The sequence below is a fragment of the Coregonus lavaretus genome (assembly GCF_964263955.1).
Source record: "Coregonus lavaretus genome assembly, chromosome: 19".
Taxonomy (NCBI): Eukaryota; Metazoa; Chordata; class Actinopteri; order Salmoniformes; family Salmonidae; genus Coregonus; species Coregonus lavaretus.
Genome location: NC_140006.1, coordinates 40,944,061 through 41,016,149, shown reverse-complemented (window position 1 = coordinate 41,016,149; position 72,089 = coordinate 40,944,061). Strand labels below are relative to the sequence as shown.

At 42.7% G+C, this 72,089-nt stretch overlaps 2 protein-coding genes across 2 annotated transcripts; one reads left to right on the top strand and one right to left on the bottom strand.

Moving 5' to 3' along the window:
- Positions 1 to 11,753: 11,753 nt before the first annotated feature.
- On the top strand, positions 11,754 to 47,195 carry LOC311146309 (uncharacterized protein; the record flags this gene model as incomplete). The annotated part of the gene is made up of 5 exons (XM_084182799.1): positions 11,754 to 11,801; positions 41,128 to 41,829; positions 41,969 to 42,022; positions 43,848 to 45,059; positions 45,208 to 47,195. The coding sequence occupies exons 2-5, from the start codon at positions 41,493 to 41,495 to the stop codon at positions 47,193 to 47,195; spliced, it is 3,591 nt and encodes a 1,196-aa protein (XP_084038925.1). The 5' UTR covers positions 11,754 to 11,801; positions 41,128 to 41,492.
- A 4,129-nt stretch (positions 47,196 to 51,324) lies between these two features.
- On the bottom strand, positions 51,325 to 59,895 carry LOC311146308 (uncharacterized protein; the record flags this gene model as incomplete). Its single annotated transcript, XM_084182798.1, has 4 exons — positions 51,325 to 52,743; positions 53,093 to 53,205; positions 54,858 to 54,902; positions 59,829 to 59,895. 4 exons carry the CDS (start codon positions 59,893 to 59,895, stop codon positions 51,424 to 51,426), a joined length of 1,545 nt encoding a protein of 514 aa, XP_084038924.1. The 3' UTR covers positions 51,325 to 51,423.
- Between the last annotated feature and the right edge of the window lie 12,194 nt (positions 59,896 to 72,089).

The following is a 72,089-nucleotide window of genomic DNA, read 5'->3' as shown; positions in this document are numbered from 1 at the left end:
GCCACTCCAGGACCTTGAAATGCTTCTTACGAAGCCACTCCTTCGTTGCCCGGGCGATGTGTTTGGGATCATTGTCATGCTGAAAGACCCAGCCACGTTTCATCTTCAATGCCCTTGCTGATGGAAGGAGGTTTTCACTCAAAATCTCACGATACATGGCCCCATTCATTCTTTCCTTTACACAGATCAGTCGTCCTGGTCCCTTTGCAGAAAAACAGCCCCAAAGCATGATGTCCACCCCCATGCTTCACAGTAGGTATGGTGTTCTTTGGATGCAACTCAGCATTCTTTGTCCTCCAAACACGACGAGTTGAGTTTTTACCAAAAAGTTCTATTTTGGTTTCATCTGACCATATGACATTCTCCCAATCCTCTTCTGGATCATCCAAATGCACTCTAGCAAACTTCAGACGGGCCTGGACATGTTAAGCAGGGGGACACGTCTGGCACTGCAGGATTTGAGTCCCTGGCGGCGTAGTGTGTTACTGATGGTAGGCTTTGTTACTTTGGTCCCAGCTCTCTGCAGGTCATTCACTAGGTCCCCCCGTGTGGTTCTGGGATTTTTGCTCACCATTCTTGTGATCATTTTGACCCCATGGGGTGAGATCTTGCGTGGAGCCCCAGATCGAGGGAGATTATCAGTGGTCTTGTATGTCTTCCATTTCCTAATAATTGCTCCCACAGTTGATTTCTTCAAACCAAGCTGCTTACCTATTGCAGATTCAGTCTTCCCAGCCTGGTGCAGGTCTACAATTTTGTTTCTGGTGTCCTTTGACAGCTCTTTGGTCTTGGCCATAGTGGAGTTTGGAGTGTGACTGTTTGAGGTTGTGGACAGGTGTCTTTTATACTGATAACAAGTTCAAACAGGTGCCATTAATACAGGTAACGAGTGGAGGACAGAGGAGCCTCTTAAAGAAGAAGTTACAGGTCTGTGAGAGCCAGAAATCTTGCTTGTTTGTAGGTGACCAAATACTTATTTTCCACCATAATTTGCAAATAAATTCATTAAAAATCCTACAATGTGATTTTCTGGATTTTTTTTCCTCAATTTGTCTGTCATAGTTGACGTGTACCTAAGATGAAAATTACAGGCCTCTCTCATCTTTTTAAGTGGGAGAACTTGCACAATTGGTGGCTGACTAAATACTTTTTTTCCCCACTGTACACATATATACACATGCATACATACATACATACATACACACATACACACACATACACATATACATACATACACATACATATTCTTAAAAAATATATATATTCCCCTTTATTACTTTCCAACCCCACCCCCCTTTCCCTAATTGGAGTAAACTAGTGAACAACAATGCTTAGGCTTCTACTTCCAGCTTATACTTACTATATACATTTTATGGACACAGTCAATTTTACAATAATTATATTTTGTTTGTTTTTTCTGAACTTCTTCTACTCTCAACCACTCCGATCATTTTCATGATGTCCTTCCGGTTTGCTTCTATATGCCATATATTTCTAACTTTGCTCTTTCACAAAAGCTCCCAACCTACAACCTATATACTTATTATGGACACAGTATGCTTACATTACTAGTTATCTTGTTATTAGTTGTTGTTAGTTGTTATTAGTCCCATCCTTCAACTCCATTCAACACCACCCACCTATCTCTTAACACCACCCATCTATCTCTTAACACCATCCATATAGGATTTCTATTTGCCATATATTTTTCAACTGTACTGTGGTGTTTTACAAAAGTTCTGAACCTTTCTATTCTCATTGTTTCTACAGATTGTAAATTGTAAATATTATTTTTTGCTAAAAGTATTATTATATTATTGATCGATTGACTATGACTTTTCAGATCACCCATTAATGCTATCTGCAAGGTTAGCTCCAGGTAAATATTGCAATCCTTTAGCCATTCCTGGACCTGTTTCCAAAAACAAGCTACAAATGGACAGTACCCAAACAAATGATCTAATGATTCTATCTCTTCGCAGCAAAATCTGCAGAGCTGGGAAGATTGTATCCCCCATATAAAAAACATTATATTGGTAGCAAGAATTTTATATAATAATTTAAATTGAAAGATTCTAAGTTTTGAATCCGGTGTCGTTTTGCGTATCAGTTCATAAACCCTATGCCATGGGATCGGTACGTCAAAAATCTCTTCTCAACTATTTTGCAATCTATATGGGACGGCTGTCAATCCTTTGGTCCTTAAATGAAATTGGTATACTTTTTTATTTATCACAGTTTTCTTTAACCAATTATGTTCTTTAATGCAAGGCCGACAGACAAGTTCCTTACTTTCTCCCCCTTCCACTTTCCTCTTCCATTTTTGCAGTAAGGCTGCAATTATTTGGTTGTAATTTTGGGTAGAGCAGACATTTCCATATGTTTTTGTTAGCTGCATGTGCAACATAACTCCACCAGTCCTACCAATGATATCATTTACGAAGATCATACCTTTTTTAAAAATTTTGTCCAAAAAAAAGAATTTTTGTCAATTAGTATATTCGAGTTTAACCACAATATTTGTTGCATTATTTGTTCTGTCGTTTCTGGAGGATTAAATTGAAATTGCAACCAACTTTCTATGGCTTGTTTTAGAAATAGTGATATTTGGGAGATTATTTCCTTTTCAAATAACTGAAAGGGAGAGGTTATAATCTGAATAAAGGGAAAAAGGCCATTCTTGAACATTGGGTGAGACAATCTTACTAATTTGCTAGAGAACCAGTTCGGATTTAAGTATAACTTTTGTATGACTGAAGCTTTTAGTGATAGGTCTAATGCTTTAATATTTAAAAATGTCTGTCCTCCGAATTCATATTCATTATATACAGTGTGGGAAAAAAGTATTTGATCCCCTGCTGATTTTGTACGTTTGCCCACTGACATAGAAATGATCAGTCTATAATTTTTATGGTAGGTTTATTTGAACAGTGAGAGACAGAATAACAACAAAAAAATCCAGAAAAACGCATGTCAAAAATGTTATAAATTGATTTGCATTTTAATGAGGGAAATAAGTATTTGACCCCCTCTCAATCAGAAAGATTTCTGGCTTCCAGGTGTCTTTTATACAGGTAACGAGCTGAGATTAGGAGCAAACTCTTAAAGGGAGTGCTCCTAATCTCAGTTTGTTACCTGTATAAAAGACACCTGTCCACAGAAGAAATCAATCAATCAGATTCCAAACTCTCCACCATGGCCAAGACCAAAGAGCTCTCCAAGGATGTCAGGGACAAGATTGTAGACCTACACAAGGCTGGAATGGGCTACAAGACCATCGCCAAGCAGCTTGGTGAGAAGGTGACAACAGTTGGTGCGATTATTCGCAAATAGAAGAAACACAAAATAACTGTCAATCTCCCTCGGCCTGGGGCTCCATGCAAGATCTCACCTCGTGGAGTTGCAATGATCATGAGAACGGTGAGGAATCAGCCCAGAACTACACGGGAGGATCTTGTCAATGATCTCAAGGCAGCTGGGACCATAGTCACCAAGAAAACAATTGGTAACACACTACGCCGTGAAGGACTGAAATCCTGCAGCGCCCGCAAGGTCCCCCTGCTCAAGAAAGCACATATACAGGGCCGTCTGAAGTTTGCCAATGAACATCTGAATGATTCAGAGGAGAATTGGGTGAAAGTGTTGTGGTCAGATGAGTCCAAAATTGAGCCCTTTGGCATCAACTCAACTCGCCGTGTTTGGAGGAGGAGGAATGCTGCCTATGACCCCAAAAACACCATCCCACCATCAAACATGGAGGTGGAAACATTACGCTTTGGGGGTGTTTTTCTGCTAAGGGGACAGGACAACTTCACTGCATCAAAGGGACGATGGGCGGTGCCATGTACCGTCAAATCTTGGGTGAGAACCTCCTTCCCTCAGCCAGGGCATTGAAAATGGCTCGTGGATGGGTATTCCAGCATGACAATGACCCAAAACACACGGCCAAGGCAACAAAGGAGTGGCTCACGAAGAAGCACATTAAGGTCCTGGAGTGGCCTAGCCAGTCTCCAGACCTTAATCCCATTAAAAATCTGTGGAGAGAGCTGAAGGTTCGAGTTGCAAAAACGTCAACCTCGAAACCTTAATGACTTGGAGAAGATCTGCAAAGGACAAAATCCCTCCTGAGATGTGTGCAAATCTGGTGGCCAACTACAAGAAATGTCTGACCTCTGTGATTGCCAACAAGGGTTTTGCCACCAAGTACTAAGTCATGTTTTGTAGAGGGGTCAAATACTTATTTCCCTCATTAAAATGCAAATCAATTTATAACATTTTTGACATGCGTTTTTCTGGATTCTTTGGTTGTTATTCAGTCTGTCACTGTTCAAATAAACCTACCATTAAAATTATAGACTGATCATGTCTTTGTCAGTGGGCAAACGTACAAAATCAGCAGGGGATCAAATACTTTTCTCCCTCACTGTAAATAGGCCCGTTTCATTTTGTCTGGCTTGCCGTTCCAAATAAAATTGAATATTTTTAGCTCATATAATTTAAAAAGCTGTTCGCAAGGCGTAGGCAAGATCATAAGCAAATAGGTAAACTGGGAAAATACTAAAGAGTTAATCAAGGTGATTTTTCCACAAATTGACAGGTATTTACCTTTCCATGGTAGCAAGATCTTATCTATTTTTGCTAACTTTCTATTACATTGTATTGGAGTGAGATCATTTATTTCCTTTGGGATAAGTATTCAGAGTATATCCACATCACCATCAGACCATTTTATTGGTAAACTACATGGTAATGTAAAAATTGTATTTTTTAGTGATCCAATACGTAATATAGTACATTTGTCATAATTTGGTTGTAATCCAGAGAGGTTAGAAAATGTACCTAGATCCTCTATGAGGCTGTGGAGGGATTCTAGTTGTGGATTTAAAAGAAAACATGAATCATCAGCGTACAATGACACCTTTGTTTTTAAGCCCTGGATTTCTAATCCCTTGATATTATTGTTGGATCTGATTTTAATAGCTAACATCTCGATGGCCATAATAAATAGATATGCCGATAGTGGACAACCTTGTTTCACTCCTCTTGACAGTTTAAAACTTTCTGAGAAATAGCCATTATTTTCTATTTTACACCTAGGGTTACTATACATGATTCTGACCCATTTTATAAGAGATTCTCCAAAATTGAAATGCTCCAGGCATTTATATATAAACCCCAGTCGTACTTTATCAAATGCCCTTTCGAAGTCTGCTATGAATAGCAGGCCTGGTATCCCAGATGTTCCATAGTGTTCTATTGTTTCCAGTACTTGCCTTATATTATCTCCAATGTATCTCCCATGTAAAAAACCTGTCTGATTAGAATGAATAATGTCCGCCAATACCTTTTTAATTCTATGCGCTATACATTTTGCTAGAATTTTTGCATCACAACACTGAAGTGTAAGGGGCCTCCAATTTTTTAAATGGACTGGATCTTTATATTTTCCACTTGTATCCTGTTTCAGTAATAATGAAATCAGACCTTCTTCTTGAGTGTCTGATAATCTACCATTTACATAGGAGTGGTTAAAACATGCTAATAACGGTCCTCTTAGTATATCAAAAAAGGTTTGGTATACCTCGACTGGTATGCCATCCAACCCTGGAGTTTTCCCAGACTTAAAGTCTTTAATTGCATCCAGAAGTTCCTCCTCTGTCATTTCACCTTCACATGAGTCTTTCTGTATGGCTGTTAACTTTACATTATCAATAGAAAAAAAAGCTCTACAATTAGTTACAGTTAGAGGAGATGGAGGCGACTGAAACGAAAACATATGCTTAAAGTACTTTGCTTCCTCCTTCAAAATATAATTTGGTGAATCATGGGTGACTCCGTCAATTGTAACCAGTTTCATAAAATTATTTTTGGTAGCATTCCTATGTTGAAGATTAAAAAAGAATTTGGTGCATTTTTCCCCATTTTCCATTCAGTTTGCTTTATTTTTATAATATATTACACTTGATCTTTCTTGAATAAGTTTCTCCATTTCTTTTACTTTTTCCTCTAATTTATTCTGAGCCTCTATGTTACAGTTTTTATTGCCATCTATCTGTTCTGTTAGACCTTCTATTTCCTTTGTTAGTATAAACTCTTTTGACTTAAATTGCTTTTGTTTTCGAGATGAGTACTGAATTGCATGGCCTCTAAAGGCACATTTAAAGGCGTCCCATACAATAAGGGGATTTTGTAGGAAAAAAACTGTTATAAATTCCTTTGTCCTAGTTAAAAATAAATTCTCATCCAATAGGCTTTGATAAAATTTCCAATATCCTCGCCCACGTGGAAATTCAGTAAGAGTAATGTATATGGCAATTATATGATGGTCCGACCACATTATTTTTTATTTTTTTATTTAACCTTTATTTAACCAGGTAAGCCAGTTGAGAACAAGTTCTCATTTACAACTGCGACCTGGCCAAGATAAAGCAAAGCACTGCGATAAAAACAACAACACTGAGTTACATATGGGGTAAACGAAACATAAAGTCAAAAATACAACAGAAAATATATATACAGTGTGTGTGAATGTAGTAAATTATGGAGGTATGGCAATGAATAGGCCATAATGCAAAATAGTTACAATTTCGTATTTACACTGGAATGATAGATGTGCAAAAGATGATGCGCAAATAGAGATACTGGGGTGCAAATTAGCAAAATAAATAACAATATGGGGATGAGGTAGTTGGATGGCCTATTTACACATGGGCTGTGTACAGGTGCAGTGATCGGTAAGCTGCTCTGACAACTGACGCCTAAAGTTAGTGAGGGAGATAAGAGTCTCCAGCTTCAGAGATTTTTGCAGTTCGTTCCAGGCATTCTGTCGCCTATCAACACTTTTTTAACTCTTGGTGCCAACGAGAATGACATAAGAAAGAAGTCAAGACGACTAGCTTGATTGAGTCTCCGCCATGTTTATCTCACTAGATCAGGATATTTAAGCCTCCATATATCTACTAGTTCTAATGTATCCATGACATGAGCAAGGCACTTAACCCTAATTGCTCCTGTAAGTCGCTCTGGATAAGAGCGTCTGCTAAATTATTAAAATGTTTTAAAAAATGTAAATGTAATTCACGATTTTCTTAAGAGCATGAGGGTGATTGTTTGTAGTGTGATTTCCTTTATGGTCCATTGAGCTATTTAAAACAGTATTATAATCCCCCACCATAATAATATTGTCTTGAATTGCTTGCAGGCTTGATAATTTATTAAATATATTGTCAAAGAAGTGTGGATCATCATTATTTGGTCCGTAAAGGTTAATGAGCCATATCTGTTTATGGTCCAATAACATATTTAAAATAATCCATCTACCTTGCGTATCTATTTGGACAATTTGCACATTCGGATCGAAATTACTATTAATTAATATCATCACCCCTTTTGAGTTTCTTTGCCCATGGGAGAAGTATATTTGCCCCCCCCCCCCCCCCCCATTCCTTTTTCCACGCAACTTCATCTAGAATTGTTGAATGAGTTTCCTGTAAACAATAGATATTATATTCCTTCTCTTTGAGCCATGTAAATATTGTTATTCTTTTGTTATTATCAGCTAAGCCATTACAATTATAACGGGCTATACTTATTTCACCATACACCATAATGAGATACAAGTTTCAAGTCTATTTATCATTATATATGTTTGTAGATTTACCAATAAAAAATACCGTAATGATTGAGTGTCCATATAGCTGTACCATGATATTTGCATTGCTACTAAGTAACCCTCCAATTGTTCTCCACTAATTCCCCCACTAAAGCCCCTCCCCATCCCAAGTTGAGCTGTCATCCCAGTGATCGGCATCCCACCCCCGTCCCTCCGGATCCCTAGGGCCCCGAGAGGCCAGGACCTATCCATCGAAAACAGCACACAGTGCCACCCACAAAACAGAAGCAGGTTAACCACCAAAAGCATTTCCAATACTGTCACCTCAATATATATAACTATTAAAAAATATATATCTATTCAAATATCTTGCATATCTTATTTTCCATCATTATCAATTATTATGTGTAATAATGTCGGCAGTTCATGCGTAGGATTTTAACATATAACCCCGATTGCCATTGTATTACATTTCATTTTTGACAAGCAATTATTATTTTAGCAAACAATTATTGTGGTTCATCCTATATTCTCACTAACATCCTTACACCCTTGCAACAGATGTGGGATAAACACACACGCACATACTCACATACTCTAACACACTCAACCCCTTTCCTCCACAATCAACCATAAAATCATATGCTCAATGGTTATTACATCCCAGAGCCCAACTCAAGAAAGGATCTGATTTACGAATGCATGACATAGATTAAATAGATTAATCAAATCTCACATTGTTGTCAATTTCTGCTCAATCTTGCATGCTTTCTCAATCAGATGTAACTGTATATGCATTCGTAAATCAGGTCCTTTCTTGAGTCCTAGGTGATGGAGATCAGATCCACCCTCTTCACCTGAGACACAAACGCTCTGGTCCCCCGTTGTAACCATTTTTCCCAAGCATCTCCGTGCAGTCATACCTTTGATTATTTTGTGCCATGGGTTACTGCAGCCAGTGTTGCCAGCACTGCCACTACCTGGGTGGGGGTACCCCACCGGAATCCCCACCGGCTAGGTACAAGGTCGTCAAGGTTCTCATTAGCAGCTTTGAGAATTTCCTTGTATATTATGCTCTCCCATCAGGGGGCTCTGGCTTTGTAGGACCAACCCTGCCAGGCAGGCTCAGAATCTTGAGGGGGTGGTGCTGCTCAAGTAGGTCTCTGATCGCATTTATTTTCCTGTTTTGGCTGCATATAGGCAACTCACAGCAGGTCCATAAAACAGATGGGGACTTCTCTTTGGTGTATGGGTCACTCAGGTGGGTGTCTAGGATATAGGGTTGGGGATCGTTCCATCATGATAGGACAATAAAAAATATATTAGATGTATACTATACTTTAAAATGTATATCCCTCATCTGCACAAAATTGACAGCTCCCTCTCACAACCCCTGCTCACAGACACATGTTGGTTCTGGGATATGCAACCATTTCCTTTCTCACTCACTTAATGCCACACTTATTCAAACACCAAAACGCACACCACGCCTTCCATCACAATTCATCCACACATACCCACATACTGTGCCTTCTATGTCTTCTGTTTGCTATGTTTTTATCTTCACTATGTTGATTGAGTACTTGTGTTCCAATTTAGTTGTATTTGAAGATGTATTATTTAGCTTGTTATCTTTTCTTGTAAAACTGTCTTATCCCTTTATCAATTATTATACCTACTATAAATATGTTTTATTATTACAATCCCTACCATGACTAGTATTGGGTGTTCCATTATTCGACTCCTCTATTAGAACTTTCAGAATAGCCATGGAGTGGTCTTTGTGTCTGCAGCGCTGTAAGAAAGAAGTCCCTCACTATTCTTTCTGTAATCTCTCCCTCCTTTTCCTGGATACCCGTAAGTACTAGATTTTCTCTCATCGATCTAGTTTGTATGTCTAGTAAGGCTTCTTTCAGAAGGTTGTTCTCCTTTTCAAGTTCCTTAACGTCCGTTTCCATCCTAGTGACTGTCCCTTTTAGTTTTTTTGTATCTCTCTCCATTATCGCAACTTTTCCGTCACTCATTTCCAGACTCGCCTTCAACTCTTTTACATCATTACTGACCAACTCCAGTATGCCCAGTTTGTCATTTATCGACTTCAACAGGTCGCTTTCCACACTTACCAGTCCGAGAGGTGAAAAGCATAAATCATCTGTATCAGTCGAGGAGTCTCGTTTTCTCTTGAGGATTGATTCTCCTCGTTTATCTTCCGTCATGTTTGGGTGTTGCGTGTTGTTGTAATATTTGTCGATACATTTCTCTAGCCTTATAATTTGTTTTGTGTTATTATCCAGAATGAATGTAATTACCCTTGAATATATGAAATGTTATTATTTAGTCTAACTTCCTGATATTAAATATTATGTTTTTATCTTGAGGTGAATTTTACCGCTTTGTGTTCAATACGCCATCTTGTTTCCCGCTTTGGACTTGGTTTTTACCAAATAGGGCTCTCTTCTGTATATCCCCCCTACCTTGTCACAACACAACTGATTGGCTCAAACGCATTAAGAAGGAAATACATTTCACAAATTAACTTTTAAGAAGGCACACCTGTTAATTGAAATGCATTCCAGGTGACTACCTCATGAAGCTGGTTGAGAGAATGCCAAGAGTGTGCAAAGCTGCCATCAAGGCAAAGGGTGGCTATTTGAAGAATCTCAAATATAAAATATATTTTGATTTGTTTAACACTTTTTGGTTACTACATGATTCCGCATGTGTTATTTCATAGTTTTGATGTCTTCACTATTATTCTACAATGTAAAAATTAGTAAAAAAAAGAAAGAAGAACCCTTGAATGAGTAGGTGTGTCTAAACTTTTGACTGGTACTGTATATATATTTGAGTTTTACAATAAAACATTTTTGGGGTTGAACAATGTTTGCCAAAATACTCTCAATTGCTTCAACTGGAAAGGGGCAGAATGTTTGGTATGTGATTTATTTTTTAACAAGGTATTTAATAGCTAAATGAGCTGGGTTTAATTCAGTGAGATGACTTGGGTATGCAAGTTAAAGTATGCTAGGTGGAAAACATTCAGTCCTATTGTTATTCTGATTACAAATGCTCAAGCTTGTGTTTTGTAAACAAATTCAACATGTAGATTGCAGTCTTCCCACATCTCCACAAAATGAATTGTCCCTTTAACTGGTAGGACCATTTTTCGCTGCAAGTTTCACTTTCACATTTATCTGTCCCAGTGCAGACATTTGAAGGATGAGATAACGGACGCTGCATCATTCAGAGACAAAGGTAAGAGCAGTAAAACCTCAACAATATATATTTTGGCCTTATGTTCATCAATGCTTGTAATATATCATTCATTATGATGGTCAACATTTCTATACATATTTTAATGTCTTTGAGTACCCACATGCTACAATGATCAATAGGCATGACTTGCACTTTACATTTGCAACATAGATGGGAGTTAAATTGGTGGCTAAATTTACTTTGTTGGATGATCACTGTTAAAAGATCCATCATTAACTAATTTAGTGGATTGACTTAAGGTAGCTATTGATTTATTATTTGTTTACAAAAATGACCTTAGCATTTTTGTGTTTTCAACATTGCCAAGTGCCGACCATAATGTAGTACAGTAAACACAGCCTAGGTAGTTGGCTGTGGCTGCAGCGCTTGAATGTGCCTTTTCATAGAAGGGTCTGGAATATGGAAGAAGCGCACAAGCTGCACCCTGCCCATAAGATCAGGGTGGCGTTTCCATTTCCATCAGCTTGGCAGAGATTCTGAATGCGACATAGATACGCATCCAGTCATTACACTAGCTGACTGGCCAGTTTAGCAAGTGCTTTGTTAACTTTGTTCAGATTAGCAGTTTGAAGTGACCCAAATAAAAATAAAAAACATATCCGATACAAATTCTTTCTTTTTCCTGAGGTCTTAACAGCCAAAAAGCACATGTTCATATAAGATTTGTATCACATTCTACATTTGAAATGCTTTTTATTTTATTTTATTTTTTACAGTGGATAAAAGTAGAGACTCAGAGCTAGAAAATTGTATATCATACACCACAGTTGAGGAACACAGAAGTTGATGAGTTTGTAACCCCACTTTTCTGGGAGGACCATTTTTCCCTGCAAGTTTCACTTTCACATTTATCTGTCCCAGTGCAGACATTTGAAGGATGAAATAACGGACGCTGCATCATTCAGAGACAAAGGTAAGAGCAGTAAAACCTCAACAATATATATTTTGGCCTGATGTTCATCAATGCTTGTAATATATCATTCATTATGATGGTCAACATTTCTATACATATTTTAATGTCTTTGAGTACCCACATGCTACAATGATCAATAGGCATGACTTGCACTTTACATTTGCAACATAGATGGGAGTTAAATTGGTGGCTAAATTTACTTTGTTGGATGATCACTGTTAAAAGATCCATCATTAACTAATTTACTGGATTGACTTAAGGTAGCTATTGATTTATTATTTGTTTACAAAAATGACCTTAGCATTTTTGTGTTTTCAACATTGCCAAGTGCCGACCATAATGTAGTACAGTAAACACAGCCTAGGTAGTTGGCTGTGGCTGCAGCGCTTGAATGTGCCTTTTCATAGAAGGGTCTGGAATATGGAAGAAGCGCACAAGCTGCACCCTGCCCATAAGATCAGGGTGGCGTTTCCATTTCCATCAGCTTGGCAGAGATTCTGAATGCGACATAGATACGCATCCAGTCATTACACTAGCTGACTGGCCAGTTTAGCAAGTGCTTTGTTAACTTTGTTCAGATTAGCAGTTTGAAGTGACCCAAATAAAAATAAAAAACATATCCGATACAAATTCTTTCTTTTTCCTGAGGTCTTAACAGCCAAAAAGCACATGTTCATATAAGATTTGTATCACATTCTACATTTGAAATGCTTTTTTTAAATTTATTTTTTAACAGTGGATAAAAGTAGAGACTCAGAGCTAGAAAATGGTATATCATACACCACAGTTGAGGAACACAGAAGTTGATAAGTTTGTAACCCCACTTTTCAGAAAATGGCACTTGAATGTTTTGGTACACCTACTGGAGAGCTCTTCTTTGTCTACACCCATAAAGCATTGTTCACACCCTCTTAAGCCTTAGCCCCACCCATCTCTTTAAGGAGTCACATGAGGCCATGTGCTAAACAGAGTGAGTAGTACGGTAGTGTACTAAACAACCAAAGATTTCAAGACTAAAGGCTGGTTTATACTACGTCTATCGACATGTCTGTAGACAGTTGTTGCAGTGACATCATGAACATTCTATTGTCGTCCGACATTAAACTTGTGGTTGTCGTTATGAAAAAGTATGAACACAAAAATGACAAGCTGCATGACATCAGCATCCTGGGGGTCAAAAATAGCCTAACTGGTGTATTTTAACACCAATAAACCCATCAGTTTAAAAATGAATTTAGTTTACAGTGCATTTGGAAAGTGTTCAGACCCCCCCTTACAGTCTTATTCTAAATGGATTTTAAAAAAGTATATATATATCATCAATCTACACACAATACCCCATAATGACAAAACAAAAACAGGTTTTTAGAAATGTTTGCAAATGTATTAAAAATAAAAAACAGAAATACCTTATTTACATAAGTATTCAGACCCTTTGCTGTGAGACTCGAAATTGAGCTCAGATGCATCCTGTTTCCATTGATCATCATTGAGATGTTTCTACAACTTGATTGGAGTCCACCTGTGGTAAATTCAATTGATTGGACATGATTTGGAAAGGCACACACCTTTCTATACAAGGTCCCACAGTTGACAGTGCATTTCAGAACAAAAACCAAGCCATGAGGTTGAAGGAATTGTCCGTAGAGCTCCGAGACAGGATTGTGTTGAGGCACAGATCTGGGGAAGCCTGTCAACTATGCGTCTGTCTATCCCTGTTCTGTCCTCTCCGCACAGGCTATACAAACGCCTCACACCGTGTGGCTGCTGCCACTCTAACCTGGTGGTCCCTGCACGCACGACCCACGTGGAGTTCCAGGTCTCTGGCAGCCTCTGGAACTGCCGTTCTGCGGCCAACAAGGCAGAGTTCATCTCAGCCTATGCTACCCTCCAGTCCATCCACTTCTTGGCACTGACGGAAACATGGATTACCACAGAAAACACTGCTACTCCTACTGCTCTCTCCTCGTCTGACCATGTGTTCTCGCATACCCCGAGAGCATCTGGTCAGCGGGGTGGTGGCACAGGAATCCTCATCTCTCCCAAGTGGACATTCTCTCTTTCTCCCCTGACCCATCTGTCTATCTCCTCATTTGAATTCCATGCTGTCACAGTCACTAGCCCATTCAAGCTTAACATCCTTATCAGTTATCGCCCTCCAGGTTCCCTTGGAGAGTTCATCAATGAGCTTGACGCCTTGATAAGTTCCTTTCCTGAGGATGGCTCACCCCTCACAGTTCTGGGTGACTTTAACCTCCCTACGTCTACCTTTGACTAATTTCTCTCTGTCTCCTTCTTTCCACTCCTCTCCTCTTTTGACCTCACCCTCTCACCGTCCCCCCCTACTCACAAGGCAGGAAATACGCTTGACCTCATCTTTACTAGATGCTGTTCTTCTACTAATCTCACTGCAACTCCCCTCCAAGTCTCCGACCACTACTTTGTATCCTTTTCTCTCTCGCTCTCCTCCAACACTACTCACTCTGCCCCTACTCCTATGGTAATGCGCCGTCGCAACTGTTAGAAATTGCGTAATTCAAATCTGGTATTGGAATAAGAGAAAACATAATCAAGAGATATTCAATCCAAGCTAAATTTATTATATGCAAAATGTATGTATGATAAGTATGATGGTTCGTATACGGGCTCACTGAAATACCACGCAGGGCAGACAGAGAACTGATCCATTGTCCTGAGTTCTTCTTCAAATACTCTGACAGAGATAGTTCCCACTCTCTGCTGGCCAATCAGAGTAGAGACTGAGCGTGGTTTAGACTTACTCAGCCTATCCGTTGGCGCACAGGCTGGTTCCAGCCCCTTGGCGCTCCACTGTTGCCAGGTGTCTAGTTGTTTTGCAACTTATCCAGAAAGTCAGCACTTTTGCAGTACACGTCCTTGGACGGTTCACAGATCACAAAGAAGCAGTGTAGTCTAGTATTTTGAGACCCAAGTTCTTATCTCATCCTACCCCCTAACGTTCCTCACATGAATCACAGCTTGTTATGTGAAACAATTTATATCAGTACAGTACAAACCTTCTATGTTTAATCACCAATGCATTCCTTCTAAGCTATTCATCACATCCAGATCCAATTATGAGAAAATAGATCCCCACACAACCTTCGCTCTCTCTCTCCCGCTACTCTCTCCTCTTCCATCCTATCATCTCTTCCCTCTGCTCATTCCTTCTCCCTCCAATCTCTTGATTCTGCCTCCTCAACCCTCCTCTCCTCCCTTTCTGCATCCTTTGACTCTCTATGTCCCCTATCCTCCCGGCCGGCTCGGTCCTCCCCTCCTGCTCCGTGGCTTGACGACTCATTGCGAGCTCACAGAACAGGGCTCCGGGCAGCTGAGCGGAATTGGAGGAAAACTAGACTCCCTGCGGACCTGTCATCTTTTCACTCCCTCCTCTCTACATTTTCTTCCGCTGTTTCTGCTGCTAAAGCCACTTTCTACCACTCTAAATTCCAAGCATCTGGCGGAGCTAGCATGTTGGAGTGAACGGCTGTGTGTGAGAGGCTCCTGCAACTTTTTTGCGAAATAATCTAACCTAACTTACTTTATTGCACTTGTTACAACAAACGTTTCTTTCTAATACAATATTGTAACTTTCTATGTGAAAATGCCTAGTAATAAGTGAACAAAGGACAATAAATCCACATCGGAGGCCTACTCCCCACTAAACAACGAGACAGACATGGCGGAAGGCACAGGTAACAACGTGACACTTACAGAACTTACCCGGGCTTTGGGAGAACTACGTGTTGCTATAGCGGAGGATCTTAAGGCTACTATTGCTGAACTGGACACTAAAATCGAGAGCACCATTCGAACGGTCGCTTCGCAGGGCCAGAGTATTGTGGACCTTGAGAAAGCTTCTGAATTCAACGCTGGCAGGATCGACGAGTTAGAGAAGCTATGCACGTCATTGCAGGATAGTGTGCAGAGGCTTTCTGTGAAAGTGGTCGACCTGGAGGGCAGATCCAGGCGTCATAACCTTCGCGTTGTGGGTCTGGCAGAAGGGGTGGAGGCGGGCTCTCGCCCCACCGACTTCTTCACCAAGCTATTGAAGGATGCAATGGGACCGGATGTTTTGGCTTCGGATCCCCTACTGGACCGTGCACATCACGCCCTTGTCCCAGTGCCTGGACCGGGCCAGCGTCCTCGCCCAGTAATCATCTGTTATCACAGTTTGAAGACCAAGGATCTTATCCTGCGCGAGGCTCGAATGAGGGGCAACCTGTTACATAAAGGGCACCCCTTTCGTGTCTATGAGGATTATACGCCCGATGTGGCAAAGCACCGCGCTGGCTACAGATATGTCATGACCAAACTCTACAAACTCCATCTTCGCCCAGCCTTGCTCTTCCCTGCAAGACTAAGAATTACCCCGCCTTCCGGGGAGAAGATTTGGCTCTTCTCGGTTTTTGACGCAGAGATGTTTATCCGGGAATACAGTGATCCCTCGCCACTTCGCGGTTCACTTATCGCGGATTCGCTATTTCGCGGATTTTCATAATGCATTTTTTTTTTTGGGGTGCATTGTGCTCTGCATTCTGATTCGCTAAAAACTCACTCCCGCTTCTTGTATCAAAACATGCTACGAATTGTGCTATCATTTTGTCGTCTCGTGCAGTTATGTGTACATACATAAAACAGCTTGGCAAATTTACATTAAATTGGCCAAATTATCTTGTAATTTCGAACATCTCCTAAACCCATAATGTCGACGAAACGGCCTGGACCGACAAAAGCACCTGCGGATGGGCCCAAACGGCGGAAGATGCTACCTATCTCAGATAAAGTTAAACTTCTGGACATGCTAAGGGAAGGTAAATGACAAAGCCACAAAGCGACGATGAAAGAGAAGAGGGAGAAGAGGACACGAGAGATGAGGAGGAAGGACTAACGCTTGGTCGCTTAGCAACCATGGTGCGAATGGCCACTGAATTTAAGCGAGTAGCTGAGGAATGGGACCCTTTGATGAGCCGTTCATTACAGTTCTCCAACGTAATCGATGGTGGCATGTCGGTGTACAAGGATCTTTTTGCAAAGAAGAAAAAAGAGCGACAACAGCTGCCTATCACTATGTTCTTCTCCCGAACAAACACACCTGCACCGCGGGCTTCAGAAGAAGAGAACACTGCAGAGCGCAGTCAGGATGCAGCGGCCCAGTCTGAAGAGCAGTGAAACGGCCTACACGTGAGTCACTGTATTTGTATACATGTAATAGTTGCTAATTGTAAAAAAAAAAAGTTTTCTATTTCGCGGATTTCACTTATCGCGGGTCATTTTCGGAACGTAACCCCCGCGATAAACGAGGGATTACTGTATACGACAATCCCCCATACAGGTTAGAGTGCCTTGTCATTGTCTGTTAGCGTCTGCTCATGGACTCGAATCCATACTATACCATAACGGGTGAAACCGTATTAAACGGTCTCAGCAAGGGCTACCGAACATGTAATACGCTGAGCTGACCAATGGAGGGCGGTCAGAGCTCTCATTTAATGTTAATTTCACTTTCATTCCGACTGGGTTTAGAGCGATGCCTGTTTTGGAGGCTTTCCAGGTCGGATCATTGACCCTTTCGGATGGATATACTTATATTCCCCCATTTTTGTTTTGTTTTGTTTTGTTATTTATTTTTCAATTATTACATTATTCCTATTACCATACCATGTATTTATTGCTTGCAGGGGTCTGATGGTTGGGAAGGGGCAGACGCAGACACCTGGATAGCAAGTTGATGCTTTGTGCTGTTCTGCCTTTGTCATAGCCTGGCCCGCTCTCACGATTTGATTCCCACCAGCCCTCCGTGGTGCTTGTGTCTGTGTAGGTGTGCATACATATAATAATTATTATTTGTACTTTATTATTATTTTCTCTTAGCATTTTAGTATTATGTATGTGTATATTTTAAATTAGTATAGATTATTATTCTGGGGTATGAATGTTTGTGTATGTAGATGTGTGTGTATGGATGTACAGTGAGGGAAAAAAGTATTCGATCCCCTGCTGATTTTGTACGTTTACCCACTGACAAAGACATGAGCAGTCTATAATTTTAATGGTAGGTTTATTTGAACAGTGAGAGACAGAATAACAACAACAAAAATCCAGAAAAACGCATGTCAAAAAGTTTAGAAATTGATTTGCATTTTAATGAGGGAAATAAGTATTTGACCCCCTCTCAATCAGAAAGATTTCTGGCTCCCAGGTGTCTTTTATACAGGTAACGGGCTGAGATTAGGAGCACACTCTTAAAGGGAGTGCTCCTAATCTCAGTTTGTTACCTGTATAAAAGACACCTGTCCACAGAAGCAATCAATCAATCAGATTCCAAATCTCTCCACCATGGCCAAGACCAAAGAGCTCTCCAAGGATGTCAGGGACAAGATTGTAGACCTACACAAGGCTGGAATGGGCTACAAGACCATCGCCAAGCAGCTTGGTGAGAAGGTGACAACAGTTGGTGCGATTATTCGCAAATGGAAGAAACACAAAATAACTGTCAATCTCCCTCGGCCTGGGGCTCCATGCAAGATCTCACCTCGTGGAGTTGCAATGATCATGAGAACGGTGAGGAATCAGCCCAGAACTACACGGGAGGATCTTGTCAATGATCTCAAGGCAGCTGGGACCATAGTCACCAAGAAAACAATTGGTAACACACTACGCCGTGAAGGACTGAAATCCTGCAGCGCCCGCAAGGTCCCCCTGCTCAAGAAAGCACATATACAGGCCCGTCTGAAGTTTGCCAATGAACATCTGAATGATTCAGAGGAGAACTGGGTGAAAGTGTGGCTCAAGAAGAAGCGCATTAAGGTCCTGGAGTGGCCTAGCCAGTCTCCAGACCTTAATCCCATAGAAAATCTGTGGAGGGAGCTGAAGGTTCGAGTTGCCAAACGTCAGCCTCGAAACCTTAATGACTTGGAGAAGATCTGCAAAGAGGAGTGGGACAAAATCCCTCCTGAGATGTGTGCAAACCTGGTGGCCAACTACAAGAAACGTCTGACCTCTGTGATTGCCAACAAGGGTTTTGCCACCAAGTACTAAGTCATGTTTTGCAGAGGGGTCAAATACTTATTTCACTCATTAAAATGCAAATCAATTTATAACATTTTTGACATGCGTTTTTCTAGATTTTTTTGTTTGTTATTCTGTCTCTCACTGTTCAAATAAACCTACCATTCAAATTATAGACTGATCATGTCTTTGTCAGTGGGCAAACGTACAAAATCAGCAGGGGATCAAATACTTTTTTCCCTCACTGTATGTATGTGTATGCGTGTGTATGTATCTGTATATATTTAAGAATATTTATTTTATATGTATATTTTTTTGTATGTGTATGTATACATGTGTTTGTATGTGTATGTAGGTGTGTGTGTATGTATGTGTGTGTGTATGTGTGTGTGTATGTATATGCACTGCTCAAAAAAATAAAGGGAACACTTAAACAACACAATGTAACTCCAAGTCAATCACACTTCTGTGAAATCAAACTGTCCACTTAGGAAGCAACACTGATTGACAATACATTTCACATGCTGTTGTGCAAATGAAATGGACAACAGGTGGAAATTATAGGCAATTAGCAAGACACCCCCAATAAAGGAGTGGTTCTGCAGGTGGTGACCACAGACCACTTCTCAGTTCCTATGCTTCCTGGCTGATGTTTTGGTCACTTTTGAATGCTGGCGGTGCTTTCACTCTAGTGGTAGCATGAGACGGAGTCTACAACCCACACAAGTGGCTCAGGTAGTGCAGCTCATCCAGGATGGCACATCAAAGCGAGCTGTGGCAAGAAGGTTTGCTGTGTCTGTCAACGTAGTGTCCAGAGCATGGAAGCGCTACCAGGAGACAGGCCAGTACATCAGGAGACGTGGAAATGTGCATGTGTCTGCTCAAACGGTCAGAAACAGACTCCATGAGGGTGGTATGAGGGCCCGACGTCCACAGGTGGGGGTTGTGCTTACAGCCCAACACCGTGCAGGACGTTTGGCATTTGCCAGAGAACACCAAGATTGGCAAATTCGCCACTGGTGCCCTGTGCTCTTCACAGATGAAAGCAGGTTCACACTGAGCACATGTGACAGACGTGACAGAGTCTGGAGACGCCGTGGAGAATGTTCTGCTGCCTGCAACATCCTCCAGCATGACCGGTTTGGCGGTGGGTCAGTCATGGTGTGGGGTGGCATTTCTTTGGGGGCCGCACAGCCCTCCATGTGCTCGCCAGAGGTAGCCTGACTGCCATTAGGTACCGAGATGAGATCCTCAGACCCCTTGTGAGACCATATGCTGGTGCGGTTGGCCCTGGGTTCCTCCTAATGCCAGACAATGCTAGACCTCATGTGGCTGGAGTGTGTCAGCAGTTCCTGCAAGAGGAAGGCATTGATGCTATGGACTGGCCCGCCCGTTCCCCAGACCTGAATCCAATTGAGCACATTTGGGACATCATGTCTCGCGTGGAGGCCACACACATTACTGAGCCTCATTTTGACTTGTTTTAAGGACATTACATCAAAGTTGGATCAGCCTGTAGTGTGGTTTTCCACTTTAATTTTGAGTGTGACTCCAAATACAGACCTCCATGGGTTGATAAATTTGATTTCCATTGATAATTTTTGTGTGATTTTGTTGTCAGCACATTCAACTATGTAAAGAAAAAAGTATTTAATAAGATTATTTCATTCATTCAGATCTAAGATGTGTTATTTTAGTGTTCCCTTTATTTTTTTGAGCAGTGTATGTGTGTATGTGTGTGGGTGCACGTGTGTGTATTTGTGTGTGTGTATGCGTATATATATACGCACGTGTGTGTGTGTGTGTATGTATGTAGGTATGCACATGTATGTGTGTGTGGATGTGTATATGTGTATGTGTGCACATATGTATATATAAATCACTATTTTTGTAAATTATTTTAAAATTATTATTATTATTATTATTGTTATTTTATTTTATTGGGGGGTACGTTCAATTTATCAAAATCCTTGTTCCCATCTCCTAACCCACAATATGTAACTGTACTGCTGTCTATGTCGGTTACGGTTACTACGTTTAGACCGGCATTGCTTAGCAATAGAATCTTGTGATGATACATCTTGCTTATCTCAGGGATTGACCCAAGATGAACCTTAAGTGCGTAATATGTTTAAGTTGCAACTTATTCTGTTTAGGTTTATTAGATGCTAATTGAACACTTTAAGCGCGGGAGCCTCCTCAGTTCATATGTTAGTAGAAGTTCTAGGATAGTGAGAGGTGAACGTATAGTTGGGATTTTATTTTTGTTTTACCTCTTGTTCGAGGTCGCGCCGTGCTTTTTTGGCATCGGCCAGACAATGTGTTTGTTATTTTTTTTTCTTTTTTTTTTTCTGTCCTATTTGTGTATGCCTGTTAAATGTGGGTTGATGGGGGGCGGGGTAAAGGTTGGGGAAAGTAGGGGAACAGGGTGGAGAGTAAAGGTGCTTGCGGGGGGGGGGGAGGGGTGGGTTGGATACTGCTCGGGTGTAGGTGCTACATAAAATCAAATCAAATCAAATGTTATTGGCCACATGCGCCGAATACAACAGGTGCAGACATTACAGTGAAATGCTTACTTACAGCCCTTAACCAACAGTGCATTTATTTTTAACAAAAAAGTAAAAATAAAACAACAACAAAAAAAAGTGTTGAGGAAAAAAAGAGCAGAAGTAAAATAAAATAACAGTATGGAGGCTATATATACAGGGGGGTACCGGTGCAGAGTCAATGTGCGGGGGCACCGGCTAGTTGAGGTAGTTGAAGTAATATGTACATGTGGGTAGAGTTAAAATGACTATGCATAAATAATTAACAGAGTAGCAGCAGCGTAAAAGGATGGGGTGGGGGGGCAGTGCAAATAGTCCGGGTAGCCATGATTAGCAGTTCAGGAGTCTTATGGCTTGGGGGTAGAAGCTGTTCAGAAATCTTTTGGACCTAGACTTGGCACTCCGGTACCGCTTGCCGTGCGGTAGCAGAGAGAACAGTCTATGACTAGGGTGGCTGGAGTCTTTGACAATTTTGAGGGCCTTCCTCTGACACTGCCTGGTATAGAGGTCCTGGATGGCAGGAAGCTTGGCCCCAGTGATGTACTGGGCCGTACGCACTACCCTCTGTAGTGCCTTGCGGTCGGAGGCCAAGCAGTTGCCATACCAGGCGGTGATGCAACCAGTCAGGATGCTCTCGATGGTGCAGCTGTATAATTTTTTGAGGATCTGAGGACCCATGCCAAATATTTTCAGTCTCCTGAGGGGGAATAGGCTTTGTCGTGCCCTCTTCACGACTGTCTTGGTGTGTTTGGACCATGATAGTTCATTGGTGATGTGGACACCAAGGAACTTGAAGCTCTCAACCTGTACCACTACAGCCCTGTCGATGAGAATGGGGGCGTGCTCAGTCCTCTTTTTTTTCCTGTAGTCCACAATCATCTCCTTTGTCTTGGTCACGTTGAGGCAGAGGTTATTGTCCTGGCACCACACCCTATAGGCTGTCTCATCGTTGTCGGTGATCAGGCCTACCACTGTTGTGTCGTCGGCAAACTTAATGATGGTGTTGGAGTCGTGCCTGGCCATGCAGTCATGGGTGAACAGGGAGTACAGGAGGGGACTGAGCACGCACCCCTGAGGGGCCCCCGTGTTGAGGATCAGTGTGGCAGATGTGTTGTTACCTACCCTTACCACCTGGGGGCGGCCCGTCAGGAAGTCCAGGATCCAGTTGCAGAGGGAGGTGTTTAGTCCCAGGATCCTTAGCTTAGTGATGAGCTTTGAGGGCACTATGGTGTTGAATGCTGAGCTGTAGTCAATGAATAGCATTCTCACGTAGGTGTTCCTCTTGTCCAAGTGGGAAAGGGCAGTGTGGAGTGCAATAGAGATTGCATCATCTGTGGATCTGTTTGGGCGGTATGCAAATTGGAGTGGGTCTAGGGTTTCTGGGATAATGCTGTTGATGTGAGCCATGACCAGCCTTTCAAAGCACTTCATGGCTACAGACGTCAGTGCTACGGGTCGGTAGTCATTTAGGCAGGTTATCTTAGAGTCCTTGGGCACGGGGACTATGGTGGTCTGCTTGAAACATGTTGGTATTACAGACTCAGTCAGGGACATGTTGAAAATGTCAGTGAAGACACTTACCAGTTGGTCAGCACATGCTCGGAGTACACGTCCTGGTAATCCGTCTGGCCCTGCGGCCTTGTGAATGTTGACCTGCTTAAAAGTCTTACTCACATCGGCTACGGAGAGCGTGATCACATAGTCATCCGGAACAGCTGGTGCTCTCATGCATGCTTCAGTGTTGCTTGCCTCGAAGCGAGCATAGAAGTGGTTTAGCTCGTCTGGTAGGCTTGTGTAACTGGGCAGCTCGCGGCTATGCTTCCCTTTGTAGTCTGTAATAGTTTTCAAGCCCTGCCACATCCGACGATCGCCAGAGCCAGTGTAGTACGATTCAATCTTAGTCCTGTATTGACTCTTTGCCTGTTTGATGGTTCGTCAGAGGGCATAGCGGGATTTCTTATAAGCGTCCGGGTTAGAGTCCCGCTCCTTGAAAGCGGCAGCTCTACCCTTTAGCTCAGTGCGGATGTTTCCTGTAATCCATGGCTTCTGGTTGGGGTATGTACGTACGGTCACTGTGGGGACGACATCATCGATGCAGTTATTGATGAAGCCAGTGACTGATGTTGTGTACTCCTCAATGCTATCTGAAGAATCCCGGAACATGTTCCAGTCTGTGCTAGCAAAACAGTCCTGTAGCTTAGCATCTGCGTGATCTGACCACTTTTTTATTAACCGAGTCACTGGTGCTTCCTGCTTTAGTTTTTGCTTATAAGCAGGAATCAGGAGGATAGAGTTATGGTCAGATTTGCCAAATGGAGGGCGAGGGAGAGCTTTGTATGCGTCTCTGTGTGTGGAGTAAAGGTGGTCTAGAGTTTTTTTTCCTCTGGTTGCACATTTAACATGCTGGTAGAAATTAGTTAGAACGGATTTAAGTTTCCCTGCATTAAATTCCCCGGCCACTAGGAGCGCTGCATCTGGATGAGCGTTTTCTTGTTGATGTATGGCCTTATACAGCTCATTCAGTGCAATCTTAATGCCAGCATTGCTTTGTGGTGGTAAATAGACAGCTATGAAAAATATAGATGAAAACTCTCTTGGTAAATAGTGTGGTCTACAGCTTATCATAAGATACTCTACCTCAGGCGAGCAAAACCTCGAGACTTCCTTAGTATTTGATTTTGTGCACCAGTTGTTGTTTACAAATATACACAGACTGCCACCCCTTGTCTTACCGGAGTCAGCCGTTCTATCCTGCCGATGTAGCGTATAGCCTGCTAGCTGTATGTTATCCATGTCGTCGTTCAGCCACAACTCGGTGAAACATAAGATATTACAGTTTTTAATGTCCCGTTGGTAGGATAACCGTAATCTTAGGTCATCCAATTTGTTCTCCAATGATTGAAGATTGCCTAATAGGATTGATGGGAGCGGCAGTTTACTCGCTCGCCGTCGGATCCTTACAAGGCACCCCGACCTACGTCCACGATATCTCCGTCTCTTCCTCATGCGAATGACGGGGATTTGGGCCTTGTCGGGTGTCTGTATGATATCCTTCGCGGCCGCCTCGTTGAAGAAAAAATATTCGTCCAATACGAGGTGAGTAATCGCTGTCCTGATATCCAGAAGCTCTTTTTGGTTATAAGATACGATGGCAGAAACATTATGTACAAAATAAATTACAAATAACGCGGAAAAACACACATAATAGTACAATTGGTTAGAGGGCTGTAAAACGGCAGCCATCTTCTCCGGCGCTGTTATCTATGCTGATCGTGATGTTTTGGTGCGCTTTTTTACCTTTTTCGTGAGTTACATGTTATGCAGGCCACCATAGGAACTACAAATGAGAGGAGGGCGGGGCTTACATTCACTTCCTGGAATGTCAAGGGTTTAAACGATCCAATTAAGAGAGGCAAGGTCCTAGCCCACTTGAAAGCACTTTCAACTGATATTATATTTTTGCAAGAAACCCATCTGAAAAACAATTCTCATAACAGACTTAAATGTAAGTGGCAAGTGTATCACTCTAACTTCTCTGCCAAAACGAGAGGCACAGCGATTCTGGTACGGAAAGGAATTCCCTTTCTACATAAAACCACTATTGTGGATAAAGAGGGTCGTTATGTGATCGTAATAGGAGAGATCCACTCTACTTCTGTAACTCTACTAAATATCTATGGGCTTTTTTCAAAAGAGTCCTTGCCCTGATTCCAGATATCTCCCATACTAATCTGGTCATTGGAGGGGACCTTCACTTTGTACTGGACCAATATTTGAGCACGCCCCCATTCTCATTGACGGGGCTGTAGTGGAACAGGTTGAGAGCTTCAAGTTCCTTGGTGTCCACATCACCAACGAACTATCATGGTCCAAACACACCAAGACAGTCGTGAAGAGGGCACGACAAAGCCTATTCCCCCTCAGGAGACTGAAAATATTTGGCATGGGTCCTCAGATCCTCAAAAAATTATACAGCTGCACCATCGAGAGCATCCTGACTGGTTGCATCACCGCCTGGTATGGCAACTGCTTGGCCTCCGACCGCAAGGCACTACAGAGGGTAGTGCGTACGGCCCAGTACATCACTGGGGCCAAGCTTCCTGCCATCCAGGACCTCTATACCAGGCAGTGTCAGAGGAAGGCCCTCAAAATTGTCAAAGACTCCAGCCACCCTAGTCATAGACTGTTCTCTCTGCTACCGCACGGCAAGCGGTACCGGAGTGCCAAGTCTAGGTCCAAAAGACTTCTCAACAGCTTCTACCCCCAAGCCATAAGACTCCTGAACAGCTAATCATGGCTACCCGGACTATTTGCACTGCCCCCCCCACCCCATCCTTTTTACGCTGCTGCTACTCTGTTAATTATTTATGCATAGTCACGTTAACTCTACCCACATGTACATATTACCTCAACTACCTCAACTAGCCAGTGCCCCCGCACATTGACTCTGCAACGGTACCCCCCTGTATATATAGCCTCCCTACTGTCACTTTATTTTACTTCTGCTCTTTTTTTTCTCAACACTTTTTTTTGTTGTTGTTTTATTTTTACTTTTTTTGTTAAAAATAAATGCACTGTTGGTTAAGGGCTGTAAGTAAGCATTTCACTGTAATGTCTGCACCTGTTGTATTCGGCGCATGTGACCAATAAAATTTGATTTGATTTGATTTGAATATTTGGTTAGATCCTCTACCCGGCGAACCCCTACCTCCTATTCAAGTGAATTCTTGAATACCTACATAAAAAATTCGAACTTATTTGATATATGGAGGATCTCTAACCCTACGGGTAGGGAATACTCCTTTTACTCTCATGTTCACAATGTATATACTCGAATTGACTACTTTTTGGTTGATGCTAAACTACTCCCCTATACCTGTAATGTGAGATATCATGATATTATAATCTCTGACCACAGTCCACTCACCTTCTCCCTGAGATTGGGTGACATCGTACCAAACGAGAGGGTCTGGAGGTTGAATCCTCAGCTCCTCACAGAACCAACATTCTGTGAACATTTTAAAGACCAAATTAAATTTTTCTTTGATACCAATGACAACACAGAGACTTCCCCAGCATTATTGTGGGAAACGCTGAAGGCTTATTTGAGAGGCTGTATCATCTCCTTTCAGACTGCCAGGAGTAGGCAAAACAGAAGAAAATTGGTAGAACTGGAGGGACAAATTCACTTACTGGATAGGGAGAATGCTAGAAATCCATCTATGGAGAAACATAAAAAAAATGATGTCTTTAAAATGTAAATACAATCAGATCCTCTCGGCTAAAATTGCTAAATCTTTTCTCTATGCCAAGCAAAAATATTTTGAGTTTGGTGACAAACCACACAAATTACTCGCCAGACAACTTCGAAAAAATGTGAGTGACCGAATGATTCACATCAATGACAGATTCCGTCAGTTTTATGAGACTCTATATACATCTAAAGTGGATCCTAAACCCTTAATTATGCAAAACTTTTTGGAGGACTGTTCGCTGCTCTGGCACCCCAATGGTGGAACAAGCTCCCTCACGACGCCAGGACAGCGGAGTCACTCACCACCTTCCGGAGACATTTGAAACCCCACCTCTTTAAGGAATACCTGGGATAGGATAAAGGAATCCTTCTTCCTCCACCCCCCATAAATAAAAAAATTAAAAAAGTGGTTGTCCCACTGGCTATCATAAGTTGAATGCACCAGTTTGTAAGTTGCTCTCGATAAGAACGTCTGCTAAATGATGTAAATGTAATGTCCATTGCTCATGTTTCTTGGCCAAAGCAAGTCTCTTCTTCTTTTTGGTGTCCTTTAGTAGTGGTTTCTTTGCAGCAATTCGACTATGAAGGCCTGATTCACGCAGTCTCCTCTGAACAGTTGATGTTGAGATGTGTCAGTTACTTGAACTCTGTGAAGCATTTATTTGGGCTGCAATTTTTGAGGCTGGTAACTCTAATGAACTTATCCTCTGCAGCAGAGGTAACTCTGGGTCTTCTATTCCTGTGGCGGTCCTCATGAGGATGGGATAGGATAAAGGAATCCTTCTACCCCCCCCCCCCCCCCCCCAATTGTAAAGTGGTTATCCCACTGGCTATAGGGTGAACGCACCAATTTGTGAGTCGCTCTGGCTAAGAGCGTCTGCTAAATGACGTTAATGTGCCCTTGAGCAAGGCACTTAACCCTAATTGCTCCTGTAAGTCGCTCTGGATAAGAGCGTCTGCTAAATGACTAAAATGTAATGTAATGTAAATGTAATCTTCCTGCCCTGAACCAGGAAGACTCTAACTTCCTGAATAAGGAAATATCTCTTGAAGAAATTAGAGAAACAATTACATCTCTAAAGAGTGGCAAGACCCCGGGCCCAGATGGATACCCTGGTGAATTCTATAAAACATTCAGCAACATGCTCTCTCCCTACCTGCACAAAATGTTTGTTCGGGCCAATGAGGATGGAGCTCTCCCATCTACTTTGGATGAGGCGTTTATTACAGTTATACATAAGAAGGGTAAAGATCCGGAAGAGGTAGGGTCATACAGACCAATATCCCTCCTTATTACAGACCAAAAGATTTTAGCAAAAACTCTGGCTAACAGGCTTAGCACTTTAATTGGCAAATTGGTCCATTCGGACCAGACCGGCTTTATCCCTAACAGAAACTCATTCTTCAATGTCAGGCGCCTCTTCAACATTATGTATTCTCAGAGGTTACCTAACGTGGACCTTGCCGTTATATCTCTTGACGCCGAAAAGGCCTTTGACCAAGTTGAGTGGCCCTATCTATTCAAGTTCCTACAGAAATGTAATATTGGAGATGGGCTCATAAATTAGATCCAGCTTTTACATAGGAACCCCTGTGCGAGAATACTCACTAACCAATCACTGTCGCCCCGATTTAACCTTTACAGAGGGACAAGGCAGGGTTGTGCGCTGTCGCCTATGCTCTTCGCCCTAATTATTGAACCTCTCGCTCAAGCGATCAGATCTCATTCAGCAATACACGGCTATAATACTAAAGATACTCTAAATAAGATTTCCCAATACGCAGATGATATTCTCCTCTATGTAACAGAACCCCAAGCTAGTATTCCAGCTATTCTTGAGGTGATTAAGTTGTTTGGTACCTTCTCAGGATACAGAATAAATTGGAACAAGAGTGAATTAATGCCCATACGGTTGCAAAACACCTCCTGGCTAGAACATCTTCCAGTTAAGTTATCTTCAGAAAAATGTATCTACTTTGAAATTGTAGTTACTCCTTACTATTTAAAGAGAATTTCCCATCTCTGATGCAAAATCTCAAAGCAAACATACAATCTCCCAATTTCTCTGCTCGGAAGAATTAATGCCATTAAAATGGTCTTCCTCCCACAACTGCTCTACCTATACCAGAACATCCCAGTATTCATACCTAAATCCTTTCATAAACAACTGGACTCTATTATCAATCCTTTCATCTGGGATTATAAAACACACAGGATAGGTAAAAAACACCTATGTAAATCCAAGATGGAAGGAGGATTGTCTCTCCCAAATTTTATATTTTACTATTGGGCCGCTAACCTCCGCGCTGTTAACTTTTTGCTGGATGACGCATCCCCGCCATCCAGCTGGCTTAGTATGGAGCGTGAGGAGTGTCACCCCTTCTCTATTGGTGCTGTGATTTTGTCACCTGTCAATCTGGAGATGTCACTTTACCGTAACAATCCTATTATACATAGCACAGTCTGAATCTGGAAGCAAATTAAAGTCCACTTTGAGCTTAGACCAATATCATTCATGCTCCCTGTTGCCAGGAATCCCTCCTTTGCCCCCTCTAACCTTGATAACACCTTTGAGCGATGGGGAGAGTTGGCGATAAGTACCATAGGGGATTTATATATAGGAGGGACCTTTGCTTCCTTTGAATCGCTGAGGGAAACTTATAACCTTCCCAGAAGTAACTTTTTCAGATACCTACAAATTAGAGACTATGTTAGAAAACACCTCCCAACATTTGGGAATGCTAAACCTTCCTTGTTTGACGGATGCATAAAAATATGCCCCACCTCAGACAAACTGATATCTCGTCTATATGACGCTTTTCAATCTGTTAGCGCACCCTCTACTGATGCCATTAAGGCAAAATGGGAGGAAGAACTAGGGACTGATATTTCAGTGGCAGACTGGGAGGATAGCTTGGAGTATATCCACACCTGCTCCATTAACTCCAGACATCGTCTCATACAATTTAAGGTATTACACAGATTACACTATTCCAAAACTAAACTGCATAGGATATTTCCTGATACATCCCCCCTATGTGTGATAAATGTCAAGCTGAGCAGGGTACACTACTCCACTGCTTTGCCCTATGCTCTAGCCTGTATGGTTATTGGTGTGGAATTTTTGGGGTCCTCTCTGAAGTTCTGGAGACTTCAATAGACCCAGACCTGCTTCTGATAATCCTGGGAGTGTCCGATTCCCTAAACGGATTAACCAACTCCCAAAAACAACTCATCTCTTACAGTCTCATTTCGGCAAAAACATTTATCTTGTTGTTTTGGAAAAGGAGGGAAGCGCCCTCTACCAAATTATGGCTCAGCGAATTGGCAAACACTGTACACTTAGAAAGAATTAGATATATTCTGAACAATAAATTATCAACATTTGATCAAATCTGGCAGCCTTTCCTCTCTTACTTGGACCAGTCGGCGCTGTGAATTTGTACTTTTTAACGCACACTCAATTGTCATATTGTAATCTACCTTTGGGCAGCGTGTGCTGGCCCCGCCACCCAAACAATCTGGAGGGGAATAGGGTGGAATAAGGGGGGGGATAAAGGGGGGTATAAGTGGGGGGGTTACATCTACCCTTTTTCTTTCTACCTGTCCCTGTTCTGTATGTCTTGTTTTGTAATATTTGTTTTGTGCCCAGAACTCTGGGTCTTGTTGTTCATGTCTGTTCTCTTATGTTTAGATAAGAACTGTACACGTGTCTTTCATACCTATACACCATTCTTGTGTGTGTTCAATAAAAAATATTTGAACAGAAAGTCGAAGCATCTGCCTCTAACCCTAGGAAGCTCTTTGCCACCTTCTCCTCCCTGCTGAATCCTCCTCTCCACCCTCTCCGAGTTGGGCATCTCCGGCGCGGCTCACTCTTGGATTGCGTCCTACCTGACAGGTCGCTCCTACCAGGTGGCGTGGCAAGAATCTGTCTCCGCACCACGTGCTCTCACCACTGGTGTCCCCCAGGGCTCAGTTCTAGGCCCTCTCCTATTCTCACTTGGCTCTATCATATCCTCACATGGCCTCTCCTATCATTGCTACGCAGACGATACACAATTAATCTTCTCCTTTCCCCCTTCTGATAAACAGGTGTCGAATCGCATCTCTGCATGTCTGGCAGACATATCAGTGTGGATGACGGATCACCACCTCAAGCTGAACCTCGGCAAGACGGAGCTGCTCTTCCTCCCGGGGAAGGACTGCCCGTTCCATGATCTCGCCATCACGGTTGACAACTCCGTTGTGTCCTCCTCCCAGAGTGCAAAGAGCCTTGGCGTGACCCTGGACAACACCCTGTCGTTCTCCGCTAACATCAAGGCGGTGACCCGATCCTGTAGGTTCATGCAGAATACATTTACATTTACATTTTTAGTCATTTAGCAGACGCTCTTATCCAGAGCGACTTACAGTTAGTGAATACATATTTTTTTATACTGCCCCCCCCGTGGGAATCGAACCCACAACCCTGGCGTTGCAAACGCCATGCTCTATCAACTGAGCTACATCCCTACCGGCCATTCCCTCCCCTACCCTGGACGACGCTGGGCCAATTGTGCGCCGCCCATGAGTCTCCCGGTCGCGGCCGGCTGCGACAGAGCCTGGATTCGAACCAGGATCTCTAGTAGCACAGTTAGCACTGCGATGCAGTGCCTTAGACCACTGCGCCACTCAGGAAGCCACTCACTTAGGACACTCACTTAGGACCTGCGCCACGCAGGAAGCGGCACAGGTCCTAATCCAGGCACTTGTCATCTCCCGTCTGGATTACTACAACTTGCTGTTGGCTGGGCTCCCTGCCTGTGCCATTAAACCCCTACAACTCATCCAGAACGCCGCAGCCCGTCTGGTGTTCAACCTTCCCAAGTTCTCTCACGTCACCCCACTCCTCCGCACACTCCACTGGCTTCCAGTTGAAGCTCGCATCTATTACAAGACCATGGTGCTTGCCTACGGAGCTGTGAGGGGAACGGCATCTCCGTACCTTCAGGCTCTGATCAGTCCCTACACCCAAACGAGGGCATTGCGTTCATCCACCTCTGGCCTGCTGGCCCCCCTACCTCTGCGGAAGCACAGTTCCCGCTCAGCCCAGTCAAAACTGTTCGCTGCTCTGGCACCCCAATGGTGGAACAAGCTCCCTCACGACGCCAGAACAGCGGAGTCACTCACCACCTTCCGGAGACACTTGAAACCCCACCTCTTTAAGGAATACCTGGGATAGGATAAAGTAATCCTTCTACCCCCCCTTACCCCAATCCCCCCCCCAAAAAAAATTATAGTAAAGTGGTTGTCCCACTGGCTATCATAAGGTGAATGCACCAATTTGTAAGTCGCTCTGGATAAGAGCGTCTGCTAAATTACGAAAATGAAAATGGGAAGGGTACCGAAAAAATTCTGCAGCATTGAAGGTCCCCAAGAACACTGTGGCCTCCATCATTCTTAAATGGAAGAAGTTTGGAACCATCAAGACTCCTCCTAGAGCTGGCCACCTAGCCAAACTGAGCAATCGGGGGAGAAGGGCCTTGGTCAGGGAGGTGACCAAGAACCCGATGGTCACTCTGACAGAGCTCCAGAGTTCCTCTGTGGAGATGGGAAAACCTTCCAGAAGGACAACCATCTCTGCAGCACTCCACCAATCAGGCCTTTATGGTAGAGTGGCCAGACAGAAGCCAATCCTCAGTAAAAGGCATTCAACTGATTTCAAAACTCGGTCCTCCAGAAAGTGAGGAGAATTACCAACACTTTTGCAGTTCTTCATGATATCTTTCAAAAAAAGCTGCATTATAATGGATTACCTACACATACTGATCAGCTCATGTTATAGACAGAAGCATGCTATATGGCCGAGCTGCGACGAGTCTTCGACCACCCAGTCAGCGGACGAGAAGCGGCCAGACCAGTGGCTGACTTCGCCATTGAGTTCCGCACCCTCACCGCCGAGAGTGGGTGAAATACAGAGGCACTGGTCACTGCTTTCCACCAGGGTCTGTCTAACTCCGTCAAGGATGATCTGGCCTCTAGGGAACTGGGAGAGGACCTCGAGTCCCTGATAATGCTGGAAATCAGGTTTGACAACCGCCTCCAAGAATGCGTGAGACAGCGCCTTCTTGACACCACCCCAGTATCCTGGTTTCCTGAGGACCCCAAGCCCCACGAGCCCAGCATTGGACGCACACGTCTGAGCCCACAGGAACATGACAGGCGCATGCACGAAGGCTACTGCCTCTACTACGGAGGTCTATGCGATCTCCATGCTACATTCCCAGAGCTGACGGGAAACGCCAGGGCTCGCCAGGACAAGGGGAGACCCTGATGAGCTGTGCAGTTTCACCCCGGCTACCCAGTCACCATCAGTCAATACCCACAACCCTCCACTGGGTCAACCGTCAGCACCAGATGCTAGCCTTCGTGGACTCCGGGGCCGCGGATAATTTAATTGATCAAGACGTCGCCAGAGAATTACAAATCCCCACCGTGAAATGTCCCATTCCTCTGCGGATTCAAGCCCTTGATGGACGCCCCATTGGTTCCGGCCAGGTGGAATATCAGACCAAGCCCATTCTACTGCACGTTGGGGTGAAACACTCAGAGACTCTTAGTTTTCTTTTGATCACTGCTCCCGAGAACCCCCTTATCCTAGGGTACCCTTGGCTAGCGCTACATAACCCACTATTCTCCTGGTCCACAGGACACCTACTAGACCGGGGTAAGAACTGCCGGACAAAATGTCTAAGACCCCCACCAAGAGCCTCACCTCATCCTCCTGCATCCATTGAAGACCAAGACTTCTCCGCTCTCCCTCCCAAATACTTCGACCTCCGGTTGGCCTTCAGTAAGAGGCAAGCCGCCACCCTCCCTCCTCATCGTCCATACGACTGTGCCATAGACCTCCTACGCGGCTCCACCCCTCCCCGGGGCCGTCTTTACTCCCTCTCGACCCCTGAAGTAGCAGTCATGGACAATTACATCCGGGAGTCGCTGGAGGCAGACTTCATTCGCTCCTCAACATCCCCAGCTGGTGCAGGCTTCTTCTTCGTGGGAAAGAGGGATGGAGGTCTGCGCCCCTGTATCGATTACCGAGGGCTGAACAGGATTACGATTAAAAATCATTACCCCCTACCCCTGTTGTCCGCGCCTTGGAGCTGGCCCAAGGGGCCCAATTCTTCACCAAACTGGACCTCCGCAACGCTTACAATCTGGTGTGAATCAGGGAGAGAGATTAATGGAAAACTTCCTTTAACACCCCTAGTGGCCACTATGAGTATTTAGTCATGCCATTCGGATTATTGAACTCACCGGCAGTCTTCCAAGCATTGGTCAATGATACTGTTAGGGATATGTTGAATCGGTTCATCTTTGTTTAACTCGATGACATCCTGATCTTCTCCAAGATCCTTCTGGAACACATCTTGCAAGTCCGCCAAGTCCTGAGACGCCTCCTGCAGAGTCAACTATGACCAGTCCATTCTCTTCCCCACACCTGCCCCTCCAACCCCTCGACTTGTTCGGGACTTCAACCAACTACGTGGTGGTCGGCCTGCCTCGGCGTCTGGAGCCGCTCCTAGAAGGGGGGGTACTGTCATGGTTCCACCTGTCACCAGAGGGCGGCAGAGACCGGCCTAGAGACATTAACGACGCTCAGGTGTGTCCTATTAGTCATGAGGATTTCCCTGTTAAAATAGGTGTGTTTTCTGTTGTCCTTTGCAGAAGCTTGAATTGTTTACCGTGTGCATTTGTTTCCTGAGTGAGTTTTTGAGACTTAGTGTTTGTTGTTTTTCTAGTGTTACTGTGATCCTTCGGTTACCGTTTTTCAGTACAGTAATTATGTTTATCCTTAACCACTGATTCCTCGTCTGGTCTCTTCTCTGCACCTGGGTCCTACCTCACCATGTCACAGCTTGGGCCAAGAAACACGAGACATTAGACCGGTGGAAATCTGTCCTTTGGTCTGATGAGTCCACCGCCGTGTCTTTGTGAGACGCAGAGTAGGTGAACGGATGATCTCTGCACGTGTGGTTCCCACCGTGAAGCATGGAGGAGGAGGTGTGATGGTGTGGGGGTGCTTTGCTGGTGACACCGTCTGTGATTTATTTAGAATTCAAGGCACACTTAACCAGCATGGCTACCACAGCATTCTGCAGCGATACGCCATCCCATCTGGTTTGCACTTAGTGGGACTATAATTTGTTTTTCAACAGGACAATGACACACCTCCAGGCTGTGTAAGGGCTATTTTACCAAGAAGGAGAGTGATGGAGTGCTCAGCATATGTGGGAACTCCTTCAAGACTGTTGGAAAAGCATTCCAGGTGAAGCTGGTTGAGAGAATGCCAAGCGTGTGCAAAGCTGTCATCAAGGCAAAGGGTGGCTACTTTGAATAATCTAAAATATATTTTGATTTGTTTAACACTTTTTTGGTTACTACATGATTCCATATGTGTTATTTCATAGTTGTGATGTCTACACTATTACTCTACAATGTAGAAAATAGAAAAAATAAAGAAAAACCCTTGTATGAGTAGGTGTGTCCAAACTTTTGACTGGTACTGTACAGTGCCTTGCAAAAGTATTCATCCTCCTTGGCGTTTTTCCTATTTTGTTGCTTTACAACCTGTAATTTCGATCCCCGGGACCACCCATACACAAAAATGTACAGTGGGGAAAAAAAGTATTTAGTCAGCCACCAATTGTGCAAGTTCTCCCACTTAAAAAGATGAGAGAGGCCTGTAATTTTCATCATAGGTACACGTCAACTATGACAGACAAAATGAGATTTTTTTCTCCAGAAAATCACATTGTAAGATTTTTAATGAATTTATTTGCAAATTATGGTGGAAAATAAGTATTTGGTCACCTACAAACAAGCAAGATTTCTGGCTCTCACAGACCTGTAATTTCTTCTTTAAGAGGCTCCTCTGTCCTCCACTCGTTACCTGTATTAATGGCACCTGTTTGAACTTGTTATCGGTATAAAGGACACCTGTCCACAACCTCAAACAGTCACACTCCAAACTCCACTATGGCCATGACCAAAGAGCTGTCAAAGGACACCAGAAACAAAATTGTAGACCTGCACCAGGCTGTGAAGACTGAATCTGCAATAGGTAAGCAGCTTGGTTTGAAGAAATCAACTGTGGGAGCAATTATTAGGAAATGGAAGACATACAAGCCCACTGATAATCTCCCTCGATCTGGGGCTCCACGCAAGATCTCACCCCGTGGGGTCAAAATGATCACAAGAATGGTGAGCAAAAATCCCAGAACCACACGGGGGGACCTAGTGAATGACCTGCAGAGAGCTGGGACCAAAGTAACAAAGCCTACCATCAGTAACACACTACGCCGCCAGGGACTCAAATCCTGCAGTGCCAGACGTGTCCCCCTGCTTAAGCCAGTACATGTCCAGGCCCGTCTGAAGTTTGCTAGAGTGCATTTGGATGATCCAGAAGAGGATTGGGAGAATGTCATATGGTCAGATGAAACCAAAATAGAACTTTTTGGTAAAAACTGAACTTGTCGTGTTTGGAGGACAAAGAATTCTGAGTTGCATCCAAAGAACACCATACCTACTGTGAAGCATGGGGGTGGAAACATCATGCTTTGGGGCTGTTTTTCTGCAAAGGGACCAGGACGACTGATCCGTGTAAAGGAAAGAATGAATGGGGCCATGTATCGTGAGATTTTGAGTGAAAACCTCCTTCCATCAGCAAGGGCATTGAAGATGAAACGTGGCTGGGTCTTTCAGCATGACAATGATCCCAAACACACCGCCCGGTCAACGAAGGAGTGGCTTCGTAAGAAGCATTTCAAGGTCCTGGAGTGGCCTAGCCAGTCTCCAGATCTCAACCCCATAGAAAATCTTTGGAGGGAGTTGAAAGTCCGTGTTGCCCAGCGACAGCCCCAAAACATCACTTCTCTAGAGGAGATCTGCATGGAGGAATGGGCCAAAATACCAGCAACAGTGTGTGAAAACCTTGTGAAGACTTACAGAAAACGTTTGACCTGTGTCATTGCCAACAAAGGGTATATAACAAAGTATTGAGAAACTTTTGTTATTGACCAAATACTTATTTTCCACCATAATTTGCAAATAAATTCATAAAAAATCCTACAATGTGATTTTCTGGATTGTTTATTCTTATTTTGTCTGTCATAGTTGACGTGTACCTATGATGAAAATTACAGGCCTCTCTCATCTTTTTAAGTGGGAGAACTTGCACAATTGGTGGCTGACTAAATACTTTTTTTCCCCACTGTATGCACGCATGACTGTAAGTCGCTTTGGATAAAAGCGTCTGCTAAATGGCATATTATTATTATTATTATTATTAATTTAAATGGATTTTTATTTGGATTTCATATAATGGACATACACAAAATAGTCCAAATTGGCGAAGTGAAATGAAAAAAAGAACTTGTTTCAAAAGATTCTAACAAATAAATAACGTAAAAGTGGTGCGTGCATATGTATTCACACCCTTTGCTATGAAGCCCCTAAATTTACATTTTAGTCATTTAGCAGACGCTCTTATCCAGAGCGACTTACATACGTGTTCCCAGAGCGTATTTCATACTAAATAAGATCTGGTGCAACCAATTACCTTCAGAAGTCACATAATTAGTTAAATAAAGTCCACCTGTGTGCAATCTAAGTGTCACATGATCTCAGTATATATATACACCTGTTCTGATGAAAGGCCTCAGAGTCTGCAACACCAAGCAAGCGGCACCATGAAGACCAAGGAGCTCTCCAAACAGGTTAGGGACAAAGTTGTGGAGAAGTATAGGTCAGGGTTAGGTTATAAAAAAATATCTGAAACTTTGAACATCCCACGGAGCACCATTAAATCAATTATTAAAAAATGGAAAGAATATGGCACCACAACAAACCTGCCAAGAGAGGGCCGCCCACCAAAACTCACGGACCAGGGCAAGGAGGGCATTAATCAGAGAGGCAACAAAGAGACCAAATATAACCCTGAAGGGGCTGCAAAACTCCACAGCAGAGATTGGAGTATCTGTCCATAAGACCACTTTAAGCCGTACACTCCACAGTGCTGGGCTTTACGGAAGAGTGGCCAGAAAAACCACTGCTTAAAGAAAAAAATAAGCAAACATGTTTGGTGTTCGCCAAAAGGCATGTGGGAGACTCCCCAAACATATGTAAGAAGGTACTCTGGTCAGATGAGATTAAAATTGAGCTTTTTGGCCATCAAGGAAAACGCTATGTCTGGCGCAAACCCAACACCTCTCATCATCCCGAGAACACCATCCCCACAGTGAAGCATGGTGCTGGCAGCATCATACTGTGGGGATGTTTTTCATCGGCAGGAACTGGGAAACTGCTCAGAATTGAAGGAATTATCGATGGCGCTAAATACAGGGAAATTCTTGAGGGAAACCTGTTTCAGTCTTCCAGAGATTTGAGACTAGGACAGAGGTTCACCTTCCAGCAGGACAATGACCCTAAGCATACTGCTAAAGCAACACTCGAGTGGTTAAGGGGAAAAATGTGAATGTCTTGGAATAGCCTAGTCAAAGCCCAGACCTCAATCCAATTGAGAATCTGTGGTATGACTTAAGGATTGCTGTACACCAGCGGAACCCATCCAACTTGAAGGAGCTGGAGCAGTTTTGCCTTGAAGAATGGGCAAAAATCCCAGTGGCTAGATGTGCCCAGCTTATAGAGACATACCCCAAGGGACTTGCAGCTGTAATTGCTGCAAAAGGTGGCTCTACAAAGTATTGAGTTTTCAGTTTTTCTGTCTTATTTCTTGTTTGTTTCACAATAAAAAATATTTTGCATCTTCAAAGTGTTAGGCATGTTGTGTAAATCAAATGATACAAACCAAACATTTTAATTCCAGGTTGTAAGGCAACAAAATAGGAAAAATGCCAAGGGGGGTGAATACTTTCGCAAGCCACTGTATATAGTCATTGGTTTTGAGCTACAGACTTCCTGGATGTGTCAGTTGACTAGTGTATTTGTTCTGGATCTGCCCATAGCAGCTTTTCACCTCTGCGGTAGACGGGAGCTGCGCTACAACAGAGTTTGTGAGACGAGACAACATCCCGAAAACGGTTCTAAAGTCTGAACGGTTTGAGCTACAGACTATTATGACCCCATCATGAAAAGCTTAGACTGTTTTGCTCACAAGCCCCACAGGACTTGTTAGAATGTTAGGGTTTTTCTACATTGGCCAATGCTATTAGGCCACACCCGGCCATGATTACAGACACCTGCGTGTGTCCTTTCACACTATATAAACCAGTGACCCGCAGTATTTGTCATTATACCCTGATGAAGACAGCTTGTCTGTCGAAACTTTGGTTATTAAGATATTAAATTATTGCATCTGAGCTCCTAGAGTGTGCGGCTTTCCTTTACTTTTTGAAAGGTTTTTCTACATATCAGTAGAAGATCGTCAGAAGAATTGCATTGTGATAATTCCTGATGTTTCTTATAGCTGTCAGACAGATGTGGGAATTGTAACGTGGCTCATTTATTGAGGATCGCTAAACTGCCCCCTCCGAACCGGAAGGCATGTCCCTGTGCTTTGAATAGTTAGTCCCCTCACATGTCTGGGCTGTGCATTCCGATGACCTCACGGCTGCCATCCCACTTCTGACACCAATGTAGTGAACAACGGGGAAGGGAAGTGAACCCGGGTCGCTGGAGGGAAAGGCCAACACCCTATGCATTGCACCAATAGGGCTAATCCACTTGGTGGGAATTGTACACTGTAAAAAAGTATTCAGGTGGTTAGTAAATTACACTTATAAATGTTTTGACATAAAAAAAAATGTAGTTGTCATTTTTACTTGAATATAATTAGTACTTTACTTAACTTGTTCAAACAACCGAAAAATAAAAAATGAATTCAACATAAAATAAAAGCATAATCTAAACAACTAATTATGTGTAAAAACAACTACAAGGAAAATTGTGTTTAACTTACTACATTTTCATAATATTTCATTTAAACGTAAGAATTTTAAGTTCTTCCAACAACTTGCCATGTGGTTCTGTTTTCAGAGGTTTGTGTTTTTTCTTTTACTTTACGATACTTTTACACAATGTTGTATGCATGTTTGAAGAACGACAAGCACATTTGTAAATTAGAATCAAACAGTTTGTTATGCTATGAGGTGTAATGGATCATGATGAACGGATATCAAAACGGTCGGGCAAATTGACATTCAATGATGAGACCACCCACTCTCACCATTAGTAAGATCATGTGCACCACTCTTGACAGAGGCAAATAGATCAAGCTATAATGCTTTACCTCCAGTTAATGCTAGTGGAATGAGCACTGTGCTCAACAATTCCTGCTATAGTGGATAAAAATGTAAAGGGATGAAATACTGTATATAAAACCATGTTTAACACTAAAACACTATCAATGAAAGTAACTAACCAGAGAGATTAAGTAGATCTAATGAACAATAACACTTCTAGATTTGACACAATTAAGTTGGATCTTTAAAAATATATATATATGCTGGACTTAATAAATTAGTGTTTGTGAAAACACTAAAAGGTGAGTATATGATACTTAAAAATACATCATGTTGGAAATTCTCAAAAAAGCTAATGCAAATAGTTGCCTCAATGATTTGAAGTGGAACTAGCACAATATTTTTTACAGTGTAATGTGGCTCATATAGCGAGGATCGCTACACTATCTAGCAAGGTAGCATGCTACATAGCTAACTTTAGCATCCACCTCCCTCCTTTTAGAATTTCTCTTCAGAATCATAGTACAAAAGCACTTTTCACCAGGAATGATGTTTTATTGTTGAGCAGCTAAATGTACATAGCTACTCAACAAAACATTATTTCAGGAGAAAATAAGTAGCAGGAGCACTTCAGGTATTCCACAAGAACCACAGCTGCTCTTAGAGGAGAATCAGGGTGTCTGACCTGATGAAGACGATATACATTGGTGTATTTTAATAACGTTTTAGCCCATACATTAAAGGGTTTTTAACTTTCAAAGCCTCAATAGTGCCTGGACTTTGATTTTTTATGCCACTTATCACCTATTTGTGGTTATAATTGTTCCTTTTTGCTTTTCAAAACAAATAATTCAGTTAGTCTTTAAATCCCTCATTTAATACTACACTGAGTTACACAATTCAATTCAAGCAACAATCACTATTAACAGCTTTACAAAATATTGATACTTGTGTTAATTTGATTTGTGTTTTCAGTCTTGAATCCAGGGGCCCAGAGACGCAACAGTGTGGATTTATTGCCCCCTGCGAGTGAGTGATCAATAAAATATCAACCTGATTTTTTTCAACTGATTTTTGATTTATCTGTCTAAATTGAAGAGTTGTGCATTTGTTTTGTTCTGTTGTAATATGGTCCTTAATGTTCATGGTGTAATCCTGAAAGAAAAGCAAACAAAAATGTTAGTGTCAACATTTTCAACAATGTTTTACAGCGAACATTTTAAATAAGATTGTGGTGGTGTTTATTTTACAGTGTCTGAAAGTGCTACAGAGCTAAGGATTGTGCTGCTCGGCAAGAATGGCTCTGAGAAGAGTGCTGTTGGAAAGTTCATCCTGGAAAGAGGGGCATTTGACCCCAACTATGTACAAAACCACTGTGAGAGAGCCAGGGGTCACGTGGAGGGAAGACACATAGCTGTGATCAACACTCCAGACCTGTTAGACCCTCACATCTCACATGACAAACTCTTAGAGGAACTGCGTTGGTGTGTCACTCTGTCTGACCCAGGACCTCATGTGTTCCTGTTGGTCCTGCAGCCTGAGGAGTTCACACAACCAGAGGGAGACAGAATCAGGAAAATTCTACACACCCTCAGTGACCGGTCCTTTAACTACTCAATGGTACTGACAACTCATGAAGACAGGAGGGGACACATGCATGATGATCACCCTCTGAATCAGATGGTCAGAGCCTGTAGAGGGAGGCAGCACTTCAGTGACCGCACTCAACTTATGGCAGATGTTGACAAGATTGTAAAGGAGAATGGAGGAGGCTATCTCACCTGTGATGTATTTGAAGATACTACAAGTGGCATGGTACAAGGGAAAGAGGAAATCCACAGGAGTAAAACTGATTGGAGCCTCAAATCTTCCTCTGAGGAAGAACTTGGAAAGGATTTTTTGAAACATGGTGAATCAGCACAATTTGACAATTGTGAGAAAATTAGAGAAATTGGTAAGTATTCAGACAGCACAAAGCTGATAGTGAGATGAGCATTGAATACCACTGACAATGAACTTTTGTTTCATTATGACTGGTTTAAATGGACTGCAAAGAGGAAGTCACTGAAATTGATAGTGTCAACTTTTTTCAGGATTGGTAGCACTTAAGAAAGAAAGAGGGGAGCCAAGCAGTCAAGAAAAATGTGGTGGGTAAAATTCAGTAGTTATACACCATATTGCAACTATTTTCTATTAAAGAGAGAGAGCTACGGCTCGGTAAGGATTTTTTGTCGTTACGACACATTTTCATTATTGGTGTTTCTGCTTTCAAAATTTCTATCCTGATAGGCAAATATGGTACAAAAGCTGTGTAGGTAGACATGACCAAAAAATATATATATACGTTTTATTATTCACTTAAGTCCATTTCAATATTCTGCCGACCTCCATTCCCAACGTGTTTGTATCTCTGAGGTCATATTGTACTTTAAAGTCTAGTATAATGCTCATGTCATTGTTGTTTTAACACTTTTAACGATTAGAATGTGGTATGAGCTCACAGTTCATAAACCAACAGCATCTATCAATTTGAGGTCATTGCTCCCTCAGGTGGATACAAAGAGAAATGCGGCTCACCATTTAGAGATCATTTTTGAGGTGCTGCATAGTGCAGCGATGTGCCGTATAGCTCCCCACAGTGGAGGTGCCATAATACCCATAACACCTAGCGGTCAAACAGGGAAATGGTTCCAATCGTTTTTCCACCATTCATTTTTCCCATAGGGGATTTTAGAAACACTTAAATTAAGGGCGGTGTTTTGTGTAGGCTTACCCTGGCGTGATGTTTTGATAACCATGTAAATGTCTCTCGGACAAGGTGACTTTTATCAATATATTCGGCTCTATTTACTCTCAGATTCGAAAATGCTAATTAGCATCAAAGTAGACATCATGCAAACTACAAATCCCTGCAAGCTACTGCACGTCATATATTTGTCACGCCCTGGCCTTGAGAGCCCGTGTTTTTTTGGTTGGTTTGGTCAGGGTGTGAATTTCTGTGTACATTCTATGTTATTGTATTTCTATGTTTGGCCGGGTGTGGTTCTCAATCAGAGGCAGCTGTCGATCGTTGTCTCTGATTGGGGCTCATACTTACAGTGGGGTATTTAATTAAAAATCCTACAATGTGATTTTCTGGATTTTTTTTTCTCAATTTGTCTGTCATAGTTGACGTGTACCTATGATGAAAATTACAGGCCTCTCTCATCTTTTTAAGTGGGAGAACTTGCACAATTGGTGGCTGACTAAATACTTTTTTCCCCCACTGTAGGTAGCCTGATTGCCTACCTTAGTTGTGGGATCTTGACTCTGGTTTGGCTTGTTTCTGTTTAGCCTTTGTGAGCATCACGTTACGTTGGATTTGCTAATTTGTCGAGTGTTTATCAGTTCTAATAAACATGTACGCATACCACGCTGCACCTTGGTCTGACCCGTCTCTCAACGATCGTGACAATATTACACCTTTGCTAACAGGTATCTTGTCAATTTAAAACTTGCAAAGTTCACAGAATTGTCCATTTAAAGAAATGTTGGCAATGTATTGATTACTACATTTAGATAACATTAGATAGTTAATCCAGAGATTCTTACCTAAGCCTACACGACACACAGCCCTTATTTTAAGTGTTTCTAAAAAAAACGATTGGAACCATTTCCCTGTTTGACCGCTAGGTTTTATGGGTATTATGACACCTCCACTGTGGGGCTCTATGGTGGCCATTAAATATGGCGCTTTGGCGTACAATGTGAGGGATATCAGGGGAATCACTGCGCAAAATAAAATGCTGGAACTGTACTCACTCAATATTACTGACTACTACTGTCAAGCTTTTTGTTCACAAGCATTGGGAGAAAAACCTTACTAATTCGAAACAGGGACAATACTCCAGTGCAAAAATTTGGTAAACTGGTAAACTACATTTTGTTTAAATGCATATCCTTATATTAATCAATCTTACATGTGTTTTACAGTGTCTTCACTCAGGATTGTGCTTCTGGGGAAGAGTGATGACAAGAAGAATGTAGTGGGTAACATGATCCTACAGAATGAGGCTTTTAAGTCTGCTCGTTTCTCTAAAAAGCAATGTGAGTCAGCCAATGGGAAGGTGGAGGGCAAGTATGTTACTGTTGTAAAAACTCCAGACTTATTTTCTCTGACTGTGGAGTCCCTGATGCAGGAGATGGAGAAATGTAAGTCCCTCTCTGCCCCTGGGCCTCATGGGATCCTGCTGGTGTTGAAGCCTGAGGAGTTCACAGAGGAGAACAGAAACACATTCAAGTTCATCCTGAGCATATTTGGTAAAGAGGCCTTCAAGCACTCAATGGTGATCATTACTCACAAGGAAGTCGCAGGAAATCCTCATCTGAGTCAAATGGTCATAGAATGTGGAGGAAGGCTTCATGAAATTATCAAACAAGGAAGTCACCACAAAGAGTTAACTGAAAAGATAGAAAAGATGGTAGAGGAGAATAAATGGAGATACCTCACCTACAATGAAGAGACGACACGTGATACCATGACACCAAAGGCTCAGAGACTGAACGTGGTGCTGTGTGGCAGAAGAGGAGATGGGAAGACTTCTATAGCCAATGCCTTACTGGGTCAGAGAGAGTCCAGTCCAAAGTCCAGCTCCTCCTCAGTGTGTGTGAAGAGAGGAGGAGAGGTGTGTGGTCGGCCGGTCACCCTCATCGAGCTGCCTGCTCTGTATAGAACACATCTCATTCAGGAGGAAGTGATGCGTGAGACTTACCGCTGTGTCTCTCTCTGTGACTCTGGAGTCCATGCTTTCCTCCTGGTCGTACCTTTGGGTCCACTCACTGATGAAGACAAAGGAGAGTTAGAGACCATCCAGAAGATTCTCAGCTCACGAGTCAATGACTTTGTCATGGTCCTGTTTAGACAGGATTGCATTCCATTTGATAAAACTGCAGTTGACTTTGTGGAACAAAATGCAGACACAAAGCACCTGATCAAGATATGCGGAGGGCGGTATAAAATCTTTGATGCTTTGAAGATTGAGAACGCCAAGCAGACGCTTGTAGCAGAAATAGTCAAAATGATGGATCAAAACAAGACATGCTACACTCTGTACATGTCTATGGAGGCTAAGCATCAATCAGAACTGGACGAAAAGAACAGAATAATCAAGGATTTAGAACAGAAAATCAGCAACATGTCAAAAGGTGAGTTTGTTGAACACAGGGATGAACAAATATTGGGCAGTGATTGGGAAAGCAAACATTTCACAGTGTGAATCTTCTATGTTGATTTCAATATCAGTTCATGCAGTAATTAACATTAATTTATGATCATTTATTGTTTAATTTGTAGGTGCTGAAATGGAGTGCTCCAGCCCAGAGTGCGTGAGGGTGGTGCTGATTGGGAAAACTGGAAATGGGAAGAGCGCCTCCGCAAACACTATCCTGGGTAGAGATGCATTTGAGTCTGAATCCAGCACTGACTCTGTGACAACAGTTTGCAAGAAGGCAGTCGGTAAAGTTGATGGAAGAACAGTTGCTGTGGTGGACACCCCTGGCCTTTTTGACACAACATTGTCTAATAAAGATGTTCAGCAAGAGATAGTGAAATGTGTTTCCCTGTCAGCTCCTGGACCCCATGTGTTTATCATAGTATTGAGTATCGGGAGAATCACGAAAGAGGAACTGGACACTTTGGACATCATAGAGACAACCTTTGGTCCACGGGCAGGAATGTTCTGCTTAGTTCTGTTTACTAGAGGAGATGACTTGGGAAAGCAATCAATTCAAGATTACATTGGGAAAAGCAAGAATGCCAAAGTGAAAAAACTGATCAGAGATTGTGGAGGCAGATTCCATGTCTTCAACAACAGAGTTGATGACCGCACACAGGTCACTGAGCTTCTTAAGAAGATTAATGAAATGGTGTCCACGAACAAGGGCAGTTTCTACACCAATGAGATGTTCCAGGAGGCAGAGGCAGCCATTAAACAGAAACAGGAAGCAATACTGAAGGAGAGAGAGATGGAGATTAAGGCTGACATGGAGAAACTGAAGGTCAGCCATGAAACAGACATGGAAAAGATGAAGTCAAAGTTGGAAGAGGAGAGATTGAAAGTTCAGGAGGAAAGACAGCTGAGAGAAAACATGTTGAGAGAGAGAGAGGAAGCTATTAGAAAAGAGCATGAAGAAAAGGAGAAAGCAGAGAAGGAAGAAAGAAAGTTGAAGGACAAGAAAAAGAAAGAAGATGAAAAGTTGAAAAAAGAAACATGGGCCACAGAAAAAGAGAAGATGGAAAAAGAGATACAATCTCAGAAACAAGAGTTGGAAAAACAACAAAGAGAAAATGAGAAAGAATATAAAATGAGAATGGAACAACAGAGAAAGGAAGAGGAAGACAGAGAAGAATTGGTTAAAAATCAAGAAAGGCAGTTTGCAGAACTGAAAAGGAAACAGGATGAAGAAATTGAAAAGAGAGAGAAAGAAGAGGATGAGAGGAGGAAACATGAAGAGAAAGAAAGACAAGAGTGGCAAAGCAAAATAGAGGAAGCAGAGAAAGGTCAAACAGAACTCCAAGAGGTCATGCGTAGAAAAAAAGAGGAATGGGAGGAACAGTTGAAGAAAGAAAGAGACAGACAACAGGAAGAAGAAAGGCTGAGGAGACAGAAGGAGGTAGAAACTCTTGGAGAACAAGAGAAAAAACAGAGGAGATTGAGAGAGGAGTTTGAAAGAGAGAGGGAACAAGAGAAAATAAAGATGAAGGAATCAGAAGAGAAGAGGAGAGAAATAGAGTGGAAAGAAAGAGACCGAATAGAAAAAGACTTTGAAGAAAAGAGGAGAGAGTTGACAGACAAAATGAAAATGCAGCAAGATCAGTGGGAGAAAGAACGTAGTGAGGAACAGGAAAGAAGATTTAAAGAGGAGGTAAATCGAGGAGTGGAGGAGAGACTAAGACTAAGAAAACTGGAGGAAAAATTTCAAGAAGAACGTGAAGAAGAGAACATGAGGAAAGAGAAGGAAGAAAAAGTCAGGAAAGAAAAAGAAGAGAAGAAAATGAAGGAAATGGAGGAAGAGCATGAAAGGAAAACAAAAGAAATGATGGATAAATATGAACAAGAGGCCAGAAAACATGCAGAGGAAAATAACTTTAAAGAGAAATTATTGGTTCAACATGAAGAAGAGAAGGAGAAACTAATACAAAAGCACAAAGAGGAGTATGATCTTTTAAATGCTCAATACGGTCATGATAAAACAACACTGACTGATAAAATCAAGGAATTGGAAAAGAAGCATGAGGAAGAGAAAAAGAAAAAGCACACGTACCTATGTGTTGTACAGTGAGAATTTGAGCCCTATTTGAATGGGACTGGTATAATTAGGCAATAAGGCCCGAGCGGGTGTGGTATATGGTCAATATACCACGGCTAAGGGCTGTTCTTATGCACGATGCAATGCAGAGTGTCTGGATACAGCCATTAGCCGTGGTATATTGGCCATATACCACAAACCCCCGAGGTGTCTTATTGCTATTATAAACTGGTTACCAACGTAATTAGAGCAGTAAAAACATTTTTTTTGTCATACCCGTGGTACACCACGGCTTCCAGCCAATCAGCATTCAGGGCTTAAACCACCCAGTTTCTTATAACTAATGATCATTGTAACTTAATACCTGAAATGTAAATATATGTTTAAACTGCAGCGATATGAGCAGCAGTTTGAACCAAAGATATTGCGGAGTAAGCGTGATGCAAGAGGCTAGACTACCACACAGAGCATCTGCGGCTGCGTGCTTGTCCATGATGCTTCACTTCACTCTCCTGTGATGTGATAGCTGCCTGATCTATAGAACTTCAGATACTATTTTGAATAGATGTTCTCTGTCCAAGAACTACATGTACATCAGTACATAAAGGGGAATTGTCCAAAACTCCATTTATGGTTTCTGAACCTATTTGTTGGAACTGTTTATTACCCTTGTTCAAAGCCCTTTCCTTTCCTTGGACAGATAAGACTGGACATGACTCATGAAAGTAAAGATGTTGCTGGATTGTTGATGTCATTTTTTATCGACGTGCCAGGGTGTCATTTTCCAAAAGTCTGAAATTAGTTAACAGTCTCCATTCAAAATCACTGTCAATTACACTAAATACTAATACCCACAATATACACGTGATAAAGAAGCAGTCCGGGACAGAAAAGTGCTTCATTTTTTAATTACAAAATGATAGACCAGCACATCTACAGAAAACAATGTCATCTTTACATGAAGCATTAGCAAAGTATATTGAAGGCCTACTAAAGTTTAAAAAAAATAATGGTGTGCAGTACATGACTGTGGTGATACAAATACACCATTTATAAAATACACCACTTGTCATTGAATCATGGCCAAGAGGAGACATGGAAATTAATAACAAAACATAACTAATAGAAATGAATATGCATATTTTCCTTAAAATAGGGTTTGTACATCAAACTTGAATACAAACTGGATAATGATGAGGAAGAGGAGGAGTATGATGGTGGTGTAAAAGCCGAGATAATGATCAGTTTTGTTGAGTTCATATGTTTCATGTTTCTAGTACGTATGATCCTAGTATGTATGATCCTAGATCCTAGTATGTATGATCCTAGTATGTATGATCCTAGTATGTATGATCCTAGTATGTATGATCCTAGATCCTAGTATGTATGATCCTAGTATGTATGAGCCTAGTATATATGATCCTAGTATGTATGATCCTAGTATGTATGATCCTAATACGTTTATATTTGTTGTTTACTGCATTTCTTTTTTACTTAACAGTACGTTCTAAATAGTATTTAGTATGATGACAGATTTCGTACACACCCATTGCCTTCCAGACCTGTACTGGCAGCCACTGCCTTGCTTTTATTTGTTGATTTCATATGTTTAACTTTTATATCTGTGACTGTGCTTTATATGCTTCTGATGCTATTTCTGTCTTTGTGTTGTTCAAACCAGAGAATAAAAGACAAATCAACAAATGGGTTTTATCTTTATTTCTTCCTTTCACTTCATAGCTGTTCCCATAACCTTGTTTAAAACACAGCTGAGTTCTTTTGAACTTGGAGGAGGTCCCCAATAGAGATTCTCCATTGAAAATGTATTGTAGTCCAGGACTAGGGTTAGTGAATGTGTGGGAACACGGCCCTACATGTGAAAACTAAGATAAAACTGCAGAGCTGTTTTACCCAAAGCTGTTTTAAAACCTTTTTGAGAAAATTGATTTCAGTGAGCAGTAAATCTAAAGTAGCCTCGGTAGTCCATTCCCTAGCCGAGTGGGTCTTAACTCTCTTCAACCAGCAGAAACACCAGAAACCAAATATTTACAAGACGACATCTGCAATTCAGGGCATATTTCCACAGGTTTCCAGAAGCACACTTTGGCCTCAAGGTGTAGCCAACTGCTGCTGACAGTTTTAAAAGCAGGTAGCAAGCAGGGGAGAATGTAATGACTACCTGAACCCAGTGTGTGTGCTCCGTCTGGTGACAGTTGAAAAACAAGAGGGCCCCATCACCAACGGCGGCAGCTAAAGCAAACTGATACCTGTGAAACTCATTCAGTTGTTGTATTTTCCTTCTATGCTTCTCAGTCAGAAGGTTTGTAATATACTGAACTGTACGTTCATTTTGTTTCAGCACTTTAATGAGGGCTGGATGGAGCTCTGGCAATTCAATGTCCAGTCCAAGACACAGTGCCTTTCGTAATTAATGGGACATTGCCCCTCCTGTTGCTCAGTTGGTAGAGCATGGCGCTTGCAACGCAAGGGTTGTGGGTTCGTTTCCCACGGGGGGCCAGTATGAAAAATGTATGCACTCACTAACTGTAAGTTGCTCTGGATAAGAGTGTCTGCTAAATTACTAAAAATTTCAATTGGATCACAAAAAAAATGAAGCATTTTGTTATTATTTTGGCTATGAGGTTAAAGTGCAGACTGTCAGCTTTAATTTGAGGGTATTTTCATCCATATCAGGTGAACCGTTAAGAAATGACAGCAGTTGTTGTACATAGTCCCCCCATTTTAGGAGACCAAAAGTATTGGGACAAATTTGAGTGAGAAAGTTAGACGCACAGACAAGACATTGGGGGGTGACTCGACATTATTTACCATTCATTTGTATTGGGCACAAAATAATCAAACCAAAACAAACAGCAAATGCATCCAACACATTTGTAGAGTCACAAGCTTGATGTTGACATTGAGTGGTATAAGCATGGGACCAAATACTTTTTACTACTTTAATACACATATAAGTGAATTTGTCCCAATACTTTTGGTACCCTGAAATGGAGAAACTATGTTCAAAAAGTGCTGTAATTTCTAAACTGTCAACCTCTAATGGATGAAAATACCCTCAAATTAAAGCTGGCAGTCGGCATTTTAACACATAGCCATTTCTTTATTTCAAATCCAAACTTTTGGAGTATGGAGAGAACATTTTTTAAATGCTTCACTGTCCCAATAATTACGGAGGGCACTGTACAAGAAAACCATGAAATATGTGTAAATAATATGAGTCCATGGCTGAGTGGAAAATCGTGTTATGTCTTCTACATCTGAGTCTATATAATGTTTCAGTCAGCTTTCAGTCGTAAGAAAAGCCATGTCGTGATATTGATACTTCTTCTGACTTCCTGGATACGCCTACAATGGACTTCCTACACCGCTGGATCCCACTGCTGACACCACTGGTGAATTCAGGGGATGACCAGCGCTGAATATTATTATCTCTAAAATGCTGAACGTTTGCTAATATGACATACATTTCAGACAGCAATGGCTTTTTACTGTGTTTTCATGTTTTTTATCAGAGAAACTGTGATATATCGGTTACGTCATTGTGTACTGTGGGTATTAATGCATGTTTCCATAAAAAAAATAGCAGCTTGTTTCAAAACGTTTTATTTGGAACTTTAAAAAAGAACTAACCAGGGGAAGGGTTTGAGGTTGACAGGTTTTAGAAAAGCTATGAAAACAACATTAAATACACTCAAGAGAGACTATGTTCACAAAACACTGGAAATTGACAATGTACAACCACAGAAAACATACCAACATATTGACAGTCTTCAAGTATGCTAGCTACCCCTATTCTACAAACACATTACAGAGGATTTCTTCTACAGATAAACATCGTTTTTAATGCGCACCTTTCACACAGACTTCTATGGGACCATAAAACCTAGAGGGACTCATGTTGGGTTCCGCACAGACAGTATATCACAGCCAGTATATCACAGCCAGTATATCACAGCCAGTATATCCCAGCCAGTATATCATTGACAGTAAAATGATACACCTTCAGGCACTGTAACTGAGCAAATCTGATTCACTATTGCAGGCCTGGATCTTCCTGTTGATAAGACACTAGTCGTCCTGCTTCAGCAGTAATGGACCATGGGAGATATGTTAGCAACTTAGGAGGACTGTGAGTGTGTGTGTGTGTGTGTGTGTAACATATTAACTTGTCTCATTTTCTTCCTAGTGATCTAGATCTAGCGTCTAGTTGACATTTGTGTGACGTTGTGTGTTTTTTAATTTACTTCTTCCTGTACTGACCCATGGCCATGTAGCTCCTGAGGAAGTCTTCGAACTGTGGGACGGCGTACTCGGGCACGGCCTTCTGCTGCACCGGCTCCTCCTTGGGCTCCTTGGCCGCCGGTTCCGTCGCAGCGGGGGAGTCCTCTGCACGACGAAGGCGGCAGTTGTAGTCGTATTCGGGGTCGCAGTCGGGATCGGGCAGGATCACGCCGCTCTTGGGCGTGTCGGCCTCTGCGGTGAGCGGAGTGGGGGCGGACATGCCGTTACAGGTGAAGTCGTAGGGATGGCACAGGGGTTCGTCGGGGGCCTTGGGTTCGTCGTTAGCCTCCACAGGAGTGCAGTCCTTGTCGTAGTGCACGTAGCAGTTATGGCCCTCCTTGGTCTTCCCGAGGACGCCCAGGCGGGAGCGGATCTGGAACTGTGGCAGCGCTGGGGGGGCCTTACGGAGGGCGGCGGCGGCACCGAGCAGGCAGTATGGATCGTAGCGCGGGTCACACGCCAGAGGGGCGGGGGCCAGCGCTGGTACGTTTTTGGGCGTGTACTCCATGACGGGCTTGGTGAGGCCCGCCAGCTTGGTGGCGGTGAGGGGATTGCAGCCCTTGTCGAAGAGGGGGTTGCAGTGCTGCTCCTTGGGGGTCTCCAGGGGGGCAGGAGGAGGGGCTGCTACGCTAGCCATGCACAGGGGGTCGGTGGCCGGGTCGCAGGTGGGGTACAGGTGGAAGAGGCCGGAGGGGGCCTTCTTCACCAGCTGGGGCCGGCAGTAGGGGTCCTTGGTGAGATCGCAGCCCAGGGCGGCATAGGACGGGGCGGGTCCAAGAGCGGGCCTGTAGCCGTAGGCGGCGCGCAGGTGGTACTGCAGACACTCGGTGTCGTCGGGGTTGCAGATACGCAGCAGCTCTGTCTTCTGCTCAGCGGTGAGGAAGGGCTCCAGGACTGGGGCGTAGTAGAACCCTGTGGGGGTCTTCAGAGGGTACAGCAGGAAGGGGGTCAGGACAGGCACTGGGGCGGCTTTGACCGGAGCTGGGGCTGGAGTCAGAGGAGGATTTGGGGCAGCTATCTTAGGGATCATGGGGAAGAGGCAGTACGGGTCGATATATGGGTTGCACATTCCGACTGTGGCGGTCTTGATGGGCGCGGGCATCACCACCTTGGCCTTGGGCTTGCTGGTGGACTCAGCGATGCATTCTGGGTTGTCGGAGTCGGCGCAGGTCTTGTAGATAGCACTGAGGTGGGTGAGGTAGTGGTTGAAGGTGGGACCCTCCTCGGAGCGGTGCTTGTTCTGCAGGTAGGTCATGTACATCTTGTCCAGATGCTCTATCTATAAGAGAGGGAAGAGACAGACTCCCATCAGGTCCAGACCTCAGTTCAAATGGAATGTTTTCTTTCAAATACTTTGTGCGTTTGATTGAGCCTGCCTGAAAAGCCAGATCGCTTTTTTGACTATTCCATTGGTTCCATTGTGCCAGGCTCAATCTAGACTGTCAAGGGCTAATGGGGGGGTGGGGGGGTGGGGGGGGGGGTGGGGGTGGAGAGGCAGGCGCAGTACAAAGTACCAGTTATCTACACGTCAATAAACTGAAGTATATGTTTTAAGATAAACTGGTAGGTATCAAACCAAAAGTACATTCACTCCAAACAAAAATGTCTGTGGATTGTTAGCTACTCACTCCTTCCTGGTTACCAGTATCCATGAAGAATCTGTACCATCCCCAGAAGTCAGGGAGACGCTGGAGGACAGGAAGACTCCTCTTGCTGCGGACATCCCTGGATACTGCAGATGCTGGAACAATAGAGAGAAGTACAGCATATATTAAGAAGAGAATGTGGACTCAAAAAGTGCCATATTAGATTAAATAAAGACATCAACACCAGTACATAAGTATGTTTGAGTACACCACTACATGGACATTTGTGTATGTACTGTAAGGATGTGTGTACTGTAAGGGTGTGTGTACTTGTATATAATGGTATCACAGTAAGTGAGTTAGCTGTTTATGTCTGAAAATCTTTTGGTATGACATACGGTCCAGTACACATTACCAGTCAAAAGTTTGAACACACCTACTCATTCAAGGGTCTTTCTTTATTTTTACTATTTTCTACATTGTAGAATAATCAAAACTATGAAATAACACATATCATGTAGTAACCAAAAATATATTTTAGATTCCTCAAAGTAGCCACCCTTTGCCTTGATGACAGCTTTGCACACTCTTGGCGTTCTCTCAACCAGCTTCATGAGGAATGCTTTTCCAACAGTCTTGAAGGAGTTCCCACATATGCTGAGCACTTGTTGGCTGCTTTTCATTCACTCCACAGTCCAACTCATCCCAAACCATCTCAGTTGGGTTGAGGTCGGGTGATTGTGGAGGCCAGGTCATCTGATGCAGTACCCCCACACCTTCACACCTCCTCCTCCATGCTTCACGGTGGGAACAATGCATGCGGAGATCATCCGTTCACCTACTCTGCGTCTCACAAAGACACTGTGGTTGGAACCAAAAATCTCAAATTTGGACTCATCAGACCAAAGGACAGATTTCCACCGGTCTAATGTCCATTGCTCGTGTTTCTTGGCGCAAGCAAGTCTCTTCTTCTTACTGCTGTGCTTTGGTAGTGGTTTCTTTGCAGCAATTCGACCATGAAGGCCTGATTCACACAGTCTCCTCTGAATAGTTGATGTTGAGATGTGTCTGTTACTTGAACTCTGAAGCATTTATTTGGGCTGCAATCTGAGGAGCAGTTAACTCTAATGAACTTATCCTCTGCAGCAGAGGTAACTCTGGGTCTTCCACTCCTGTGGCGGTCCTCATGAGAGCCAGTTTCATCATAGCGCTTGATGGTTTTTGCGACTGCACTTCAAGAAACTTTCAAAGTTCTTGAAACGTTACGGATTGACTGACCTTCATGTCTTAAAGTAATGATGGACTGTCATTTCTCTTTGCTTATTTGAGCTGTTCTTGCCATAATATGGACTTGGTCTTTTACCAAATAAGGCTATCTTCTGTATACCACACCTACCTTGTCACAACACAACTGATTGGCTAAAATGCATTAAGAAGGAAAGAAATTCCACAAATTAACTTTTAACAAGGAACACCTGTTAATTGAAATGCATTCCAGGTGACTACCTCATGAAGCTGGTTGAGAGAATGCCAAGAGTGTGCAAAGCTGTCATCAAAGCAAAGGGTGGCTACTTTGAAGAATCTAAAATATATTTGGATTTGTTTAACACTTTTTTGGTTACTACATGATTCCATATGTGTTATTTCATAGTTTTGATGTATTCACTATTATTCTACAACGTGAAAATAGTAAAAATAAAGAAAAACCCTTGAATGAGTAGGTGTGTCCAAACTTTTGACTGGGATGGAACATGCTAATATCCATGTTCCCTTTGTTGTCTCATTCAAACCAGTCCCCCTCACTCACCCTCCTCCTCCACATTCTGCCTCACCGGGCTGGCTCCTAGAAACTCTGTAAAACAACAGTAGGGACATGAGTCGAAACCAGAACCAGAACCAGATGTTGTGTTCCCTAAACGAGGGAAAATGCTGGCCCTGCTAATAGGTCTCTGGGAGCACACGGCAGGAGCCGGCGCTTAGAGGAACAGCTCAGGCAGCATCCTGGCGATTAACACACACACACACACACACAAACACACACACACACACACATGCAGGCACACATACACACACACAAATGCATGCATGCGCACAGACACAGACACATCCCAACATACACACCTGCATGTATTCACACACACACACCCCTAAACACATCCTTCAATGTGGGGGGGGGGCCTGGGTTTGTTTACTACTGCATGGGGCCGAACTGGAAGTCAGTGGAAACCGTAAAACTACAAAGAGAGCCCAAAAAGGCACTCCACCCAATTAAACCCCCACTATACAGTAAGATGTTTCGGGGAGGGGGGATTCTGATGTTCTGTACATTGAGTCTCTGTACGTTAAAAAGCACCAGGGGTTCCCTTCAGAGGTTTATGGCTGAAGGGAAAACGCCTCGTCAGCTGGTTCTGTTATGGTGAGACGTCTGCGGTGCCTCACCTTGACTAATGAGACTAGAGTTCAGCTCCGAGGCATCAGAGATTCAGCTCCGAGGCATCAGAGATTCAGCTCCGAGGCATCAGAGATTCAGCTCCGAGGCATCAGAGATTCAGCTCCGAGGCATCGGAGATTCAGCTCCGAGGCATCAGAGATTCAGCTCCGAGGTATCAGAGATTCAACTCTAAGGCATCAGAGATTAATGTATTTGTATATGGTGGTGTCGTGAAAGAGTTATGCTACACTTGAATGTGTTTCCCTATGTCTGACAAGTGATCATCTACCGTACATGCACTGGTTTGATGTGGAGCGTAGGAAGTAACAGCCCATCATTTTAGTGACATTGTAGATATGTCACGATCGTCGTATAGAGATGAGGACCAAGGCGCAGCGTTGCAGGCAAACATACTCTTTATTAGAGACACGATCAAAAACAACAAAACGATAACGTGACAGTTCACGGTCTAACACAACAGACTAGAAACAAGATCCCACAAACACAAAAGGGAAAACAGACAGTTTAAATATGGCTCCCAATCAGAGACAACCAACGACAGCTGACACTCGTTGCCTCTGATTGGGAGCCACTCAGGCCAACATAGAAATACACAAACCAGAACTCCCAACATAGAAATACACCACATAGAATGACCATACCCTGGCTCAACATATAGAGTCCCAGAGCCCGGGTGTGACAGTACCCCCCCCTAAAGGCGCGGACTGCGACCGCGCCTCAACTTGAACAAAACAGGGGAGGGCTGGGTGGGCATTCCTCCTCGGCGGCGGTTCTGGCTCCGGGCTTGCCCACCACCCTCCAATAATCCCCCCATAGCGCCCCTGGTCCGGTCTGGCCCCGCTGGCCGGAGCTGGACTGCACACTGGTGGAGCGGATTGCTCTAGCTCCGGCGTGAAGCATCTGACCGGTGCCGGACCAGCCACCGGTGGAACAGGCACGGGCCGTGCCGGACTGACGACGCACACCACTGGCTTGGTGCGGGGAGCAGGAACGGGCCGAGCCGGGCTGACGAAGCGCACCACTGACTTGGTGCGGGGAGCAGGAACGGGCCGAGCCGGGCTGACGAAGCGCACCACTGACTTGGTGCGGGGAGCAGGAACGGGCCGGACAGGGCTGATGAAACGCACCACTGACTTGGTGCGGGGAGCAGGAATGGGCCGGACCGGGCTGACGACGCGCACCACTGACTTGGTGCGGGGAGCAGGAATGGGCCGGACTGGGCTGGCGACGCGCACCACAGGCTTGGTGCGGGGAGCAGGAACAGGCCGGGCCGAGCTGGCGACGCGCACCGTAGACTTGGTGCGAGTGGCAGGAACAGGCCGGACCGTACTGGGAACACACACCACTGGCCCTACGTGGGGATCAGGAACAGGCCAGACCGGACTGGCAACACACCCCAGTACCTCTCGCCGTGCCTCTACATCCTCCTTCCCCCTGGTGACCAGTGACTCCCGTAACCTGGCGGCCTCCTGCTGCCCCGTCGTCCACGGCGTTAGCCCCCCCCTAAAAAATGTATGGGCTTCACTCCTACCCGTGGACCAGGTCTCCATGCTTCTCGCCAGCCTTTCGCCCTTCTGCTTCCACGTCAAGCCCCTCTCTTCCTCACCCGGCTAGACCCAGTCGAGGAGGCGCTGGATATCCGCTAGGGATTTCCCTGGCGATGGCTCCTCGACCCGCTGCTTGGTCCAGTTCTGGTGGGATCTTCTGTCACGATCGTCGTATAGAGATGAGGACCAAGGCGCAGCGTTGCAGGCAAACATACTCTTTATTAGAGACACGATCAAAAACAACAAAACGATAACGTGACAGTTCACGGTCTAACACAACAGACTAGAAACAAGATCCCACAAACACAAAAGGGAAAACAGACAGTTTAAATATGGCTCCCAATCAGAGACAACCAACGACAGCTGACACTCGTTGCCTCTGATTGGGAGCCACTCAGGCCAACATAGAAATACACAAACCAGAACTCCCAACATAGAAATACACCACATAGAATGACCACACCCTGGCTCAACATATAGAGTCCCAGAGCCCGGGTGTGACAAGATATCAATTATCGTGTACTAACATCCATTAGTGGTATGAATGATGCTTTATGTAGACTGATTATATCGGGATCTACTGATCTACAGTAAAGTGACTGATTATATAGGGATCTACTGGTCTACAGTAAAGTGACTGATTATATAGGGATCTACTGGTCTACAGTAAAGTGACTGATTATATAGGGATCTACTGGTCTACAGTAAAGTGACTGATTATATAGGGATCTACTGGTCTACAGTAAAGTGACTGATTATATAGGGATCTACTGGTCTACAGTAAAGTGACTGATTATACAGGGATCTACTGGTCTACAGTAAAGTGACTGATTATACAGGGATCTACTGATCTACAGTAAAGTGACTGATTATATAGGGATCTACTGGGCTACAGTAAAGTGACTGATTATATAGGGATCTACTGGTCTACAGTAGTGCTTAATTTGAGCCAGATCCTGTCACCACTACGTTTTTGACTTTTTCTTTCCAGAATCTATTTGGCCGGATCCGGTACCTCTATTGGCATGAAAAATAACTTGCAGTTTTTGCAATGTAAAAATTATAAGAAAAGCCATCAAAGTTAATTCGAGTTGCCTTTTTGTTAATTCTCCTGCCGCCCCCTCCCCTGTATCTCTCACAGAACTAGAATGAGATTCACTTTCTATGATCTCTCTCCCTCTATGCTCTGATAGACATGAGTCTGCAACTCATCTCTCCAGCATTGCACTTCATAATGTAAAACCTTTTATAAACTGGGTGGTACGAGCCCTGAATGCTGATTGGCTGACAGCAGTGGTATAGCAGACCGTATACCATGGGTATGACAAAACATGTATTTGTACTGCTCTAATTACGTTGGTAACCAGTTTCTAATAGCAATAAAGCACCTCGGATGTTCGTAGTATATGGCCAATATACCACGGCTAAGGGCTGTATCCAGGCACACAGTAAGAACATCCGTTAGCCGTGGTATATTGGCTATATACCACACCCCCTCATGCCTTATTGCTTAAATAGAGCCGTGTTAAGGGTTCTGGGGGAGCTTCAGCAAGCCTGATAAATTGAAATAAAATGTGCCAAAGTTATAGAGTTACTGCTGTCTGTTCAGAAAGAAATGAAATCATTCAGAATAGCCGACTACACCATGAGAAAGCCTAAAATGTAGCCACAGAGGATCAATACCTTATTAAAAATAGCCTAGCTGTGGAGTGTAACCCAATAACAAGGCCTAGCATGCAGTCGGGAACGCGCTGTAAATCTGTGAACTAACAGCACGTAGACAAAACTGGCCTTTCACAATACTTCTACAATTGCGGGAAAACACAGGTTGGAAAGCAAATGGCTCCTGCTGAAAAGTGAAGGCTAATCTGTCAGCTGTAGGCTACAAAAATATTTGATCAACTTTACAAAGTAAAACAAGAGAGAGAGAGAGGCTTTTGGCACGAGTGCATTATGCCAAAACCAGCGAGTGAGCTGCACATCATTGGGTGAGTCAGTGAAACTGGAAAGCATTTTAAGGACTGTAATTCCCTCCTCATATTGTAGCATATAATATGTCTCCACACTCCTAGGCCTAGGCTATTGATGGATTCAAGACAAGGTCGTTTTCATTCAAATCAGAATCTCAGTGTCAAAGTAGCCTGTCATTTCGATCGATCGTTTGTGTGGTATTATGGTGCTTTCAAGACAACTGGGAACTCGGAAAAAATGTGGTCGAATCATGACATCAGTGATCTAGGTCGGAAAGTCTGAGTGATAGAAAGAGGCCAGAGTTCCCCACTTGGAATTCAGAGTTCGATGACTGTTCAAAACTAATTTTCCCAGTCTGAGCTCGTTTTTTCCTGAATTCCCAGTTGTCTTGAACGTACTGAAGTCGGAAGTCGGAGATATCCCAGCTCAGAGTTCCCAGTTAGCTCAGAGTCTTCAGTTATGTAAAATGTAATGCGTTTATAAAAGTCAAAAAACTTCCCAGACCCTAGACCACAAAAAATGTTTCCCATGTGTGCAACTTCTGCAAGTGCCTCTACACTACTGCTCTATGCCACTAAGCAAGTATGATGATATGCATTCAATGCTTTATTATAAAGGTTTTTTTATGCTTCCGGTACATCAGAGCTCCCCAGGTCCACCCCCTCTAGCGCTCACTTTTTCTACCGGCACATCCCGATTGACAAAATAAGCACTGGGCTACAGTAAAGCGACTGATATAGAGTGATCTATTTTAGCTTGTAGTCAGTCAATCAGTCAGAAAGTGCTGAAACACGGCAGTCTCACTCACCTGGTGATAACACTAGGAGGATTCCAGTGTAGATCAGGGAAAACGTTAGTCTTCCTGCCCGTGCCATTTTCAGCTTTGTCTGTCTCCTGACGGCGAAGTTGGGAATATTGAGTATTTTTTAGGAACAGGTGAGAGAGGGTGAGATTTATTCCTGAACATGCTAAAATGGGTGAGACTTTATACAAATGTTAATGTATTAAATAACTATGAATAAGTAGTTCTCATACCAATAATAAATGAATATTTCCTAATTTGTAAACTATAAACATTTCTAAGTAATACAATTCATAAACATTTATAACATAACATGACATGTTTATGAAACATTTATATAAAGGTTTCTAAGCATTTATAATGGCTTACTCATAAAACGTATTATGAAGTGTAATGATATTTTTAACCCATCTAATGGCGCTCTCCTTTTAGCACCTGTACCATTTAACAATAGTTTCCAGTACTGAACGGCTCCTCTAGCTCACAACATGTCTGCTTGTGTATGGTCATGTCAATTCATAAACTTTGCAGTAAACAATTGTTTATACAGGCCCAAGTCATTGTCCTGTAAAGGGTTAATCATCCTAATTTGTTTATTCTATCAAGGTTGAAGGTTGACAACAGCTGACCTTGGAGCGTTGCACTAATCATAGAACACCAAAGGCTAGTAACTTCAACAAAAAAATCATTTAACTTTCTGCAAAACAATATCATGTAACCAGCTTGTCTTGCTCAGACTAGACCATACGGTTTTTCCTAAGGCAATATCTTGAAAGGCATTCAAATGTAATTCACTGGCATCCTATGTATTCCTGCTATTCTTCTATTGACTTTACCACTGATGGAGCAATTGACTTGACAGAATAGAACTCCATCTGTTATAATGAAAATCCATCTCCAGCTTTGCTCCCAAACCAACGACTGAATCATTGTAGATTCTGAAATAAACTCTGCATGTAGTTACTGACTGACAGTAGAATACCTACCACACAAAGAGCTTGGTACTAAATAAGCCCATCTTTAGCCATGGTCATGTAAACAATTTACATTAACTGTATATAAAAGTCACATTAGCATACATTATACATCTAGCAAACATTACACATTCATGCACTTTGAGCTCATTATTGTATAATGAAAAGCGCTTTCCAAATGTAATACATTATTCTGATTATTTACAAGCATTGTAATCCATGACTTACCTGTTGTTCAAGTGAAGCTCTGCCCTCCTGGGACCCTGAAGGAGCCAGTGGCTCTCTGGGTTGATTGGTTTCGGGGGGTGTAGCGAACTGAACTGTGTGTACACCCTACCTTTCTGCTCCCTTGTATGGGAGAGGAGCGCTGGGCAGCATTTTTAAGGAGCTTCTTGATAATGAAAAACCAAAAGGCATGTCGTATTTCTGGAGCATGCTGTTACACGCTCCGGGATTGGCTCCTGCACAACTGGCTGATGGACCAATAGGGGGCCTGTAATTACCCCAACCGAACAGCAAGACCCCTGGGTAAACAAATACCAGATTAACGGGATATCATTATGATGTACCTTATCTTTTTTTTTTTGTACACCGATTTGGAATTTGGGTTTAAGATGGCTACAAATATCAATCAAGACAACAGTCAATGTCTTTGGATAGAATGGCCATTATTATGGATCCTGGAGCTGATTCAGGCAGCATGATTCACTCAGTAAAACCCTAAAAACAGTCAACCTCTCTCTGACTGTGTTGTTTCTCATAGAACACCTAGTGTAGAATAATAGAATGTAAAGATCCCTCACTCAGCCATAGATCTAGCCTTCCTTCTACTACTATTTACAGTATCTCTATGTACTGTGTCTTCAGCAGGTTCCTAGAGACAGCCCTAGTCATTATCTAGTCATATACCCATAACACATTCCTCTTGGATTTTTGTGTGTGTATTTTATTAGAATCCCCATCAGCTGTTGCTATAGCAGCAGCGACTCTTCCTGGGGTCCACACAAAACATGACATAATACAGAACATGAATAGACAGGAACAGATATACACAGTTCCTACAGACAGTTACACTATGGTTCGTACTATCCAGAAACCTTGGGACATCCCTACCCCACTGAAGTTGAAATTTAAAAATGGTTAAGGTTAGGGTTAGGTGTAGGATTAAGGTTAGGGTAAGGGTTAAGGTTAGGGACGTCCCAAGAATGCTGGATAACACTGACCGTTACACTATCTTAACTCTTACGCCATCTTTCCTGGAAACACCACTGAAGAGAGCGACTGCTGTCCAGGCGGAGGTCTTTATGAGCACACTTACCAACTCAGTTCTGACTGATGCCTGGAAAAATGGGCCCAGTGGCACTGAACTGGTTCTGTTGGAATCAACTTGAATGGCTTTATGAAGCCTTCAATGACCCTTCATAAGGTCTTCGTAGATACTTCATAAACCATTCATAAGCAAACGTCATGCTACATGGAGGGTGGGAAAAGGACTATGCCACATTTGAACAGTATGTAGTATAGAATGTATGTATCATCAAATGGACCACGCTTGTGCAAAGTGAAGACATTACCTCCTCAGTCTTCCATACATGGATGCATTCTACAGGTCAATGAACCAGTTGCCTTGAAAACAACTCTAAGTTAATAGTAACCATATTGTTAATGTCAAAGTTGTTATACTCATGGAAACATTATGGCAAGGGAAATTTGTGTGAAAAGCCCATAAAGCGGTTTCTTAACACTTGAGGAGTAAAAAAAATGTGTTAAAAAAAAAACAGACCCTTGCTGTAAAAATGATGAGGCCCTACCACCACTTTCATGTAAGCAGTTTTCCATCTCTGTTCTCTTGCATGTTCGTTTGGCGAACTACACGCCACCAAGAGGGGAAGAGAACACGTACTGTGGTGTAGTCAGTCAACGAGGTGAAACATTCTGAAACGTAAGAAACATGGCCGCGGGAAGATGTTTAGTGGTGGGGGTGCTGAGACGGTTTTGGTCCGCTCATACAGAAGTAATAAAGGCCCAGTGCACTAATTTGAGAAAAATGTCCACCCAGTTTATAAAAGGTTTGGACACACTTACTCATTCAAGGGATTTTCTTTATTTTTACTATTTTCTACATTGTAGAATAATAGTGAAGACATCAAAACTATGAAATAACACATATGAAATCATGTAGTAACCAAAAAAGTGTTAAACAAATGAAACTATATTTTAGATTTGAGATTCTTCAAAGTAGCCACCCTTTGCCTTGATGACAGCTTTGCACACTCTTGGCATTCTCTCAACCAGCTTCATGAGAATGCTTTTCCAACAGTCTTGAAGGAGTTCCCACATATGCTGAGCACCATCTCAATTGGGTTGCGGTCGGGTGACTGTGGAGGCCAGGTCATCTGATGCAGCACTCCATCACCCTCCTTCTTGGTCAAATAGCCCTTACACAGCCTGGAGGTGTGTTTTGGGTCACTGTCCTGTTGAAAAACAAATGATAGTCCCACTAAGAGCAAACCAGATGGGATGGCGTATCGCTGCAGAATGCTGTGGTCACCATGTTGGTTAAGTGTGCCTTGATTTCAAAAAAAATCACAGACAGTGTCACCAGCAAAGCACCCCCACACCTTCACACCTCCTCCTCCATGCTTCACGGTGGGAACAACACATGCGGAGATCATCCGTTCACCTACTCTGCGTCTCACAAAGACACGGTGGTTGGAACCAAAAATCTCAAATTTGGACTCATCAGACCAAAAGGACAGATTTCCACAGGTCTAATGTCCATTGCTCATGTTTCTTGGCCCAAGCAAGTCTCTTCTTCTTATTGGTGTCCTTTAGTAGTGGTTTCTTTGCAGCAATTTTACCATGAAGGCCTGATTCACACAGTCTCCTCTGAACAGCTGATGTTGAGATGTGTCTGTTACTTGAACTCTGAAGCATTTATTTGGGCTGCAATCTGAGGAGCAGTTAACTCTAATGAACATATCCTCTGCAGCAGAGGTAACTCTGGGTCTTCCTTTCCTGTGGCGGTCCTCATGAGAGCCAGTTTCATCATAGCGCTTGATGGTTTTTGCCACTGCACATGAAGAAACTTTCAAAGTTCTTGAGATTTTCTGGATTGACTTACCTCCATGCCTTAAAGTAATGATGGACTGTCGTTTCTCTTTGCTTATTTGAGCTGTTCTTGCCATAATATGGACTTGGTCTTTTACCAAATAGGGCTATCTTCTGTATACCACCCCATACCTTGACACAACACAACTGATTGGCTCAAACGCATTAAGAAGGAAAGAAATTCCACAAATGAACTTGTTAATTGAAATACATTCCAGGTTGAGAGAATGCCAAGAGTGTGCAAAGGTACACTTAACCAAGGCAAAGCGTGGCTACTTTGAAGAATCTCAAATATAAAATATAGTTTTATTTGTTTAACACTTTTTTGGTTACTACATGATTCCATATGTGTTATTTCATAGTTTGATGTATTCACTATTATTCTACAATGTAGAAAATAGTAAAAATAAAGAAAAACCCTGGAATGAGTAGGTGTGTCCAAACTTTTGACTGGTACTGTATATAGTCTTTGATTGCCGCTTTATAATGTACTGTGTCCTGCTCTAGTGTCTCAAGGTAACCAAATGCATGGACAAGCGATATATATATTTTCTCATCTTTCTCCTTAACGTTTATGTAACCAATAGAGACCAAATAAAACAGGATATTAATCTAAAACTCTATATTCATCAAGCCTCACTGTGCCCATATATAAAACCCATGAATTATCATTATTATCAGGCTTTAATTTGTCATTACAACTAATGTAAGTGATTCTTGTGGAGCCCCATTCATCATCTGCCATCTGCAGTCCGACTGCATCGGAGGCTCTGGGATCATCCCATATATAATTATGCTCCAAATGCCTAACTAACAGGTGTTCTCAGACACACACAAACCTACAATCCAACTTGGAAGTCTGTTGAAGGTACATGAGTATGATAGCAACTCATAATTGGAACATCCCAACATATGGTGGAATGCCTGGGATTTGTTCGGAACCTTGCAACATCTGGTGGCAGCAGTGGCGATTTAGTAAGAATGTATTTTTAAACCTAGAACTAGCACGCATATTTGCCTGAATGTAAATGGTATGTCATTAGAGTTTAAATAGTTAGTTTGCCGTGTAGTCCCGAAAAAATGAAGAAGAAAAAAGATGTACATGATACGTATATTAGCTCATCCACTCGTTCATTCAATCAATTCCTTTTCAAAAGTTAAAAAAAAAAGAAACTCAATCTTCCTCACCGGATATCATCGTCATCAAAAAGGTCTTCAAAATCTGTGAAGAAAAAAAGATGCATGAATTTAGAATAATCCGTTGTCGGTTGTTTTGACACATATTATCAGTTTTAACACAAGCAGACAAGGACGGTCGTATCTCTCATAAACCCCGGTGTGAGAGTAGTGGGTCAGAGAGATGCACCCTAGTAGAAGTGAGGGCCATTCTGGGATGTCTGCATGCCCTTCCTGTGCGTCTGTGGGCGGTCTTTGAGGTCAGATGTTTGATCGTAGAGCTCTGTACAAACATACAGAGTATCAATCCATAAAACATTTTCTGCCGCTACAAGTGTCTCGAGAAGCCTTTTTTCGCCAATGCAAATCTCCTTGTATGCAAATACACTGAGTATACAAAATATTAAGAACACCTCTTTCCATGATATAGACTGACAATATCCCTATGATCCCTTATTGATGTCACTTGTTAAATCGTCTTCAAATCAGTGCAGATGAAGGGGGAGGAGACAGGTTAAAGAAGGATTTTTAAGTCTCGAGACATAGATTGTGTATATTCCCATTTGGAGCAAACAACAACAGGTTGTATCAACGTTGTTTCAACAGGGAACAACGCCGTTGAAACAATGTGGAAAATCAATTAGATTTGCACAAATTCATCAATGTACACACATTTTTGAGGGATTGTCTTTTTATTTTCACTCAAATTTTAAGTAAAATTTCACTTGACTATTGTAGATCTCACTTTGAATAAAAGGTAGTTTACAATGGAATACAAATATATTAATTCAAACTAGATGATGAACTGATGTCTGTGCATGCAGTCATGTCTACAGTATGCAGACTGTATGGGCATACTGATGTCCCAACCTGTGATCTTCACAAGTCATTGTCTGTGGAAGTCCATCCCCTAAAAGCTGTTATCAAAAACCATACTTTGACTATACTATAAAGGAAAAGACACAAACAGGAAAACAATACTTTAAGCCAAATGAAAGACTTTACCAAACCAACCACTTGTACATTACCTGCACTCTAAGACGGGCAGTTAAAATAGACACAATTATCTATCTGGTGTTACATGTTTATAGGGAGGAATGTTTCAGGGACATATCTTTATCAAGTATCTATCTGGTGTTACATGTTTATAGGGAGGAATGTTCCAGGGACATATCTTAATCAAGTATCTATCTGGTGTTACATGTTTATAGGGAGGAATGTTTCAGGGACATATCTTAATCAAGTATCTATCTGGTGTTACATGTTTATAGGGAGGAATGTTTCAGGGACATATCTTAATCAAGTATATATCTGGTGTTACATGTTTATAGGGAGGAATGTTTCAGGGACATATCTTAATCAAGTCTCTATCTGGTGTTACATGTTTATAGGGAGGAATGTTTCAGGGACATATCTTTTTCTTTTAGGAGCCACATTTCAAGACACTGTGGATCTCTCTTTGTGCATCTCCTTTGAACTCAATTGGGAAATGTGTAGCCACTTACTTAATGTACCAGACCTGGGTTCAATTAGCCTAGTATTTTAAATCTTTAAGAAACTTTGGCCATTTGATTGAGCCTGCCTGGTGTGCCAGATGGGTGGGGTTTGCACTTGGTTCCATTGTGCCATGCAAGATCAAGCACAGATTAAGACTGTAAAGAAAACAAATACTATTTGAACCCAGGTCTGATATGCAGCCTACTGTGTACACAAATGTTGTGTTCTACAGTACTGTCTGTAAACAAATGTAAGAATGGTTTTCTAAATCAACCTCTAACCCAGTGATTCACAGAGCTCTCCTGGAGCACCCCCAGCCAGCTGATTCAAATGGTCAATTTATAATCCTGAGTGGCTGCATCGCACTGCTAGAGGCGTCACTACAGACCCGGGTTCGATCCCGGGCTGTATCACAACCGGCCGTGATCGGGAGTCCCATAGGGCGGCGCACAATTGGTCCATCATCGTCCGGGTTAGGAAAGGGTTTGGCCGGGGTAGGCCGTCATTGTAAATAAGAATTTGTTCTTAATTGACTTGCCTAGTTAAATAAAGGTTAAATAAAATAAAATTAAAATAAATCAGCTACTGCTAGTTATGGAATACATCAAAGATGTGGACTGGCTGGACGTACTCCAGGAAATACTTTGATTAGAAAAACATTAGTTTATTTAGTTTTAGAAAAGCTCTAAACTAATCAAAATACAAAAAATCACAAATAATTTGTGAGCTACTTGATCGATCCAAACAATCCACTTCAGGTTTGGAGGAAGCCTCTTCAACTAGACACAGTCACATAGCTAGCTATTGCAACAAAGAGGAAATAAATACATACATTCTGTCTCCAAAAACAAACATCTTGCATAACAACCCTGAATGTTCCAGAAGAGGAGCTCTAGGTAGGCTAAGTGAATCCGATTTTTGCCTGACTCCATTATTTATTTCATTCAGTTTTTGCTGTTTTGTTTTTCCAGGTTTCCGTATTTAAAGAAAAAAATATTATCTGGTTTTGTCACACCCTGGCTCTGGGACTCATTATGTTGAGCCAGGGTGTGTGCATTCTATGTGTTCATTTTCTATGTTGGGTGTTCTAGGTTGTCTATGTCTATGTTTGCATGTGTGACTCCCAATCAGAGGCAACGAGTGTCAGCTGTCGGCTGGTTGTCTCTGATTGGGAGCCATATTTAATCTGTATGTTTTCCTTTGGGTGTTGTGGGTTTTTGTTCCGTGTTCAGTCAGTGTTACTGTGGACTTCACGATCGTGTTTTGTTTTGTACTTGTGCTTTACTATTAAAGTCATGTTCGTTTCACACGCTGCGCCTTGGTCTACTCCTTCTCGTCAAGACGATCGTGACAGGTTTTCACTATCAAAATGAAAAACATTTTATAGAAAAACAAATATGGATGTTCTAAGTCCACAATAATGCTTAAACCACATCAGGATACACTTTTTGGGGTCTGGAAAAAATGTGAGAAATTTGGATTTTTGGGTGTAGTTACCCTTTAATTCAAGTGTGTACCTAGCAAGAGGCTGATGTTTAGCTGTGTTTTTGTAGCACACATGTAATGGTAGAGTTTGCAAAACAAATACCCACTGGATTGATGAAAATAATCATGATATCATTCTGCCAGGAAGGTACTGTAGTATTTAATTGAGAAGGTTTTTGTGAAAGACTTTCCATCTACCAGGGCCCAGTCTTTCCAAAGTTATCTATCTGGATTTCAGCTATCGGAATAGGATTAAATGCATTGAAATAGATTGAGAGTCCCCATTCAAGTCAATGATTTGTCTTTTTTATTTCTTATATTTCTATGCATTTAATCCTACCTGATAGGCGAAATCCAGATAGATAACTTTTGAAAACTGGGCCCTGAAGGCTGTTTTCAAAACATCATCGCTACGGCTACACAAAGTGGTAGACGCCCGCACCACACACACAGACTGGGGCATTATCGTTGCCTCTTCAGAAAGTAGCAGGAAATACGAAAATACTTTTGCATTCTGTTCATTATGACAAACTCTTGGCCAAATGTATTTATTTTCAATATATTTTAGTTGATTCCCTACCAATTTCAATACATTGTTGAATATTGTTGAATTCCGTTTTAATGTCTGGATTCCGTGATTCTGTGCGCGTTCTCGGCATTGCAGATTTTAAAAGACATATAGTAAGTCTAATACTCTTTTACTCAAACCCTGTAGGAGGCTCTCGTAAGAATCTGACAGTTCTGTTCTAAAGGCAAATGGCTCTTAGTGATCATTTCCTTCATCGTTCGTTCTAAAAGTCATGTTTGATGTTATTTTGCCTCAGGACAAGGATCACACTACATTATAAAACAAACTTTGTAAAAGAAAAACAGGAGTGCTGGTTTGAGGCCAGTAAAGACGCTTCCTGCTGCTCCAGAAGCCAACAGAGTTCTGAAGCAACAGAATGGAGGTGAGCAGCTGGAGAAAGGCATGCACTAATGGATTCAATCTGCCCTGACCACTTGGCTCATATGGAATACAGATCAGCTGCTCTGGTTAAAGGCAACAACCTCAACCCATTCAAAATTCCAATGCCCTACCAAGTCAATGTGCTTGAATTACAGTTTAATTGATGCTATGAGTGTTAACATGATAGGAGTCTCAGGGTTGATATTGTAACAAACGATCTGTAGGTAAACTATGAAAGGATGAACCCTTATTGAAGCAGTGGTTAGCTAGTCTGCCTACAGGCTGGGAGACCCGGTTTCCAGACTCGCAAAGGGCCTTACACTGTTATGTTCCCAAACAGATCGCTACAATATCAAAACTATGCATATATTTGATACTGTTCAGTGATGTTTTAGTAATTTTAGCAGTTTGACTCTTAAATGTTTGAAAACCAATAAAGTTATCATTGCTATTATTTATTTGGAGTCAGTAACGTTGCAAAGTTAACCACACTACAACATTACAAAGTTTAATTGGACTATTCTGGTCAGCCATGTCTATCCACGGATGCAGAATTTGGCATGGTACGTCATAATGTCATTTCCTGCTTGTAGAGACATCATATTACCAGATTACAACCAGGTAAAAACATGTTCTTTTGAAGGACAACATCAAGATGTCTTGGAAAGACATTTTGGTTATCTGGCCAGTTAGCCTTGATGCCTTTCTCGAACTTCATATTTTGTTTGTTATCTTGTCAGTTAAAGACACCTTTTCCTGATCACTAAAAAGACGTCTAGAAAACATACTTTTTACTTTTATAAATCAGTACACAACCTGACCATGACGTCACAACAGATGTCAGAATGACGTCATGGCAACCAGCTTTGTGTACTGGGTATGGGTGTACCTTTATGAATAATGAGTGTCTTCAAAAAGAGTTGTAGCCTATAGCAGGGTTTCCCAAACTCAGTCCTGGGCCCCACCCCCCTCTCCCTTGGGTGCACGTTTTGTTTTTTGTACAAGCACTACACAGCTGTTTCATCTAAGCTTGATGATGAGTTGGTTATTTGAATCAGCTGTGTAGTGCTAGGGCAAAAAAAACAAAGTTTGAGAAACCGAGTTTGAGAAACCCTGGCCTATGGGATGCCAGGCGGACATGGCCCTGATCCAATACCTGACCACTAAAGCCCAAGAATGTAGCAGCACCTCGGTCTCTGACAGGATAGATAGTTCCATATTTACTATGGGAGATGTAGAGTTATCATTTCACCCTAACAGGCGTTCTTAATCTTACCATTGAAAATGTCTACATGAACTGCCTTATCATTGGCGGCCAGTTCCATCGGCAGTTCTGTGTCGAGCAGCTGGTCTGATCAAGCAGGGAAGCAGTGGAGTAAAGAGGTGATAACAGGAGTGCCTGTGAGCGTTAGCAGGTGCGGCAGGTAGCTTAGTGGTTAAGAGCGTTGTACCAGTAACCGAAAGGTCGCTGGTTCTAATCCCCAAGCCGACTAGGTGAAAAATCTGTCGATGTGCCCTTGAGCAAGGCACTTAACCCTAATTGCTCCTGTAAGTCGCTCTGGATAAGAGCGTCTGCTAAATGACCAATTTAATTTAATTTAAAGAGGTAAACGACAATTTGAGAGGAGGCGTTCTTGTGAATGTTCAAAGATTGTAAGCAACAAGGGGTGGAGTTAGGGTAGATAGCCTGTCTATTCTGTTACACTTCAAGGACCGGGTACTGCCAAATAAAGTAACCATAGGATATATGAGTTATTATGTGAGGGCTTATGTACCGAAGCCTTTAAGATGTTATAAATGCCAGAGGTTTGGGCATGTGGCAACAGTCTGTAAAGAGAAAAAGAGGTGTGCCAGGTGTGGAGGAGAGCATGAGTATGGGAAGTTTGGAGATGGTGGACAACCAAAGTGCTGCAACTGTGGGGGTGCTCATAGTGTGGTATATAGTGGGTGTGAGGTTATGAAGAAGGCAGTGGAGGTGCAACAAGTGAGAGTGGAGAGAAGGTTGCCATATGCTGAGGCAGTGAGGGTGGTCCAGGAGAGAAGGTTGCCATATGCTGAGGCAGTGAGGGTGATCCAGGAGAGAAGGTTGCCATATGCTGAGGCAGTGGGGGTGGTCCAGGTCCAGGGAGCTACAATTCAAGGGAGAGATGGGTAGGAGCATCTAGACCAGGGATTACGGGGCAGGTGGGCGGCGATATGGTATACATAGAAAAAAAAAGGGTGCCACCTTCATAAAGCAAGGACTTCCTTACAGGATGCTAGGCAAAGGTATTGAACAGGAGTACGTGGTGGTGGAGGTGTGGCTGAGAGGAGGGGTGCTAGTGGTAGTGAACTACTATAATCCTTGTCAGATATTGGACCTAGAAGTGCTGGAGAGGGTGGAGGGCCAGGATAGAAGTAAGGTCATGTGGTGTGGGGATATTAATTCCCACAACACGCTCTGGGGGGGAAACGGATGGATGGAAATGGCCATGTGATGGAAAATCTGATAGAAATGAAAGATCTAGTGTGTTTGAATGATGGCCGAGGGGCCAGGTTTGATGTAGCCACAGGGAAAGAGTCTGCCTCGGTCCTCACTCCGGTATCTAGTGCGATGGCAGGAATCTGTGAGTGGGAGGTATGGGAGGAGTCGACAGTAGGGAGTGATCATTACCCCATTGTATGCACAGTAGGCCGGAGGGAGGAGGAGGTGTTAGTGGATGGAGCAGGCAGGTGGGTGTTTGGAAGGGCAAAGTGGGATCAGTTTCAGGAGCTGAGTGAGCAGGTGATGGCTCGGGTGGATATGAGAGGGGAGTATGAATAACTGGGTGAGAACAGCGTTAGTGGGGGCAGCTACTGAGGCTATACCTAAGAGTTCAGGGAGGAGGAGGAGGAAAGCAGTCCCATGGTGGACGGAGGAATGTGGGGCAATGGTGAGAAGTGGTGAGGAGTAGGAAAAGGGCATTTAGAGTTCTGAAAAGGACGCATAACTTCCAACATCTGATTCAGTATAAACAGGCCCAGGCCATGGTGAGGAGAACTATCTATCAGGCAAAGAAGTCATGTTGGCATCGGTTCTGTGACACCATTGGAAGG